The sequence below is a fragment of the Panthera leo genome, chromosome B1, assembly GCF_018350215.1.
Source record: "Panthera leo isolate Ple1 chromosome B1, P.leo_Ple1_pat1.1, whole genome shotgun sequence".
In the NCBI taxonomy this organism is placed as follows: domain Eukaryota; kingdom Metazoa; phylum Chordata; class Mammalia; order Carnivora; family Felidae; genus Panthera; species Panthera leo.
In genome coordinates this window covers 42,359,726-42,420,673 of record NC_056682.1, presented here as the reverse complement: position 1 = coordinate 42,420,673, position 60,948 = coordinate 42,359,726, and the positions used below count along the sequence as shown (strand labels likewise).

The 60,948-nt window shown below is 39.1% G+C and overlaps 2 protein-coding genes and 1 long non-coding RNA gene across 3 annotated transcripts; all 3 read left to right on the top strand.

Annotated features, from left to right (window-relative positions):
* The first annotated feature begins 9,644 nt into the window (after nucleotides 1-9,644).
* TCIM (transcriptional and immune response regulator) lies at nucleotides 9,645-11,494 on the top strand. Its single transcript, XM_042933867.1, has one exon. The coding sequence runs from the start codon at nucleotides 9,719-9,721 to the stop codon at nucleotides 10,040-10,042; it is 324 nt and encodes a 107-aa protein (XP_042789801.1). The 5' UTR covers nucleotides 9,645-9,718; the 3' UTR covers nucleotides 10,043-11,494.
* A 3,191-nt stretch (nucleotides 11,495-14,685) lies between these two features.
* LOC122216901 (60S ribosomal protein L15-like) lies at nucleotides 14,686-15,084 on the top strand. Its single transcript, XM_042933866.1, has one exon. It carries the CDS (start codon nucleotides 14,686-14,688, stop codon nucleotides 15,082-15,084), a length of 399 nt encoding a protein of 132 aa, XP_042789800.1.
* Nucleotides 15,085-21,225: 6,141 nt separating this feature from the next.
* Nucleotides 21,226-22,867, top strand: LOC122216900. Its single transcript, XR_006201177.1, has 2 exons — nucleotides 21,226-21,469; nucleotides 22,559-22,867. It is a non-coding gene; the product is annotated as an uncharacterized LOC122216900 (long non-coding RNA).
* The last annotated feature ends 38,081 nt before the right edge of the window (nucleotides 22,868-60,948 follow it).

Here is a 60,948-nt window from a genome sequence, read left to right as displayed (position 1 = left end):
GTGTTTTAGTTATATATGTACATTTATATATATATGTTCATATATATATATGCTCATTATATATATATGTTCATATATATGTTCATCTATATATATATATATTCATGTATAATAATGGAAACAAAAATGTTACATACTTTTATATGTCTGTGTAACTAGGTGAGTATGAAAATAAAATAAATAAGAACAAGTATTGATTTATTCCCACTACTTACATGGCTCTACAATAAATGCCTGCTAAGTGGTGGCCCTGATTGAATGTTCTCACTGTTTACTCTCTCCTTGAATAAATGTCTGTATTGTACCAAATCAAAATTGGTCTTCCTGGAGCTTACTTTTTGTATTGGCCTTATTTCCACCCATAGGCACTTTTCAGACAAGCCTAATTTTTCTTCTGCATAACAACCCTTGGGTATTCAAACTGGATGTAAGAATTTGCTTCACATTATGAAGAATTCTGAGGCCCCAATTGTCCCTCATTGACATTGAGAGCCTTCACTGACCAGATTTCTCTTTATGCCCTCTACATTCTTGGCAAGTCATACAGAATGAGGCCGGTCTGCAAGGAGAGGAGCCAGATGTGACTGCACCCTGCTCAGGAAAAGAAAAGAGAGGAGGAGCTTTAGGAGTGACCACGTGTATTCTTTGCAACATGACTTACAAAATCTGGGAAGCCCATGCAAGCAGTCCCCCTTCTGCTAATAGTTCCAGTCTGAGAAAGAATGAAACTTGCCAACGTCACTACTCTCAGCCAGAAGCACGCATTGAGGGGGTGGGAGCTAGGAGTGGGAGGAGGTGGTTCACGAAAACTTATTTTGGCTTTAGTCATAGATTATAGAAACACACATGCTACTATAAATATTCAAAAATATCTCATGCTCACTTCCTGGGAAAAACATGTTAGTTTATGTTCACAACTGTTTTCTTTCTAAAGAAGCTATAAATACCAGGAGCTCAATATCTGAATCCGAACAACTAATTAAAATTTTTAAAAAGAAAAGCTTATCTTCAGTTCTTTTTTTAGGAAACATTGCAAATATAGTCTGATGGTTAAGCAAAGACAGCTGTTTCATTTCACATGCAAAAGCATCACTTACAAAGAAGCACTTTTTAAAAATGGTCTTGGCTATAATTCTCTTCAATAAAGTTGTGGATTTTTCCCCATATTTTGACTGAAAGGTTTTGAAAATGCATTTCCTCAGTTTGTTATTTTTTTTTTAAAATTGGTATTTCTCCAGAATTTATAATTAGTTCCTCTCCATGATCCAAAAATAAATTTCAGAATTAAAGTTTCTAAATAAAACTGTCATTCTTTCTCATCAGCAATAATTAAAGATTGAAGATATATGTAATAAGATGTACTGGAACAAAAATGTTTGGTGATTAATTTTAGAAAGGGATTAACCACAACCATCAAAGGAATGGAAATCTAGAATAGGTCTTATAAAAAATATGGAATATAATAAAGACCCTTAAAACTATAACTGAAGAGGATGACCACCGTTTCAGCTGTTAAGTACAGAAAAATGTAGAAGACTTCAACATTATATCACAGGAAACAACAGCCACTGAGCAGCTATTTCATTTTTGTGTCTGCTTAGCCCTCTCAAGACTTCAGTATTTTTCTTATGTAATAGTTATGTAATAACTATTTATTGAAAGTCTACTTGGTGCCAGGCATTGCTGGGTCCTGGATTTATGCATAAGTGGTATAAGAAAAAAAGCTGCAGTCAGTGTTGATTTCTTGACAATTATTACTGAGAAAAGATAAAGAATGAAAATTACATTTTAGACTCTTCTCTGAGTTCTAGATTCATGCATTTCAGCTATCTTTTTGGTGGTTTCTCATGAATGCTGATTTACTGTGTACATGATGGAACTCTGGATCTTTCTCCCAAATCCAAGCCCTCTTTCACCTTTCCCCTTTCGGTCTTCCCACCAAGGAACCCAGGACAACCTGGGAGCAACTCTTGACACTTACCCCATTCTCTATCCAATTCACCACCAAGTCCCTTAAAGTTCATTTCCCAAATGCATTGAGAATAATCTGCTTACTATCTGAAACCATAATAATTGTCTTTAGCTGTCTTTGATGGCCCGAAAGCCAAAATAATTAAAAATAAATAAATAAATAAGCCCCAGCAGTTCCCCTTCCACACTTAAAACCTTTAAAAGACTGCCCATTGACTTAGAATAAAATTTTAAATCTTTAACATGGCTTTCAACACTCTCCTGTACAGCATTTGGAGCCTGTTTACCAAATCTAATATTGCCTTTCTCTAATCTCCTTGTTGGTTTGTTTCCAACCTGCATTGTCTTTAATGTCTGTTTTCTTGCCCTTCAAACTCATTCTTACCTCAGTGTCTTTGCACAGGACTTTTTTCTGCATCTGAAACTCCTTGCCCTGCTCCTCTGCTTGTTAATTGCAGTAGTTACTTCAAGTCTCAGCTTAAATATATCTTCTTAAGAAAATCTTATTATGACTTGAACAATTGAAATGAAGCCTCACCTTGTTTCTTCCTTTATATGACATGATTTTCATTTTCTAAAACTTGTAAAAATGTTCTTCATATCTTGTATGTTTACTTATTTATCTAAAGTCTCTTTTCTTCCCTAGAACTCATGTTCCACAAACACAAGGATCATGTCCACTTGCCTCAATGCATCCCTCAAGCATATGGCACTCTACCTGGCACATAGTAAGTATTCAACACTTTTTGTGTAAATGAACCTATAAATCACTGAACAAATACACGAAAAAGAAAATCAAAGACAATTTGGTAGAATTTTCAAACTATAAGAAATAAGTAAATAATGAACATAATCAGGAAGCTATACAATAGTAAGGAAAAAAAAAAACCATGGGATTTAGGATCAGAAAATGAAGTTCCAGGTCTGGCTATGTCATTTAACTAACTCCAAGATTGCGGAAATTTATCTCACTTCTATTATACTCAGTTTTCTCATCTGTAAAATAGGGACAATGATACCAGAGATATTGTGAAAGTCAAATGAGATAATGCATGTGAAAGCACTTTGTAAATTACAATGCTGTGAGAAATTTTTGTTGCCAAAACAAAAATGTCCAGGGGTAATTTAATTGAAGTATAAAACATAAAGTTCCAGTTGCTGGCCACTCTACGTTTCGTGTTCAGGAAGTTGCTAGGGAGGTAAGTTGGTAGACAAAGGCAGCCTTGATGTAAATTTTGTGTGCTTTCTTTCACTTATTCAGGCAATAATTCAGTATATATTCATTGGATACATTCTATGTACCAGTCACTATGCATTTATATCTTCAGTGCTTTAATAAATATAATAATAGGTCCTAACTTTTTTTTTTTTGAGAGAGAGAGAGAGCGTGAGCAGGGGAGAGAGGCAGAGGGAGAGAGAGCAGCCTCCATGATGCAGGGCACGATCCCAGAACCCTGGGATCATGACCTGAGCCAAATCAAAAATCGGACACTCAACCACACAGCCACCCAGGCTCCCCGCAAGTCATAACTTTTTATCTAAAAAGGTAAACCTTGGTGATACAAACAGGAGGCGCAAGTAACACAGGAAAAGTTCAGGAAAACCTTCCTGGAAGAGATTTGGGGGCTAAAAAGCTTTTGCAAATGAGTTCCCTTTTCACCACTTACCCTAGGCAGGTTGTTCAGCCCAATTCCTTGTTTGTGGTGAAAACGGAAGTCAATAATAATTGCCTTTAGCGTTGTTATGAAGAGTCATTGAGGCATTGTCCAAAGAACACTAGGTATACAGGTCACTCATTGTCCTCATTTTCACAAATCTCTTCATCAGACATAGAGCCAGCCAAGCACATGTATTACTGGCAAACAGAAACTCAGTCTCTTGGTATGATGAAAAAACACTGGAAAACTAGCTTCCAGAAGAAACTACGCATGCTCACAAGTACTTTCTTTAAGCAGTCCTCATTAGATCCTGTCTTTCCTGAAGAAAGCAAAAATTCTGTAAGATGTCTATATGATGTGGTTCCATTCACAGGCAATTTGGGAATCCTTACCAGCAATTTTTTTAGATCCTGTTGTCCACATCATTCACTGACAATATTTATACAAAGAAGGGAAGGGACAGGGTGACAGCAGTAAAAGGCTTTCCAGGCACTTATGGATTTACCTTTGGCAAAGACCATCAGCAAATTATAACCTTAAGGCTTGTATCACGTTTCTGGGAAACAGAAACTGACATTGTTTCCCTGTAGATGGTCTTGCCCTCTGAACAATTTTGAAGCTCCTTAATCTCTCAACTGCATCTGAATGCTTCTAGGCAACACTCAAGGAGAACTGCTCAGTGTCACGTAGAAACGTTATTCAGGCCTTTCAGTGCCAGAGCTTGTGGATGATTTGAGAGCAATGCAGTATGGAGTTCAGAACCACGGGCTTTGGTGTCAAATAGCCCTGGATTCGAGTTGTCTCATCAGAGCTGAAGGATTTGCAGACGAAATTAGTTTCCTATTGCCACTGTAACAAACTGCCACATATTTAGGGGCTTTAAACAACACAAATTTATTATCTTATAGTTCAAGAGGCCAGAAGTCTAAAATGCATATACAGTGATGTGTTCCTTCTGAAGGATGCAGAGAACAGTCTGTTTCTTTGCCTGTTCCAGCTTCTAGAGGCTGTCTACCTTCCTTGGCTCATGGCCCCTTCCTCCAACTTTTTCTAAAGTAGCAACATAGCATCCTTCTCTCTCTCTTTTGTAAAGACTTTTGTAATTACATAAGCCAACCAGATAACGCAAAATAATCTCTCCATCTCAAGATCTTAATGTATTTACACCTGCAAAATTCCTTTCGTCATATAAGTTCCTTTTGCAGTGTAAGGTTTCCTTTTGCCCATATTCATAGTTTCCAGGGATTAGAACAAAGACATTTTAGGGGTGCATTATTCACCTAAAACTGGGAGCAAGTTGTCAATGTCTCAGTTCTCTTATCTATAGCATGAGGATTGCATATAGTTTCATATAGTTCCTACTATAAAGGGTTGTTATGGAATCAAATAGAATTGCACACATGTTATTTAATATTACTATGAAGAAATATTAAGTGATCCAGGAACTTTAGACACAGTAATGAGGAAGAATAATCTGATCCCTGTTCATGGTGGCACTAGACTTTATTTTTTTTTAATTTTATTTTTAAGTAATCTCTATACCCAATGTGGGGCTAGAACTCATAACCTCAAGATCAAGAGTCGCATGCTTTTCCCACTGATCCAGCCAGGCACTCCAGTGGAGCTAGACTTTACATGAATACTTGGACAAACAAATGTATGCTTCAAAACTGTAGCAAGTGCTACTAAGGAATGGTAAATGGTACTTTGGCAAAGAGAACTGATCTATCTAAGTCTAAAAGAACCAGAGGACAGGGAAGGCGCTCTGAACAAGTAGCTTTTAGGAATGAAGAGGAGTTACCTAGCTGAGATAAAATGTAGGAGAGAACATTCCAGAAGAGGAAAAATATGTGCAAAGACCCATGGAGGAATAAGTGTGATGTAATCAAGGAATTGGAAGGCATAAAAGCATGGGGGAGAGTGACAAACTGTAATGTTGTAGAAGTAGTCGGAACCAGAGCAAATCAAGCTCAAAAAAGTTATGTTAAGGGGATGCCTGGGTGGTTCAGTCAGTTAAGCATCCAACTCTTGATTTCAGCTCAGGTCATGATCTCACCATTCTTGAATTCGAGCCCCACACAGGGCTCTGCACTGACCGTATAGAACTTGCTTGGGCTTCTCTCTCTCTCCCTCCCTCTTTGCCCCTTCCCCATTTGCATTCTCTCTCTCTCTCTTTCTCTCTCTCTCAAAATAAATAAATAAACTTTAAAAGAAAGATTATGTTAAGATTTGAGGGCTTATCCTAAGAGTAAAAGCAAGAGTGGTCTGACCAGATTGTTTATTAGAAACTATTTCTCTGGGTGCTTTGTAGAGAATGGAGGACAGAACTAAAATCAGGAATGCCAGGAAAGAAGTTGGGTTTAGTCCAGGTGACAGAAGACAGGCTGTCGTAGACTGACGGGGTTTCTGAGGAAGCACACCCTGAGAGGGGATGAGCAAGCGGGTGATTTATTATGGAGTGTTCTTGGGACCAGTGCCTACAGATAGGAAAAAAAAAAACAGGTTTGGGCAGAAGGAGGTCTCAGCTGACCCTAAAAGATGCTCTGTAGTGTGCGTGACCCTTCAGACATGGGGGTCATGGAAGTGGACTTTACATCCTCATGTTGATCAGTCATTAGATGCAGCTGCACCGGGGGGGGGGTAACTTTCTTCAGTGGGGGCAGTCCCCGAAGAAGGCTGACAGCAGAGCATCTGGGGAAACCTTAAATGGAGATAAAGGTTGTGCACAGCGGCATCCACCACATGGAAGCTTGTCTAACCAATGGAGAGACAGGGTGCCTGGGAGGCTCACTCTGTTAAGCGTCCGACTTCGGCTCAGGTCATGATCTCGTGGTTCATGAGTTTGAGCCCCGAGTCAGGTTCTGTGCTGACAGCTCGGAGCCTGGAACCTGCTTTGGATCCTGTGTCTCCCTCTCTTTCTGCCCCTCCCCCCTCATGCTCTATCTCTCTCTCTCTAAAAATAAATAAACATAAAAAATTTAAAAAAATAAACAATGAAGAGAAAGTGGATAGATTTGAGAAGTATTTTCTAGATACAATTTATATACATCTAAGCCATATGTGTGTGTGTATATATATAGAGAGAGACAGAGACAAAAAGAGATCTAGATAGTTTAGATAGGAGAAAAAAAGAGAGGAAGAAATCAGAGATTATAGCTGGGTTTCTGACTTTGATAATTGAACAGCTATTTGTACCACATTTGCATTTATTTGTATTGATCACTTAGTTAAATAAATGAGTATATACCTCAGAAGACAATGGCATGCTGGAATTAAAATTTGAGAGTAATCAGTTAGTAGGGAATAAAGGCATGAGCTCTATACAAATGGTCTCAAGAAAGAGCATAGCACGAGAAGGGTGGCAAAGCCCTAATGAAGGTGGATTGTGTAATGTTTTGGCACTGTGCTTGGCACCTAGGAAAATTCAGTACAAATCCTTGATGACATAATAATAACTATTTTTAACAGTGAGGAAAATGAGTATATTTTTAATAGCCACAGAGATGTGCCACATATGTTGGTAAGCCCATAGGCAACCCATAGGCAGCAGATCATAAGGTTCTTCCACGGGAAAACTGGAGCAAGCAGTCATGGCCACGTCCAGGGGGTGAACACCAGCTCACCTAGAAACGTCTTTCAAAGAAGCATCCTTCAGGAAGAGAGCATGTTGGGCTCCTGTCTGTCTTCCGTTCCCCACATCAGAGCCTTCAGCAATCCTGTTGACTTGGCCTTCATGACATGCCCAGAATCTGATCAGCTCTCACCACCTGCATGTTGACCTAGCTAGTGGGGACCTTCATCATCTCTTGCCTGGATTATTTTGACAGCCACATCACCAGTCGTTTTGCTCCTCGTGCCCTGCTTGTCTCCCTAAAAAATGTATCCTCTACTAAGAAGTAATTTAAATTATAAGTGAAATCATGTCATTTTTCTGGTTCAAATTCTCCAAGGCTACCCATGTCCTACAGAGTAAAAGCTCAATCCAGAAAAGAGTCTTGCGGGTTGTACTCAGTCTTTCCTTGCCTTTTTCCCCATTGGTGTCTCCTCCTGACCTCCTGTCCTTCCCTTCTTCTCTGGCCAGTCTGCTCCAGCCACACTGGTCCCCAACCATTCTCCATACACTTCAGACACACTCTTATCTTCCAGCCTCTGTACTTGCTGTACCCTTTGCCCACAACACCTGTCCTCTAGATGCCTCCACAGCTAACTCCCTCACCTCCTTCCAGTCTCTGTACAATGTCACATTAAAAGAAACTGCCCCAGAATATCCTGTACAAATTTCAACCCTCCCCTTCCTCTCCGGTACAACTTGGCCACACTTTTATCCACAATAGGTAGTAGTTTCTGACATCATCTAGGTTATAAATGTATATTCTATTATCTATTTCCTGGTAGAATGTAAACTCCATTAAGGTCAGGTAGGGATTTTTGTTTGTTTGGTTCAGTTTGTTTGATTTAGTTTGGCTAACTGTTATATTTCCAATGCCTAAAACTCTTCTAGCTAAAGTAGACTTTTAATAAATATTGATTGAATTAATGAGTGAGTGAATGAATAGATATGTACGAAGAGTCTAACTCAATTTTCTTTTTTTTTAATTTTTTTGAAGTTTTTATTTATTTTTGAGACACAGAGAGACAGAGCATGAGCAGGGGAGGGGAAGAGAGAGAGGGAGACACAGAATCCAAAGCAGGCTCCAGGCTCTGAGCTGTCAGCACAGAGCCTTATGGAGGGCTCGAAGTCACAGACTGTGAGATCATGACCTGAGCTGAAGGTTGACGCTTAACCGAGCCACCCAGGTGCCCCTAGTTTAACTTAATTTTCTAGTGAGGTGTCTTCCCCATACTTTCTCCTCTTGTGCATTTTCTAGACCTGATTTGACTGAGAGGAAACTCATGAAGTTCAGCCCTGCTTCTGTAGCTCAGGCAGAAGGTTCACACAGAGAAGTCTCTAGGGCCCTTTGAAGTTGACATCTACCATTTGGTTGCATGTAGGTGTTCCACACATCAGTGGGGACACTGGCTAGCTAAATATTGTGGAAGGTGAGAAATTTAAATTCTTCCAGAAAAAGGTATTGCTCTATGTCTGGGCAGTGCCAAAGTAAATACTAAAGGAAAAAATCAGCTCATTTCTTTGAGTACTATATTTGTAAAGCACCTGATTGAATTTCCCTCCCCACGTTTTTGTTTTTGTTTTTGTTTTTGTTTTTGTTTTTGTTTTTGATAGGTACTGTTGTTGATACATGCAGAAACCTAAGGAGATATTGTCTGTCACTATCAAATTACAATATTGGGGCATCTAGCTGGCTCAGTTGGTGGAGCCAGAGAGTCTTGATCTTGGGGTTGTGAGTTCGAGTCTCCGTCTTGGGGTTGTGTTGGGTGGTGTGGAGATTGCTTAAAAATAAAATATTAAAAAAATAAAGAGTAATAAATTACAGTTTTATTCAGTGATTACAGATTAGCTCTTGTGCACAGTCTCAGAAAGGTCACAGTGTCAGGGTGTGTCATGTAAGCGTTTTGTAGGTAAACTCCCCTTTAAAATCAGATGTACTCCAGATTGATGTCCTTGATTCTTCAGCTTCCTCTCAGCAGCTGTGGAGTGGCCCTGGATGGGGATGTCCAAAGGGCGCAGGCATGGGCTGCCAAATGTTTGGAATACACTCTAATGACTTCAGGAATTAAAACTTTCCTGTAGTTAACAGAAGCCTTTGTTTCGGTTGTTGTTGGGAAAGATTTTGAGAGTCTAAGCCACGTTGTTTGTGTCTTATCTTTGCCTTTCCGTGGTTTTGGCTATTTTTAAAAGAAGGACCCAAGCCAGTATAATCCTATTTGCCACAGATGAGGTAAAAAGAAATCCCCACATCCCTGCTCTATCACCAAGCACAGCTTTTGACATTTTGCACAAGAACAGGATATTGGCAACTCAACTGTTAAACTTGTCTGTGATTATTCTTCCTTGAGATCACTCTGATGTCACCAGTGTAATTTGAGCCTGGAGCTTTTGTTCACACTTTAAATAGCAGTCCCGGAATGATTTTGCTACAGACTCTCTGGAGAGCCCGGGAGCCGAATTCCCGAAGATCCTCACGTCGATGAAAGCAAGGCAAAGCCACCAAGCCACCATCACCATGTCCACCTCTCTGCGCGTGAGCCCTTCCATCCACGGCTATCACTTCGATACAGCCTCGCGGAAGAAAGCCGTGGCCAACATCTTTGAAAACATAGACCAAGAATCTCTACAGAGACTTTTCAAAAACTCTGGGGACAAGAAAGCGGAGGAGAGAGCTAAGATCATATTTGCCATAGATCAAGATCTGGAGGAGAAAACACGAGCCCTGATGGCCCTGAAGAAGAGGACGAAAGACAAGCTTTTCCAATTTCTGAAACTGCGGAAATATTCTATCAAAGTTCACTGAGGACAAGAGGATGGATAAGGACATTATCCAAGAATAGACATTTAAAGACCGAGAGGGTTCGAGAGACCCTAACACATGCAGCATTTTGTTGCTGCCCTGCGAGCTTCTCTTCCATCAGGACTGCAGAGGCTGGAAAGGAACAGAACAAACCGGTTACAAAGACTCCAACCAATTTCACGCCTGTGCTGTTACAGTGGAGAACAAAATGCTTTCGACAAGGATTTGAAAACTCTCCCTGCAGGAAAGGACCGATGCTGGTGTCAGGAGAAGAGTCTGAAGAGATGTAATGAGGACTGAGGCTGAAGATAACAGAACGCTGGCTGTTATGGGTTCTTAAGGCTGAAGATAAAAGAACTGCAGCCAGGGTCTCTTTCTCAGGCCCTAGGACTTAAATTCAACCTGAACTTTTTTTTTTTCCATAATGAAAGTGGGTAGGAAGAGGGAGGAGGGAGAGGGGGAAACGGGGAGAGAGAATACTCTGCTCCGATGTTTACTAAATTTTTTATTTGAGTGTTCAAAGTGTTGCCAAATTTCAATGTTGTCTATTGGTATAGGTTTTTTAGAGATCAGTAATTGATTATTTATTTGCATTTTTTACAGTGCCTGAAAAAGTGCACCGTAAGGGTGTAAGTTACAAATTATGCAATACTTCTAGCAGCTCAGTTAGACCACCTTCTGGTTTATAAAAAGTTTATATACATTTCAAACTGGTTAAACAAAAGTTAAAATAATGGGGTCTTTCATAAATCCAAAGTACTGCGAAAAAATTTTATAATTTTTTTATCTTCTAATGCTAAAACATAATCTAATTAGATTTCTTACAGTTACTGCAGTAAGCATTAGGAAGGGAGTATGATATACTAAATAGTTTATAAAGATGCTATGGTTTCTATAATTTATTATACAAAACAAATGATATGCAACTGTAATAAATTATTATAAACTTAGCTGCTCTTGGTCTGTGATGATTGGTCTCAAAGGAAAAAGTAGGATGGTTAATATTTATTATTATAAACTATTATGAACCTTTGTAAGGATTTTGCTCTAAAAGCAACATATGCTTTTAGAGTAGCTTTACATTAATTGTCAAACTTTCAAAACAAATTCTTCAAATATCTAAGAAGTTTCTCTGTCCCAACTTTAGAATACGAGATGTAGACAGAAATTCATTGACTGCCTCATCAAGTGCTGTTTATATGTCCATTGAGAGTGATTTTTAAAAAAACCTTTTTCACCATATTTTTGAAATTTTTCCTCTGTGTCTATAGAGACTATGTATATATATATATACACATTTATTTCTTCCAAAACAGTATATTTTGGGGTTGGAGTCCAAATTAGGATCAAGATTCTGTGGGTTATCAATGTTTATTCCATATAGACCAATATGGGAATAACATTACAGCCATTTTTATTTCCTCATAAAATTATAATAAAATCTTTCTAAGAAAGCATACATCAATGCCTGCTGCACTTTCTTAGCACACAGAAACAAAATTTCCCAGAAATTAGGCATTTTAGAATGTCTACAGAGGTTTCTGAAATTTGCTGATTGTAGTAAAAAAACAAGTGAATAATAAGTGAATAATTTAAAATCTTCTGGGAGAGTTACAAGTCAATTTTAAATGATCAATTTTTAAAAAGGAAATGAAATGGTCAAATCTATTTTCAAATGTCAATGGGTAAGTTTACTGAAGATAATATAAAATCACCCCATTAAAAAGGAATTTTTTACATAAGAACATCCATGAAAGCCACAAATTAATATGCAGAAATGTGTGTGTGTGTGTGTGTGTGTGTGTGTGTGTGTGCATTTTTCTGGAAGGGGTATTTATAATTTCTATCAGATTTGCAAAGACATCCATGACATCCAAATAAATGAAGAATAAAAGAGGAAGGCTGTCAGGTGAAAGGCTCAGCTCGTCATGGTATTTGGTGTTACCAGAGCAGAGACTGTAAAGGAGTCTTCTGCTCCATGACCTTATTTCCACATGCTTGCAAACTAAGCTTGCTTAATGATCTCACCTAAAGTCTTCTTTTCACATGCTAAGAATAAGCTTCCTACCTCTGATCTGGCTTGTCAATGACACATTTTCACTGTCTGTCTAGAATTAATCCTCCAAAGACGTTAAAGAACGACTTGGGAAGGAAACTTCGTAACTAACTCCAGAATCATACTCCCTGTTTCCTATAAAAATGTTTGGCTTATATTCTTTTTAAAGACTTTACACATACCTTGGGTGCTGAACATAGTTGAAAATTTGAATTTATTGCACTGATGCATTACTATATACTCTGCCTCTGTGGTTTTCAATAGAGACTAATGTTTGTCTTACCCACTCTGCAAATTAGCATGTATTAACTTAGTTTTCTTGCAATATATTATCGTTATTTTCTTATTGCAAGACTATAACGTGGGAAACACATTTAAAAGCGATTGGGATACAATCCACAATAGTGTGGACAAGAATAACTCTTGTAGTAGATTATTGCACAAACATGCTGTTTTTCTCCTTCATAGATAACAAAAGTCAGAATCAATGTGATTACAAAAGGGTGATTTTTAGCTTCATAATGCTTTCATCATTTAATGTGAGGTGTACATAAACATCATTAGAACAGGTAGAACTAGTTCAATTCAGAAAACCTTCAATGGCACAGGGATGGCCAAATATGTCTAAAGACACCTCATTGTAATAGAAGATATAAAAGCAAAAGCAGCAAAGGTGAAATAGCTCCTTAGTAACACTAGTATTATTAGGATCATAATAACAACAACTACATTTCATTAAGTGTTTACTATTTGGCACGCAATTTTCAAAGTGCTTTTTATGCATTGAATCACTTAGTACCGTGACATAAGAGCATGTGTGTGCATGCATGTGCTTATGTGTATGGTGTAATGACACAGAAGCACAGAGAGACGAAGTCACATGCTCAAGGACACACAGCTAAGGAGGCCAGGAATCAAATCCAAGGAGACTTGCTCCAAATCCTCATTTCCAGCCACTAGGTAGACTGCTTCTCTAGGAGAAACTTAGCTCCTCCTTTTTTCCTATGAAATGACAATCACTTATATGCTAGTAAGTCAGAAAGACAGGAAGGCATGGCCTCTGAGAAATCACTTTTATCTGCTCTGAGACTCTTGTCTGTTTATTTGGCACTTGCTCTATACAGGGAACTTCATGGTTTAGTCATTTAAAATTTTTTCACATTTACTTATTTTTGAGAGAGAGAAAGAGACAGAGCATGAGCAGGGGAGGGGCAGAGAGAGAGGGAGACACAGAATCCAAAGCAGGCTCCGGGCTCCAAGCTGTCAGCACAGAGCCCGACTCGGGGCTTGAACCCATGAACTGTGAGATCGTGACCTGAGCTGAAGTCAGACACTTAACCGACTGAGCCACGCAAGCACCCCCATAGTTTATTCATTTTAATTGTATCAAAGAGTCTTAGATGTAGCCTTTCAAGTCTTCAGTTAAAATAACACCTGGGTTAACACTTGGAACAAAAGATCATATGTAACATCTCTTCCCATTGTCAGTCAACATTTTGGGTCTCCATTTGCTCATTGGGGGAAATCAGAAACTGTAGATTCATGATTTTATTCCCTCAGGGAAGAGCTCCTGTGTTCATCACTATGGCCCATAGCAAAGAGGGTTGATATCTATAGGAGCCTCCAGTAGATGGGATTTATTGATAAAGGGGCCCAGGGTATAACAGTGCCTACTATTTCCCCCATTGTTAGAGGGTAGTCAGAGGATGCAATTGATGTTCCCTTGGAAAGCCTAGTCTAATAAACAAATAATTAATCCACAGCCAAGGTATTACATGGCCTTTCATAGTACCTCATCTACCCTTCTAAAGTCCACATAAGGGTTTCCCAAAACAGCATGTTACTTGGTTACTCCCTTTCTTGCACATAAGGAGTTGTAGAGTGGAATTAGGTTTATATCTTATACATTCATGCAACAAAAATATAGTAGGCACCATATGTGTGGGTCCCTATGATTGGAATAGATCCCTGTTCTCCTTATCGGAGGAACCAGAAAATATTTTAAAATAAATATAAAGCAGTGAGATATATAACAGGAGTTTAAACAGGATGCTATGAGAACACAGGTGTGTGTGTGGAGAGGGGGGTTTCTGCCTGTGTGTGTTTGGGGGATAGCAGAAGTGGAGGAAATCTAACCCAATCTGGGGAGATCCTGGAAGAGTCCACGGAGAAGTTTCAATGTAGGATTTAGTAAGGAGAGTAGATAGGGAAAATTTGATCTCAGTATCTGGGTATAGTGTTTGCAAAGGAAAGAAGGCATGAAAGTGTGAACTGTCTGAGAATCTCTAAGCAGTTCAGTATGGCAGGGGCCTAAGCATTTGGGGGCAATAATTAAAAAGGCAACTAGGTTTTAAATGACAAGCTTGAGTCTTAATTTTATTCTGAAGGTAATAGAGAATCATTAAGGACCTTAAATAGAAGAGTGGCATTTACTGCCTAACTACTCTGCATCAGACCCTAGGAAAAGGTATGATTAATATTTTGAAAAATAATATACTTCTTTCTGTCTGGCTGCAGCCAGCATCTCACAGGTAAGCAAAGATGGGAGCTTACAAGTACATCCAGGATCTATGGAGGAAGAAGCAGTCTGATGTCTGAGTCCATTTATTGGACTCGTGTGCCATGTGGTGGCCACAAACGCCCAGTCCCTAAGGGTGGGACCTATGGCAAGCCTGTCCTTCATGATGTTATCCAGCTAAAGTTTGCCCAAAGCCTTCAGCCTGTCACAGAGGAGAGAGCTGGATGCCATTGTGGGACTCTGAGAGTCCTGAATTCTTGCTGGGTTAGTGAAGATTCCACATACAAATTCTTTGAGATTATCCTCATTGATCCATTCCATAAAGCTATCAGAAGAAAGCCTGACACCCAGTGGATCACCAAACCAGTCCACAAGCTCAGGAAGATGGAAAGGCTGACATCTGCAGACCATGAGAGCCATGGCCTTGGACAGTTCTATCACACCATTGGTGGTTTTCACTATGCGGAATAGAGAAGACACAATACTCTTCAGATCTGCCATTACCACTAATAAAATAATTCTTGTAAAATTCTTACCTAATAAACAATGTACGACAAAAAAAAAAGAGAAGAAAGAAAGAAAGAAAGAGAGAGAAAGAAAGAAAGAAAGAAAGAAAAAGAATGCACTCTCTGTCTAGCAGCTGAATACACAGTTAGATTTTACACTGATTTCTTCCAGAACTCTGTTGCCTCGCTGTTGGTCTACTGAAGTGCAAAGTCATATTGGACCTTTGTGGCTCGGTAATCAATCGGCAATTATGTGGAAGCTGAGGTCGAAATAGAAGGGATAATGAAGAAAAGGGTTGGGAGGCCAGATTGGGGGAAACTGAAACTAGTATATTCCTTAATTAAATTTTTTTTATCTAAAAATAAATTTTAGTGTTTATTTTTTAAAGAGAGAGGGACAGAGTGCAAGCGGGGAAGGAGCAGAGACAAAGGGAGATACAGAATCTGAAGTAGGCTCCAGGCTCCGAGCTGTCAGCACAGAGCCTGATGCAGGGCTGGAACTCACTAACTGTGAGATCATGACCTGAGCCAAAGTCGGCTGCTTAACTGACTGAGCCACTTAGGCGCCCCTCCCTAATTAAATTTTTAAACTATGTTTGACCTTATAACAGTCTTATGGTTTAACAGATATTATAAAGAAATGGCTACTAAGTTCTCTCTTCACTTACATAACTTTTCTACAAAGTTTCCAGATATTTTAAGTGTTTATTACTGATATACACAAATGTGTTCTATTTTAATGTATGTACCCATTGACAGTGGTTTGGTTGGTTATGTATTAGCAAAACCATCTTAAAGAATTTTGGAAATAGACATCCTGTTCCAATATGGTTTATCAGTGGTTCAAAAAAGTCAGAAATACTTTTGTTGAGGAGTCAAAGAGTTTTGTTGTAGCCACCTTTCTCCTCCCTCCCCCTTATGAACATTGGCTCTCTGTGTGCATATGTGTGCACGTACATACACATGCATAAACACACATTCACACATACATGCACACATTGACATGTATGCATACACACATACATATACACATATGCACGCATATACACACATAAATACACATATATACACACATGCACACAAATACACATATATACACACATGCACACACAAATACACATATATACACACATGCACACACAAATACTCATATATACACACATACACACGTGCACATATGTACACACACACGCACATACAAATACCATTTACAGTCAGTTTGTGTTCTTGAGCCTTTATTTCCTCGTCTGCGGGCAGCAGCATGGTGTTGAGTCAACACCACCAGACTGAGGCAGAGGTTCTGGGGTTTTTCACAACTGTGCCTTAAGCAAATTTATTTTCCATCTCTGGATTTCATCTGTAAGGGGAAAAAACTTAGATCTGACTGGACCATGTTTGTGACCTCTTCCAGATTTCAGATTTGACATAAATGGGAAATAATAACTCTAATGCCTTACATGGTAGGACTTCCTTCTGGATCAAACGGTATTCTATGTGTGGCAGGAATTTCTCTTAAATCAAACAAAAGGGTAATTAAAAAGTTTTGATCATTAATCATGGTTCCGAAGGCAGAATGTGAGGAAAATAACTTTCGGTGGATCCATCTATGTTTTTGAAGAGCCTACCTCTTCTTTGGTTGTGGGTGCCCATGCTGGGCCAGCTGGTGATAGTTGACTATCTCTTCCACATCCATGCAATGAAGGAGTCACTGAGACAGCCTCCACTGTTGGTGAGAATCACAATCACCTATAGCATTTAAAATTTTTTTAATGTTTATTCATTTTTGATAGAGAGAGAGACAAGAGTGTGAGGTGGGGAGGGACAGAGAGAGAGAGAGAGAGAGAGAGAGACAGAATCTGAAGCAGGTTCCAGGCTCTGAGCTGTCAGCACAGAGCCGGACGCAGGGCTTGAACTCATGAACTGAGAGATCATGGTCTGTGCTGAAGTTGGATACTTCACTGACTGAGTCACCCAGGTGCCTCTCATCTATAGCATTTTAAAGATACAGATTCCTGTTCCCAATCACTCTGGGCATTGGGCCCAGTAATGGGTGTTCTTACAAAGTTCCACAGTTAATTGCAGAGAATGTCAGATGTAGGAGCCATTTCTTTCTTTTTTATTAATTTTATTTTTTTATTTTTTAAAACTTACATCCAAATTAGTTAGCATATAGTGCAACAATGATTTCAGGAGCAGATTCCTTAGTGTCCCTTACCCATTTAGCCCATCCTCCCTCCTACACCCCCTCCAGTAACCCTCTGTTCTCCATGAGTCTCTTCTGTTTTGTCCCCCTCCCTGTTTTTATATTATTTTTGTTTCCCTTCCCTTATGCTCATCTGTTTTGTCTCTTAAAGTCCTCATATGAGTGAAGTCATATGATTTTTGTCTTTCTCTGACTGACTAATTTCACTGAGCATAATACCCTCCAGTTCCATCCATGTAGTTGCAAATGGCAATATTTCATTCTTTTTGATTGCCGAGTAATACTCCATTGTATATATCTACCACATCTTCTTTATCCATTCATCCATCAATGGACATTTGGGCTCTTTCCATACTTTGGCTATTGTTGATAGTGCTTCTATAAACATGGGGGTGCATGTGTCTCTTCGAAACAACACACCTGTATCCCCTGGATAAATGCCTAGTAGTGCAATTACTGGGTCGTTGGGTAGTTCTATTTTTAGTTTTTTGAGGAGACCATTTCTTATGTTACAGTTGGATCTTCTGTTGACGACATTTCTTAAAGAAGACTTAAAGAGGGTTTGATTTTTGGCATTAAAGTTTTTCTTACTATATTGACTCTGTCCTTCACTGAAAAATCATGTCCAAGTAAGAACATATGTTGAGGAAAGTATAATTTCTCTTGAATTTTGATAATTGCCTTGTGTGTAGACTAATGCTTCCATATCTTCTTTGTGATTTCTTTCCTTGAGTTTCAGTCTGATATTTGTCTACTTTGATACATATGTGTTTTGCCAGGAGAAAATCTGCTTCCTGTCACTACCTTCTCTTCTTATTCTTCTGCAATTTGTCCATGTTATTTATGCCCAGGCTTTATCATTGAAAAATATTGGAGAATCCCACAGATCCCGGAAAGCCATGGGAGCCACAGCAAATATAAGTGCTGTGTAGAAGTACCTTTCCTGACTGATAAATGTAGAACAGCTCTGCCTGCAGTTGTTTGCAAACCTACTATTATCAGAACCTCCTGGGGAACACTTAAAAATCCAGGTCCCTAGATTTAATGATTCAGAATTTCTGGGGCTGGTCACTTGCTATTCCTGTTCTTAAAACACTCCCCAGGTGATTTTGCTGCAAAATCAGATTGAGAACCACTGACCTAGGATTAAAGTCACCAACTGTGTGCAGTGTGACCATGTGGCTCATTTTATATCACCCATGTCTCCCCATGAACATTGCAGACCTCGATACATTTTTGACTAAACTAACTGTTGACTCAAGATATGATTAGCACCTTATCCTGTAATACATTATTTCTATTCTTCCTCATCTAATCAAATACCATAATTTTCCCTTTGCTCATAAATTCTAAGAAATCCCCTGATCCCCATTAACTAAACTTCCATAAGGCACATAAACTTAGCAATAATAATACATTTTCCAAATGAATAGAAGGCCTTTCTCCCCCTGCCCCCCTCCATAAATATATTTACTACTTGCCTGCTATCCTGAAGAAATCATTTCTTAGGCAAATTATTCTTTTTAATGTTAGTCTTTAAAAAAGGAAGGTTTAGCACTAATCACCAACAATCACTGATAACTTAGCATACAAGCACTTAATAAAACACTTTCTTCCTAACAGCAAATATCCTCCACTGAGATAACGTGGTTTTAATTTTAAGGGGAGAGTGGGTGGGAGAACAGGAAGATTGAAACCAGGGATAAGAGGACGTCTGAAATTGGTAAAGGAGAAAGCTTCCTAAGGTGGTAGTGTGCTAAAGAGAGACAGCTTCTCCCAACTTTTCGTAGCAGTGGTCTTGGCTGTCAAATGGCTAGATCATTCAACGTGTGGTGTAGTAGACAACAGAAAGAGACACAGAGCCATGTGGAGGGTGTAGGAAGAGCTGGCTTCTAATCCTGCCTCTGCCATTTATTAGTTAGGTACATAAATTTTGAGTAAATTGGTTACTCTCTCTATCAGCCTTACTTAATCATCTATAAAACAAGGATAATACCTCTTTCCTGTATTAGTTTGCTAAGGTGGCCATTGCGAAGTACCACAGATGGGGTGCCTTAAACAACAGAAATGTATTTCTCACAGTTCTAGAAGCTGCAAGTTCAAGCTCAAGGTGTCAGCATGGTTGATTTCTTCTGTGGCTTGTCTCCTTGCCTTGTGGATAGCCATCTTTTCTCTGTGTTTTCACAGGGTCTTCCCTCTCTGTGTCTTATTCTTCTCCTTTTATGAGAACAGCAGTCACGTTGGATTAGGGCCCCACCTAATGGCCTTATTTTCACTTACCTGCCTCTTGGAAGGCCGGATCTCCAAATACTGCCACACTCTGAGGTACTAGGTGTTTGGATGTTAATATATGAATATAGAGGGGACACAATTCAACTCATAACACCTCCGTACTTATTTCTTGTGATTGCTACAAGCACAAAATAAAAGAATGTATGTAAAAATGGTCAGAAATTAAGTACTTATAGGGTAAGATCCTTGGGGACAGGGATGGTGCTTTGCTTATTATTGAACATTACAAAGCATCTACCACAGAGTGTAACATGGGTTAGACACTTACTAAATGTTTGTTGAATGAATGCACACACTTCACATAAACATAAAATGTTTGATGTGATGTATCAACTTATTAATATATGAAATGAACATGCAATCATCTGCATCCTTTTTGTCTCCTTAACATCTCAAAGGAGAGTAGCCAACAGAGGCCCATTAGTGTTAAGTGACTGAACCCTGGCACAAGCCATAGTTCATGTTAAGAGTCATGTCAGGAAGGCATTCTGCCATGGTGCATTTCTGCCACTAAGCACTTTGTTTACTTTTCATTATACATGAATGGCTTCAGAATGTTCAGTGGAAGTGAGCAAGTTCTGCGAACATCTGTGAACTGAGTTTGCTGATCATGTTGTTCTTGACATAATTTTTGTATCTCTGGTTATGGTCTAAAACTAAAAAGTTCTTGTTTTCCTCCATTCTCTTTCTAGCTTCAGAGTCCTAGTATATAACCAGTCATTGCCACAACTTTGGCATTTCATTTGGGTAAGTGTGAAGTAGGAGGGGATGAGAGCAGAAAGGTTGAAAAACTCCAAGTGATAAATACAGACTGAAAACAGACTGTGCTGAGCACAAATGTAATTCTATATATCTTACCTTATATAGCAAGGAATTCAGAATGAATAGAACAGATTTAGAGTTCCATAATCTGTGCATGAGAAGTGTGGGAACCTTTGCAGAATAAAGCCTGCAACATGTTTTTAGGAATCAAATGCCATTGCTTATTAGCTAATTTCGATGGGAAATATATATATATATATATATATATATATATATATATATATTTCTATACATTTCTATATATATTTAAAATGTATATTTATATATATATCATACCAACAATTAAGATAATATTAACATGTCAATGAACAATCATTTAATTGACTAAAATAAGTCAGCCAAGTAAATGTGGGATAGTATGTAGCAAACTAACAATCTGAGTATCTGGTTTTTAACTTTAAATTGATCAGTCACATTGAGTAGGCACAAACAAGTATTATTTTTTTATTCTGCATACATTTAGATGTCACAGATACTGGCACCTTCACCTTTCTTATGGGATCAAGAGGGCACATGTGATTCTTCCATGATTACCCAGCCTAGCAAATGGAATCCTCATTATTCTTGAAAGATGTCAAGACCAGGATCTTGTATCTTGCTGATTAGATTTCACACCTATTTCGGTGAACTTTAATTCTTTTACAGCTTTTTCTTATTATTTTAAAACCAATGTAAGAAGCTGAATCTTTTTTCTCTTTGGATGTAACAGTTCAATGTTGCTGTCATAAGGGGTTTGTGAAAATTCTAGACAAATGTCACAAAGCTGGTAGCTAGCTTGGGCGGGACAGGGACATGCTGGGTGTGTCACTGTGGAAAACTGCCCCTCGGCCAAGAAAGACCAGAGACTCAATACCATGGGCATCGAGATTGAGAGACTCAGAAAGACTCATCCTATTTAAGTTTGCAGTCCACAATATAAACAAGGACTACCGACTTATTCATTCATAAGAGAAATTTAACTGCCACGCTGGAGGACAAGTGATTAGTGAAAACAAAGGGAGAGTGTCCTGAGGACGATTTCATCTTTGTTAAGGTTTGGAGAACTAGCCTCACAGCAGAGACTTCTTACTACTTACTGACCACCGCAACATTTAGCTTTGGCTATGGAACAAACCATCCCCATACTTAGTAACTTAGACTGACAAGAGTTCTATTTAGCTCCTGCTTCTGTGGGGCAGCCCCGGGGGTTCTTCTGGCCTGTCCTCAGCCATTCTCTGGTAGGTTCTCTCATACATCTGTGGTCAGTTGCCAGGCCATCCATTGGCTAGATGTTGTACTATGACTTCACTCCCATGTCTGGTGACAGGCAGGATGCTGGCTAGGGCACCTTGATTTTTCTCCACTGGTTTTTGCATCTACCATATCAGCACATAAGAGATCTCACCATGAAAGGGCTAGATAGTCATTTGCCAAATTCTACCTTTCGGTCTCCCTTATTTGTACACACCATGCTCACCACTCACCTTCTTTGTAACATTACCCTTTCCAGAAGAGGGGTGCAGTATAAGAAACTAGACATTACCTAATCATAAGAGTCACACACCAGGCCTGCTTCCCTGAGATTAAATCCAGATCAGTCTGCAAAACGCACTCACTTATTTAGATTTTTTTTTTTAATTACTCTCATGGCTAGTGAATTGGTTCACAAAACTTAGTCATTCATTTGGGAATATTTTTCCACTGACTCCCATGGCTAGCTAATCTCTTCCATAAAGTGTAAATTTTACCAATGTCACACTCAAGAGAATATTCATTGTTTTTTTCGAATCCCTCAATAGTGCAGGAAGGCAGCAACTTCACCTCCTTGTTGCCAAAGCAGTTGACAGGTATGGGCAGAATTCTGAAAAATCCTAACTGCCCCAACCACACTCTTTCATTCCCTACGAAAATGTGTATGTACACATCACGGAACATCCAAGCTAGTCTTTCTCGTTAAAAACCACAGTTTGGAACGGGTGTAAAATTAAGTGCTAAAAATGCCTGTTCTGTTCTCTGGGATGGTCGACATGGAGAGACATTAGCCTGAGGGAGACAGACTGACTGGGGAGAAGAATTAATGGAAGCACATGGCTCCTGTGGGCAGGAAATGCTTTGATAGGCCTTTTCCTCTTTTTGTTACCAGGAGAGCCTTGACAATAGACTCCACCTTAGAGCAGCTGCTTTCTCCCCTTGTGATGATCACAGCACATTTTCCTTGTCAGACTTGTAGTCTGCACCAGGGAGTGCTCAGGAAGGGACATGGACAATGTTGGGGATCTGCCCTTGAGCCTCTGAGCTGTGTGATGGGTGGAGACGTCACCCCAAGACACACAACGAATTCCTCTGGCAGGCGCTTCAGGAAGGCCATCTGCTTCTGTTGTTCCTCTGACCTTTTGTTGGAACCCACCTGAAATTGGAAAGAAATTACCAGAATAAAACTAAGCCTAAGGCAGTTTTAGACCCTGCTTCTTGTTAAAGCAAGTCAAGTTAGCAAGCCTTGGTTTAGCACCTAACAAGTGCCTGCTATTACATTGGATATTGGCAGTTGAGGGAAAAATGAGAGTTTTGTTCAGTCCCTTCACAGTGTCAGGGCCAAGCGGGATGCTGAATACTTTTAATCTTTTCAATATTTTTGCAAGGCAAGTTTTATTATCCCCATTTTATAGATGAGGAAACTGAGGGTCTGGGAGGGTCACCAACTTTTCCAATGTTGTTCTAGCCTCATAAGAATTCAGGGAAGTACCAGATAAGAATTTTACCTCTCAATCCCATATTTGATTTGATGTCAGCCCTGATGTACCCTTTACTCTGATGCTAAACACTTTTGATTCCCCAATTTCCAGAGGCTCTATGAAACATTGGAAATCAGGAGAGTTGGTTTTCTCCCTATTCTGACCTGGGTCATGGTCACTTAACTTGCTGGTTTCAGCCCTCTTAATAATGTAAGAGACTGAGACTAAAGACTGAGACTAAATGAGATTATAGGCCTTCTAATACCTGAATCTATAACTGTTTATAAAATGAAGTATCGACTACACTCCGATTAGGATTGCTACCATTAACAAACAAACAAACAAACAAACAGAAAATAATAAGTTGTGGATGAAGATGTAGAGAAATTGGAATCCTTGTGCATTTCTGGTGGGGATGGTAGATGGTGCAGCCACTGTGGAAAACAGTATGGCGTTTCCTTAGAAAATTAAGTGCAGAGTTACCATATGATCCAGCAATTCCACTTCCGGGCATATGCCCTAAATAATTAAAAGCAAGGATTCTGACATGTATTTGTATGCCCATGCTCAAAATAGTGTTATCCAAAACACAATAGCCAAAACATAGAAACAACCCAAATGCTCATTGATGGATAAATGGATAAACAAAATGTGGTATACACATATTGTGAAATATCATTCAACTTTAAAAAGGAAGGGAATTTGGATGCATGCTACAACACTAGTGAATACTGAAGACATTATTCAGTGAAATAAGCCATTATTTTGTGAAATAAGCCAGTCACAAAAAGACAAGTACTGTTTGATGCCACTTATTGAGATATCTAGAGTGCTCAAATTCAGAGATTGAGCCTTGGATGAGCAAGGAGTAGAGAGGTTTTTTGTTTTGTTTTGTTTTGTTTTTTAATAGGTACAGTTTCAGTTTGGAAAGAAGAAGAAGTTTTGAGGGTGGATAGTGATGATGGTTGCCCAACAATGTGACTATACTCCATGCTCCTGAATTATATTCTTAAAATGGCTACAATAGTACATTTTTTCCTATTTTATAGTAAAATGTATATTTTACTATAATTTCAAAAATAGTTGTGGTGCCTGCGTGGCTCAGTTAAGCATCTGACTCGTAAATAATTTTAATGTTTTTTTTTTTAATTTTTAAGAGAGAGAGAGAGAGAGAGAGAGAGAGAGAACAAGTGGGGGAAGGGAGGGACAGAGAGAGACAGGGAGACACAGAATCCAAAGCAGGCTCCAGACTTTGAGATGTCAGCCCAGAGCCCGACACAGGGCTCAAACTCATGCAACTGCAAGACAATGACCTGAGCCAAAGTCAGATGCTTAACTGACTGAGCCACCCAGGTGCCCCACAACTGACTCTTAACTTCAGCTCAGGTCATGATCTTGCAGTTTGAGAGTTTGAACCCCTCATCAGGGTCTGTGCTGTCAGATTTCAGACTCTTTGGATCATCTGTCCCCCCTTCTCTCTGCTCTCCCCTGCTTATGCTCTGTCTTAAAAATAAATAAACATTAAAAAAAGTTTTAAAATGTGGGATGGGGGTGCCTGGTTGGCTCAGTCAGTAAAGCCCCCGACTTTGGCTCAGGTCAAGATCTCAGAGTCTGTGAGTTTGAGGCCCGCCTCGGGCTCTGTGCTGACAGCTCAGACCCTGGAGCCACCTCAGATTCCGTGCCTCTTTCTGCCTGTCCACCACTCATGCTCTGTCTCTCTCCGTCAAAAATAAATAAACACAATTTTTTTTAAATGTGGGATGGATTTTTATAACAAAACTTAAGAGTATTCCCCTTTCTTGAAATGTTGGCATTATTCAATTTCCTAATTATTTTTAGGGGCTTTCAAAGTACTACTGGTGTAAACTATGACCAAAGGGCTTGCTTGCAATATAAATCTCAGTGTATAGGATAAGTAGAAGTTATTCTGACAAATGATAAAGAAGAGAGAATTTCAAAGAATGGGACTAGTTTATGACAAGATTTTGTGTTTGGAAAAGCATAACTAGTCCAAGAAAATGAAAACAAGTTGGTGTTGCTGGAGCCCAGAGAGTAGGGGAAAGAATGGCTTGTGCTGGAAATGGAGACAGAAACAGGGCTAAATCCTCTGGGGCCAGGTTACAGACTTTGCATTCTGTTATCGTGTAAATGGAGCCACTGAAGAATTTCAAGCTGGAGAAAGGCAATATTCTGGTTTGTGTCTTTAAAAGGTCAGTCTGGCAGTATTTTGTAGAAAGGGCTGGTGGGTAGCAGTAGCATGAGAGTACACAGCTTTTTAGGATGCTACTGCAGTTGCCCAGATTGGTGTGCATGGGAGTGAAGATGGAAAGAAGTAGTTGGATTTCAGAGATATTTTGAGAGGAGACACCAACAGAACTTGGAGGCACACTGGCTTAATCCTCAGTGTTATTTCTCTAATAAGTCATTTTCTCCCAATGCCCCGGTCACACTGCCTGGACCTCCTAATGCCCCGGTCACCCTGCCTGGACCTCCCAATGTCCTGGTCACCCTGCCTGGACCTCCCAATGTCCTGGTCACCCTGCCTGGACCTCTATCACAGTCCACTAGAGCACTGTTGTTGTTGATGGAGGTCATTACCTTTTACCTTCAGCTTTTACCTCTCAGTGTGCCCTTTACATGATAGCTAGATTTAGCTTTCTAATTTGCCACTCCATACACATCACTTGCCTGCTCAAAACTTTCAAAGTCTACCCACTGCCTACAGAATCAAGTCCAACTCCATCAGCCTGGCATGCAAACCATTTTATGACTCCATCTCTCTTAATGTCTCTACCTCATCTCCTTCACATGGACTCAATAAAAAACTGTTTATTTATTTGACACTCATTACAGTCCAGATGAATTACCACCAACAATGTGTTATAAAGCATTCCTCTCTGACATTTTCACTCACTCTGTCTTTATGGAACACCCTCACCCTGGTTCTCCCTCTGTGAATTCCACTTCTTGTTCTGGATCAGAACTCATTTCTTAGGAAGCACTCAGTGAGCCTTAACTCCTCCTACACCGGCTAGCCATTCTCCCCACCATCCTCTGCCATTCATTGCTAGTAATATTTTTAAGGTGTCAGTGGAAGTAGAAATCTTACTTTCTGTTGAGAAGGTGATCCATATGCAGAGAATGTTGCTGATGACCTAATCAACAACCAAACACTTTGGCCAGAGCAGTAAGATGGGCAAAGGGACAGAGAGGCTGAGAGACAGGAGAAAAGAAAAATCGCAAGTACCAGGAAGGGAAGGCAGGAAATGCCGGGAATTCTGTAAAATCAGTATTGAATAACTAAGTAGGTAAGCAAACAAACAAATAAATATATGTTTGACAGCTTTGTCTAACTACAATTTTGAACTGTACATAATTTGGGAATAAGCTATGGCCTCCTCTTAATGATGGCATAGCTAGAACTTACTAGGTCAGTTCAATCATTTCTGAAAACATGGCTCAAGGGACACAAGATGAATAGGTTCTGCTTGAAAATATCTGCCATGCAGTTGGGGGAAGGGCAGGAGGAGGACGGATACATAAACAAGTAATGATAACTTAGGGCAGTAAACACTACCAACGAAAAATACACAAGATAGCAATAATAACCTAGAAGAGGAAGAGTGTTCTTGTGCCCAGGGAAGCATTGATAACTGGAATTTGCTCATGCCCTAGTCTGACTGGAGATTTCTACGCTGACTCCACTATAATCTTTTCTCACACTCTGTGCACCTGGCAGTCACTCACACCTGCTGTGTGCTGTGGCCTCTCTGGCCCCAGGCACTACCTTCAGACCCCACATGCCTCATCCTCTGTGTTCTAACCCAGAGCTTCCCAAACTTTCATGTGCCTACAAATCACCCGGGAATCTTGTTAAGACTCAGAAGACTTAGGAGGTCAGTGGAGGCCGGGGATTCTGCATTACTGAAAAGCTCCCAGGAGATGCCAATGCAGCAGGACCACAGTGGTGGCCCTGAAACACCCTTTCCTCCACACACTCAAATCCTCTCCGTCCCTTATGGTCTGAGTCAAATGTTTGCCCAGCGAGCGGAAGTAGCTTCTAAACTTCAGGGTTGTGCATCAGCGTTTTCCCCAGTTGTGAGCTCCTTGAGGGAAAGACATGGTCTAACTCACTCAGACTTGATCTAACTCATCCAAACTCCAGGCTGGTGTCTGTTACAGAATTGGGCCTTAATAAATACTCGCTCGGTTGAATTTGAATTGAACTCAAAATATGCTTGCATATGGAATAAATGTGTGTGTATGTTTGTGTGTATGCCCTACTCCGTGTAGGTAGAGCAGGTCAGAATACATAGAGAAGCCAGGTCATTTTACTAATGTGTCACCAAGAATTACAATAAAACATGGATCATAGTTATCAGGATGGGAGAAGGTCCCCTAGAATATAAGCTTGATGAAGACAAGACACTTTCTCTTGTAGGTCACTGGATCCTCAGAGCTGAGGGCTGTGTCTTGCATGTAGTAAATAAAAATTTTTGTTAAATGGTAAATAAAGAGAATAGGTACTGAATTTCAATTCCTTAAAATAAAAAACACAATATTAACCCCCCAAAAATGAAACCTATGTTATGATCTTCATTTTTTCTTTTTTGTGATAAAGTAAAAACAAACAAATGAACAATATTCCGGGTATTTCCACTCAAGAAAAGAAGGGCCAAAAATAATCTGAAGGTCTTCCCCTGTGAAGAATATATGTTAACTTTTTTGCACTAAGTGTATCTTCGTAGCAATAAAGCAAAATTTAAGATATTTTTCCATGTGAATTGTCTTTTTCCTTAAATTACAGATTGTTTTAAATCAACAAAAGGCTTTGTTTTTTGTTTTTTTTTTACTATTAAATATCAAAGGAGACCCATTTAATTGCAAACATAAAAGCTTTTTCCTTGCCTCTCCTTTCAATTTTGCTGATGAGGAAGATTTTGCAGCCTTACTTGGTACCAAAATAGCTCTGTTTTGCTGACCATTATCATCTTCACAGGGCGGAGCAATGATAATGAACTCAGAACACAGGAAGTTTACCCTTTCACAGCATTAAAATAGAATTTCTTATTACAAAGATACCTCTCCCACAGAGAAAAAGCAACTAAATTTTTATTTTCTGGAACTTGTTGATATTACCAGGCTGTACTAGTATATTAAGGTATTCGTGCAATTCATACTTGGGAAATATTGCTTCCTTCTATATTTTTACTTGAACGGTCATTTAAAAAATAATTTGACACGTTCCATTGCCTTATAAGCATTTTAATCACTGTGGCTTAGCTGAAGACAGAGTCACAAGCAAAAAACTTTTTAGGAATCCACATTTTTCCCTGAAGAATTATGTAGTAACAATTAATTTTAAATGGTGATTTCAGAGTAGGAATAACACTGCACTGCTGAGAACCCAGTGTAAGATTGGCTTGGTAGAAATGGAATTTCATTCAATTGGGGAAATAATGCTGGCAGGTATCTACTGTCAGCCCCACTTTACAGCTGAGGAACTCAGCACCAGAGCAGATAAATAACTTGTCCAAGGTCTCACGTGAACGTGGGAGGTGAAAGTCTGACTTGTCTTCCTGACCCTGGACCCCACATGTACCAGATACTTTTAGAAAGCTTCCATCTATTTTATTTATTTATTTATTTATTTATTTATTTATTTATTTATTTTTAGTTTATTTATTTATATATTTTGAGAGAGAAAGGGAGAGTGAGAGACAGAGAGTGTGTGTGTGCCTGCAGGGCTTATGCATGAGCAGGGGAGGTGCCGAGAGAGGTGAAGAGAGAGAATTCCAAGCAGGATCTGCTGTCAGTGCAGAGCCTAGTGCTGGGCTCCGTCTCATGAGCCGTGAGACCATGACCTGAGCAGACATCAAGAGCCAGAGACTTAACTGACTGAGCCACTCAGGTGCCCCTCTATTATCTATTTTATCTCTGTGTAAAAAGTGTAACATGCAAGGATGTCTGTATCTCAGCTAGCATAACTTCGCTTTGTTCATTCCCTCAATAAACATTTACTGGGTTTCTACTATGTAATTGGCAATGTGTTAAGTGCTAAAAATAGAAATAAACTACAGCAATGTCAGGAGACACAGAAAACTCAAGATGAATGCAATTTGAAATTGCCAATGTTTGACTGCTTTTGAGTTACAAAAATGTCACTTTCATGATTTATGCTAAAGCCTGTTATCCAATAAAGAGAATGGCACACTTCATTCCAATTATTCTAACTTAATATTTTAGAAAGGAAAACATTTCCACATTGTTTCTCAACATTTCGATTATACTGGATATGGAAGTGAACTGTTTCTTTGGGTTAAATGCAAGTCTGGCTCCCCCTGAGATGGATCTGGCCTGAAGGAGCCACACTGCGTTTCTACCCAGGCTCCGTCGCTCCCTTGCTCTGTGACACCAGGCAAGTCACTTAACCTTTTGGTTTAATTTTTCTCATTTTATAATGGAGAGAATTTCACCTATTTTAGAGGCTCATTCTCGAATGAATGAGCTACCCAAGGACTTGTTTAATCATTTCTAGTCCTCTTGCTCTCAATCCCTTTATCCTTATTTCCATCTGAAGACATTGGAACAGAAACTATCAACATTTCAGTTTCCAAAGACTTCAACTTTCATCTTGTATTATGTTTAAAATTCCTTCTGAATGAACTTGTTCTGTAATTTTACCACTGCTCTAGAAAAAATAAAGGCAGATTATCACCATGCCAAATGTTTTTCAGGGAACTCCTCTTTGACCTCCAGTGTTAGCCAGTCTCAAACTGACTCACCAATTTCAAACCCCAGGGCTTCCCTGAGAAATGCACTTGGATTATGGAGGTTAATTGGCAGTGCAGAACTGATGTCACAGAGGCAAATCAACCTGCTAAGGACTGACATCTGTCACAAGTAAGTCTGGTCCGCACTCAAGGCGTTTCCAGAGCGAACAGGAAATGATTCAAAACCAGGGTTCGCCAGAACAAGTGTGGTGGTTTCCTCTGTGCATAAAATAATGGAGATCTTGCATCACAAACCTTCTCTGAATAGCCTTCCCTGTGATTCATCAGGGTCCAAACATCGTGAGGTAAGGGAGATCTTTTGCGTGCTGTGTTTTTGTTCTTTTACCTGAGGACAAGCAGTACCTAGGAGAGTTAATACTCCACTAATACTCAAAGTTCCTACACCTCCCCCCACTGTTGTTTAAGTGAGAGGAGTCAAATTCAATGTAAGTGCTCTGTATATAGTATATCGTTTCTACATACTCCTATATGGGTAGCCAGATACTGTGCTAGGCGTGGATAAGAAGTTGGGTTTGCATGAGTAAGTAGAAGTCACAGATATAAATAAATATATCATTTCAGAATATGGTGATAGGTCTGAAGTATAGATTGCTATGAAAGACAGTATCAAGGAGGACCTCATTTATGTTGGGCCTTACTAAGAGAAGGACTTCTAAGTGAGATCTAAAAGATATCTCAAGCAGGTGAAGGATGGGAGGAAGAGACAGAGGGCCTGAGTGTGTGAAAGGTCTGGGCATGCAAAGGTTCTGATACAAGAGCTGGTTTGGCAGCTTGGCAGAGAAGACAAGCCTGGTGTCTGGAGTGGAGCTCGTGCAGTTTGGACTTCACTCTTCAAGCGACGCAAAGTCAGTGAAGTATTTCACAGAGAAGGATGCAAATTGGGCACATATTTTTAAAAGTGCACCGTGGTTGCCATGTGCAAAGTGGATAGGCTAAGGGGCAAATGGAGAAGGTAAGGGAATCATAGTGGCAATGAGCATTAAGGGAGACCCTAATCAGTGATGTGGAAAAGATAAAAATGATGGAAAAGGTGGCTAGAGGTACAGAACAGGAAAAGAATCCATCAAAGAGAGAGGCTGTGTGCAAAATCCGTGGGATATAGCAAAACAGGTCAGCAGAGAGTGAAGACAGAGAGGGAGCCCTGGTAATGACTTACAGCAGTGGTAGGCTAGAGGTGGTGGGGAGGTGATTTGCACACTGTAAACCTCAGCCTTTCTTTTAAGACCTAGAACAGCCCCCTCATTCTCTTCCTTACATCCACTTCCACCCTGATCCAATAGAAGTGAAGTTGGCTCATGCAGTAATACTGACCCTCACGCTAAAAATTGCTGTCCATTTCCCAGTGGCCCTGGCCCAAGTCAGTCTCCGTGCACACTCTGACGTTCTTCGACATGCAGATGTGTATCATCTTTTAGGGGTTAGCCAAGTGTGACTTGTAGGGACCCCCCCCCCATTGTTCCCCACAGATGAATGGGCCTGCTGCCTTGGTGGCTGGTGGAGAGAGCTTCTCCGGCTGAGGCACACTTTGCCCTTTGAGTGTGATTAGTAAGAAAGAGATGATTGTATTCTTAAAGGTCTCCCAATGACCAAATTTGGCCTCTGAGAACCGGACAGAAACATTTCATATGAGTCATGCCGGTTTGCCTCATTTTCTGTCATTAGTTGTTATGGAAACCACACAGCACAAACCCAAGAGTTCAGAATTCCTGCAGTTAGCCTCAAACTTACCCATAGGTTTATACAGCAAACAAGTTTGTTTACTTTGTTAATCTTTAGCTACTTCCTGCCCTGTTCAAATTGGAAGCTAAAGAATTTAGCACTGCCTGGAGCCCATGTTGCTCTTTTCACGTGAATCAAAATAACAGACATGCCCTTATGTTCTGCCCTGAGGATGCTATAGATATGCTGAAGAATTCTAAATTACTTCCTGGGTTATCTGTTCCTTAGATCAAAGCTGCTTCCTTGCTAACATAGAAACTATACACATGTGATAGGAATTTAAGAATTCTTCACACTATCTCTTCTGGGTTCATCCCAATCTCTTGGCAAAATCTCTGGTCAAATCTTAATAGCCACTGGGTTTACTTTGGGAAGTATGCACTTTAGAGAGATGCTTGACAGATCTTTGCTACTTGGACTGTGATGATATCTACACATCTTTGAAAACTCAGACACAAGAAAGTTGTATGTTCATGGTGCCTCTTGATTATTCAAAGATCAATGGCATGCTTTGTGGTTTCTTCGGCAAGGAGTTTTAATCAGACAGACCTAGATTCATAAAATGATAGTACCATCTATACGAGTTGTTATAAAGACCAAGAAAATTAAATGGGAAATTACTTAGAACAGTTCCTTATACAGAGTAGATACCTAATCATTGTTAATAACCTTTCCTTTTCCATTAGACTAGCTGCCTTTAGCCATTTTGCTGCTTAATAGCACTTCCAGCTGCATTTGGGCAAGATGAGTGAATTAACAGGTAGAGAATGTAGAATAATTTTTTTAAAAAAGATTTATAATTAGGACAGCCTGAATACCCTTCAGGTGTTCCATCTCACTTGAGCTATATGATGTAACTTAGGGAAGTGACTTAACTTCTATGAGCTGTGACCATAAACTGGAAAAGTTGGAGTAAATACTCCTGAAGCTAGGCATTTTGACCAATATAAAGAAAGCAACGTGTAAGACTACTAGCCCTGATGAATTTCTATTTATCTGTAAAAGATTGCACAAAAGAAAGAGAACAATACAAGGTGGAGAAGAGAGAAACATGGAGTAGAGTGACAGATACATTTGGTGGAGTGGATAGAATTCAAATTATTATTCAGTGTTCCCCTGCCATCTATCACCTATGCATGCTAATGAGTCACATTAACGATATTAAATTCAACTTGACTGACTTGTGCTCTCTCACATTATAGGAACTTGGTCCCTTGCAAAATCTCATCCAAGTATTTCTGTGAATCAACAGAGACAGTTTCACGTGTGCTTCCTGGTCTCTCAGGTCTATAGGTTCGTATTTGTTGATGTTGGTCAGCTGTGAGGTCACTTAGGAGTGGTCACTCATCACTCCTAGTGACATTGTTGCTCTTCCCACAACTATGCAGAATATAACAAAGGTATGGAGCCAACAATGCCTGCTGGCACTGAGTGATACTTTCACCTAGAGACACTGGCATTTTGAAGGATCAGGAGAACTCCCCTCCTCTTCCCCTCCCTGAGGATATGAACATACCTCCACCTTTCCCATTTACAATACCTTTGGGTATTGAAGTAAACCCTTTGGGTTCTTGAATGCTGTGGCTTCTCAAGAAAAGAGCTGTTTATTGCTTCTGCTGATATCCCTCTCTTCATAGAGCTCAGTATTAGTCCATGGGCCTAGAAGGGGGCAAGTATTGTCTCAAACCCATGTGCTATGTCTCTTCCCCTCTTCCAGCCCCAATTATTCATGAAAATTCAGCTCTGAAGGCCTTGTCCATCATTTAGCAAATATGTTCAGACAGGTCAGAATACACACTTGACTTCAAGCTACCATCTTCCACTAAGGAAAGATGGAACTTATCTAAGTGGGAAGGAAATTCTAGCTGATGGACAGTAAGAAAATACCATGATAGGTTTAAGAATTTATGACCCAAGTCCTGAGAGAGAATAAGAAATAGGGCCAGGTTAGGAAAGGCATCAAGTGCTAGGCTGGGGAGTTTATACTGAATGTGACAGGTTATAGAGAGAGTTATTGCAGAGATAAAGACAGAGATAGTTGAAACTTACATCAATTTCTGTTTTTTTTTTAAGTTTAATAACTTAGAATTAAATCCAAATGTACTGAGTGCTGATGCTCATCTTTGTGTAAATAATGTAGCTTTCTAAGCATCAAGTTATTCTTCTGTGATATTGGGGTAATTCTACCTTTGTTTAGTGTGGCTATGAGGAGTAAATCAGATGATATATGTAAACTCGGTAGAAAGCTTAGTGTATAGTAGGAGCTCAATACATGTGTCCTTTTTCTTTCTCCTTAATAGAAAATCAAGGTGAAATTATTTTCACCTTTAAAAAAGCTAAAAGAAATTTTAAAAAACTAAATTTAAGAACACCTGTATATTTTAATTATTCACCCATTAATGATGAGAACAGTTTTACTCTCAGAACTTAAGTAGTACTATGAGTTAAAGAGTTTTTTTTCTTTCTGATAAATCATACCTAATTATAGATTACATATATTACTGAGATGCAACAAATAAAAATATTAACAAAGATATCCTCTCTTTTAATGGGTATGATGTTATTAGAAAATAAATTTATCACATTCACTTCCTCTGAGCTCTTCCTACATTATTTAACTCAATGTGTTTTATGACATTTTCCTCTAATTTATACATAGAAATCATAGATTAAAACAACAATAGCACAGGTGGCTGGGTGGCTTCGTTGTTAAGCATCTGACTTTGGTTCAGGTCATGATTTCATAGTTCATGAGTTCGAGTCCCACATTGGGCTGGACTCCTCTGGGTGAGCTGGAGCCCTGCTTCAGGTGAGGACCACTTCTCTCTCTACCTCTCTGTCTCTCTGTCTCTCTCTCTCTCTGCCTCTCTTGGGATTTTCTTTCCCTCTTTTGGCCCTTCACTCACTTGCACCCTCTCTCTCTCTCAAAACAAAAACAAAAACCCCAAAACAGCACTATTGACCTATATTCACATACCAGAAAATTCACTAATTTGTAAATTCAGTGATTTTTACTATATTCCCAGAATTGTACAGCCAACACAGCAGTGAATTTGAAGACATTCTTATCACTTCTCACAAAACCCTATACCCTTTCCCAGCCATCCCCTTTTCTGGCTCATCCCCCTTCCCTAGCTCTGGGCAACCACTTTCTGTATCTGTAGATTTCCCTATCCCAGACTGTCATAGGGATGAAAATGTATTATATACGATCTTTTGTGTCTGGCTGGTTTCAGTTAGCATAGTATTTTAGAGGTTCATCCATGTTATAGCATGTACCAATACAGGCACACTTAATTTTATTGTGCTCTGCCTGACTGCATTTCTCAAATACTGCTTTTTTTTTTTTTCCGTGAATGAAGGGTCTGTGGCAACCTCGCATCCAGTGAGTCCACTGGTACTATTTTTCTAACAGCATTTTTCAGGTCATGTATGTGTCACATATTGGTAATTCTTACCATATCTTAAGTTTTTTCATTATTTGTTAAATAATTATTTTTTCATTACTTTTCATATTCGTTATGGTGGTCTGTGACCAGTGATTATGACTCGTTGAAAGTCAGACAATGGTTGGCATTTTTTAGCAATAACATACTTTTAAATTAAGGTACATACATTATTTTATTAGAAATAATGCTTTGCACACTTCATAGTCTACAGTGTAATGTAAACATAACCTTTATATGCACTGGAAACCAAAAAATTCATCAGACTTGCTTTATTGCAAAACTTGCTTTATTGTGGTGGTCTGCAACCGAACCTACAATATCTCTGAGGATACATCTGTACTTTATTCCCTTCCATTGCCAATAAATTCCATTGTATGAACACACCACATTTTATTTACCCATTCATCACTTAAGGGACATTTGGGTTGTTTCCAATTTTTGGTTATTATGACTAATGCTGCTATAGGATTTTAAAATTTTAAACCTAGAAAGTATTATATGACTTACCCAGCCCATTCCCTCTCTATTTACACATAAGCAAAAGAAACATCAGAAAAGGTGGATGGTTAGGCCATGTCTCACTGATGCTTTTCCATATCAGAACTTTAACTAGCACTCAGAACTTCTAATTATTTTTTGACTGCCATTCCTACACCATCAATAGTTTGCAAAGTTTCAGAAAGAAGACCTTGTGGTAACTGTTATAGTGGATGCAATAACAGATAAGAGCCATTCTTGGTACCCTCAGCACTATACAATTTAGTGAGATGGTGATTGTATCTGATTTTATTCATCTCTGAAACACTTATCTTAGTGCAGAGCACATAATGAGTGTATAATAGGAAATTGTGTAATTGGTGCATCGAAAAGCTGAACTCATGGGGTATAAACATATAAGCAACTGTACTTGACTTTTATTTTCCCTTTAAGCTTGCTCATCATGGTATTTTTTTCCATACTCCTAGATAAAAACTTGGATAGGGTCCAAGAAATTAAAAGGCCTAAAGTTTCTTTATATCACAAAACAGACTCAACACTTAGAATGCCAAAGCCATGCAATAGTGAAAGGTTCCATCTTCATTGGAAGTGGTTTTCTCTCCCACTTGCAATAGGCCAGCGGCATGCCGGGGCTGGAGGGAGAGATCTAAGGGAGCTGGAGACCTCTCACAGTGCTATAGTGGCATGGCCCTATGCCTCTGGGGCTGGCAAAGGAGCTCACACGCTTCTGTCTTGTGTGATTGCCTTCATAGGTTCTTTAGAGACTCTTCTGTCCTGCATCCCTGGCTCACTACACTTCTCTTGACATGGATGATTTACACTTTTGTGGCTTGTCAATTTCTCCTTCCTTAGTCTCTAGGAAGATAGCAACACTTCAGCCTCTCTCTGTTGAAGCCAAATAGCCTTTGCTGGTAGCCTTATTGGAAAATTCCAGATATGTTTTTTTTGTTTTTTTGTTTTTTTGTTTTTTTTTATGGATAGTCCATATCCAGTTCACTAGAAATACTTCTGTGCCCTTTGCCCCAAAGAAGTTCAAACCCAATATAGCTTCTCTTCAGCTCATCTACCAGCAGCAGGTAGCGGGTTCTTATTTCACCCTTTATATTTCTCAGAACTTAAAATTCTGTCTCTCTCTCTCTCTCCATTCTGTTATGTCCTGCAGGTCACATATATTTTGCGTTCTGACTAGTTTCCTTGAAATTTCTGTCTTGACTTGAGGTGATAGGGGAATGTTTCTCCCACCTGCAGTGTTTCTGTGTCTGAGGTAGCCAGGAGAATTCGAATCACAGCTTTCTCCAAGGTAATACTCCTGAACATTCCTTCCTCAAGCTTTTTACTGTAATTGTAGGCCAGTGTTTCAAAAGTGGATCTGCTTTAAAAACAACAAAAAAATCCATAAAATCTTTGGGATTTTGCACCTAGATCTATTATCTTACCTTGAAATATGATAGCTATCATTTCTCGGTATCTGAAATGTAATTTCCAATTTAACATCAGGTTATGCTTCTATTTTTTTTATTTTTACTTTTAAATTAAAAAAAAAAAAGATTTCTTTTAGAGAGAGGGTGTGTGTGCTGGGGAAAGGGACAGAGGTAGAGAGAGAATCTTAAGCAGGGTTCACACTCAGTGTAGAGCCTGACACAGGGCTCGATCCCACAACCCTGGGATTGTGACCTGAGCCAAAATCAAGAGTGGGATGTTCAACCCACTGAGCAACCCAGGTGCCCAGAAGGCAGGGTAATATAATAAAGTAACACTGCTCTGGGGAGATAGTAGCTATCACATATGGAACTCTACTTTGTACAAGACACCATGTTAAATAATTTGTAAACATTATCTCATCAACTTGTAGCAACTCATTGATAATAGCAATTATGATCTTCATGTAATAAATCAAGGAATTAGATATTCAAAATTTATATTTAGAGTGGTATTCTGAATGTATCATGTAGCTGGATGCTTTCAACAGGAAGAAACAGAACCCCCTCAATCCCTACCTCCCCCCCCCCCCACCAAATACCTTAAACAACAGCAACAAATAGACTATGCTACATAGTAGTTAATTCAGAGGTAGGGCAACTCTGGTATTACTTAACTTAATGGTTCAAAGATGGGTCAAGAATCTGGGTTCTTTTCATATTTCTGTTCTGTAGTCTTGGTATTTAATTCTGTCTTGGGCTCATTCGTTTTTTGATCATATGATGGTTGCTACATTTCAGAAATCACATCCAGATGAAACCATGCTTAGCAGAAGAAAAGCTGTTTCTCCCCTTTAGAAAAAAAAAAAAAAACTTTTCCTAAATATGCACCCAAGAAACTAAACAAAATGGCATTTTGTAGGAAGGAAGAAAGAGGAAGATATACTGCAGATGCGGAGTGGGCAAACTTAGCCACAAGAGTGTAAGTGACTTGCCTTAGATCAGGAGGTGGGATTTGAACACAGGTTTGTTTTGCTCCAAAATGTATGCTCTTGTACCATGGTATACAGTAATGCTGTGCAACCAAAGGGACAGTAACTTGGGTTATAGCTCTTGTAGTTATGTAACTTTAAGAGATTGCTAAGTTCTCAGATGCTCATTTCTTTTACAAATAAAATCAGAGTTGTGTTCTAGTGATGGCCTTGCTTTTTAATAGCAGTGGGACTGACAGTACTTTCTGCCATCTTTTAAATTTTTTAAATGTTTTTATTTATTTTTGAGACAGAGAGAGATAGAGCATGAACAGGGGAGGATCAGAGAGAGAGGGAGACACAGAATCCGAAACAGGCTCCAGGCTCTGAGCTGTCAGCACAGAGCCCGACACAGGACCCGAACTCACTGACTGTGAGATCATGATCTGAGCCGAAGTCGGATGCCCAACCGGCTGAGCCACCCAGGCGCCCCACTTTCTGCCATCTTTTAAAAGAAAAAATTAACAAGAGTACATGATTTTAGTTCTTTAACAAGACTGGTCAGTATCCTGCAAGTAACAATACCCATGTTTCAATTGTTAGTATTTTATTTGTACTCTGTAATGAGTTACTACATAATGTAGCCAGATGGCTGCTCAAAAGTTTTAAATATTCATCTCTAGAGACAGCAGATTTGTGGTAGATTAGGTGGATTCCCAAAGTGGATATATGGATCAATCAATCAATATAAATACATAGAGAGTGAAGACAAAGTGGGTCCATGCAGTCTAACCCTGTGCTATCATAGCCCAGGCCAGTTGCCAAACTTGAGCTTCAACTGTGAGAAAATAATCCAAGGAGGGCCACATGTGGAGCCAGTGAACCGCTGAGCTCAGATCATCAGGGAATGCTACCTGTTAGCTAGATTGCTGCTAATGCCCTGTTCATACTTACTGGTTTGGCTTGAAATTTTAGTATATAGAGATGTTTGCCCAGTGATGGGTGAAGACATAATTGAGACAGCTTATTTCCAAGCTTTCTTCCAAACTTCTTGTATATTAATTTCAAGAGTTCATAGAATAACTCTCAAGTCCCTAAATCATGAAAAGAAGCCTCGAACATTCCAACTAAAGCTCTGAATTGTAATTAGAAGTATATAACACCTCCTTATCACCCATATCTCATTCATTCAACTATCCTGGTCAAAATGAAGCCTCCCTGTTAACACACATATTCATATTTCTGTTCTGTAACCTTGGTATTTAATCCTAGCCTGGGCTCATTCCTTTCGTGATCATATGATGGTTGCTACATTTCAGAAATCACATCCAGATGAGACCATGATGTTCATCACACAGCGTAATTATTTGCCCATTTGTAGGACTCCGTGTTTAATGCCTGGCACTGCACCTGTCTGTGCACATCAGGAAGGCAGCAACTGTGTGTTTCTTTTGTTCACCATGATATTGTCTGGCATGGCATGTAGTACACATTCAATAAATATTTGGTGAATTAATGAAGGACAAGGCATTGCATTTCAAAAATTTGGACATGCGATGTTTACTTTCTGAAGAAACCACACAACCTTTTGCAAAAGGAAATTGCTGGTATTTTTTAAAACTTCTCTGCTAAAAAAGACTTGCTCATCTAATGGATTTAAAACATTTGATAGTGAAGAAATATTATACTACTAAAATAGTATATTTTCTGTACATATAATGGTATATTTTTATATAAATAGTACACTGTTTTTAATTCCTGGATATAAATTTAATATTTTAAGATAAGGTAGAGTCACAATGGGCTAAATTTGCTAGGCAAATCAAATAAAACTTATTTAACATTTATTTATTATATAATATAGTTTTGTGGACTACATTCATAGTCTACTATGAATACTAGAGATTTTTAACCCCCTTATTTTACAAGTTAACAAGTATTGATTCCGATAGGTGACTTGATTGGATCTGTATGAAGTGTCAGATTGAATAGGGAATACTAATCCCAGGTCTCCTAATTCCTAGTCCAGTGTTTATTTCATTTTGCTGCAATTTAAAAACAAAATGTTATATGGGCACAAACCTATATCATTTTGTTACATAATTTCAGAAAAGGACAGAAAACAAGGAACTTTAATGATCTATTGAAAGTAGTTAGAATTTTTAAAGTAATTTATTTTTAGTAAAATTAATTCCTCTATTTTAAAGAAACACTAACTTTTTCACTTCAGAATTTAAAAAATGTTGCTGTAAACTGTGATATATCCATAAAATTGAATACTATTTCACGTTAAAAAATTAGATTTCAGGGTGCCTGGGTGGCTCTGTGGTTGAGCATCTGACTCTTGATTTCTGCTCGGGTCATGATCCCAGGGTCGTGGGATTGATCCCCGCTGATTGGGCTCTCCATTGAACGTTAAGCTTGTTTGAGATTCTTTATCCTTCTGCCCCTCTCCCCTGTTCATGCTCTCTCTCTCTCTCCAATAAAAAAAAAATAAACTATTTAAAAAATTTAGCTTTCAATCCACAAAAGACACAGAGGAAACTTAAATGTATATTGCTGAATAAAAGAAGACAATTTGAAAAGGCTATATGCTATATGGTTCCAACTATATGACATTATGGAAGAGGCAAAACCATGGTTTTGATCAGTGGCTTCCAGGGATTAGGGCAAAGATAGGATGAATAGGCAGAACACAGGGGACTTTTAGGACAGTGAAATTATTCCACATGATATCATATTCCATGTGGATACCTATCATTATACAGTTGTCAAACCCTTAGAATGTACAACACCAAGAGTGAACCTTCATATAGACTATGAACTTTGGATGATAATAATGTATCTGTGTAAGTCCATCAATTACACCGAATGTCCCACTCTGGTGGAAGGTGTGGATAATGGGAAAGGATGTGCAAATGTTAAGGAACGGGACACGTACTAGTTTCTACTCAATTTTGCTGTGAACCTAAAACTACTCTAAAAAAAATAAAGTCTGTTAATTATATATAAATAAATACATAAGTAAATGTTGTTCGTTCTTTTTTCTTTTCATTTGTGGTCATCCCTATGGTACAAAACTTTCAAGTGCATTGCCTTAAGGTAGCATGAAGCAGCACGGTATGGTAAAGCCTCAAGCTGCAATCATGCCCAATACATAGCTCTGCAGGCTGCCACTGCCCCACTCCATGGGTACCTTTCATGTAGACTATGATGTGATTCCTCTCCCCTGGAGTTTTACAATATGGCACCTCTTGTTCAAACGCATCCTCCTTTAGATAACTGGCTGTATGCCTTTGGTCAATACAGTTAAGCTTTTAAAATCCTTGCTGTTTCATTTCTTATAAAAATTGGGATAACATATACTTCATAGAGCATGCCAAGAGATGCCCTGAAAGGGATCATCTCTATGTGGGGCAGAGATCTATTAAGATAAGTGAAATCCAGTCAAATGTTGTCAGAAATGTAAATCCTTCAGGTTTCCTCCTTAGGCTGGAATTGGAACCATGTTGGAAGAAGATATTCAAATCCTCTGTTTAAAAAAGAAGGGGGCTAAGTTTGATGAATGCCAGACCAGGGACAAAGAGTTCTAAGTCATGCCCTAACTTCTCTATGTTACTTTTGATATTCTAGGTTGCTTTTTCTTGTAAATGAAAGCAGCTAAAACCTTCACTCTGAAATGTCTCAGTGCCTGCCTAAGGAGGTGTTGAGCACATCATGGTCCATCTTGGGGAGAACAGACCTGCAAAGATTAGGTGACAGTAGCTTAGAAAGAGGGGAAAGGAAGCAGGCTAAGTACAAAGAGGTGGTTTCTGCAGCTGGAAAAACAGTTCATTGGTTGGCATTCTGGTTGTAGGAGAGGAAGGGCTCTGGAAGACAATTTCCTTCCCTCAGAAGATAATTTTTTAAGGTTTCTTAGAAAATTATTTTTGTCCTCCTAACTGGATAGTTCTTAAATATAAGATAAAGCTCCTTGTTTTGGTAATATTCCAAACATAGTTTTATATTAAATGTCTTCCCTTGACTTGCCGGAATAATGGAACAGAGCTGTGTATCTGTAATACAGTGGTGAACATTTTTTAAAAACTACTCCAAGTGGAGGGTAGATTTATTGACTATTTAGAGCCTAATTCTTTTTATATAATCATCTTTCAATGGAAAAAGAAGTAAATCAGAAAAACGAGAAACATAGTGTCTTTTCTGGTTAGCCCAAATGCTCAGAATTCTCCTTAATTACCAGCTAAGGAAATGTCAAAAGGCAGTCTCTCTTCTGATCCCAGTCTGAGGACTTGCTCTATTAATAATGCACATATTTCTTTTTCTAGGAGAGGTGATTATTTGCTTAAAAGGACACCCTACTAGAATGAATTCTTCTTGGACTGAATTCTTCTTGGAATACTTCTTGGAAGTACAGAGTAAATCCATACAATTTTATCAAGAACTTAAAGGAAAGTTTGTGAAAAATAATTCACCCACAGATAACCAAGAATTAACTTCATTGGAAACACTATATTGAGAAACCTCCAAATTATTGCAAAAATGATTGAATGACATTGGCAAATGGGCATGGGTGTCATTCTACTGGATGAAGTCTCAACTTCCTTTTTTAAGTTTATTTATTTATTTTGAGAGAGACAGAGACAGTGCAAGTGGAAGAGGAGCAGAGAAAGAGGGAGAGAGAAAATCCTAAGTAGGGCTGTCAGCACAGAGCCCAATGCAGGGCTTGAACCCACGAAGCTGTGTTATCATGACCTGAGCCAAGAACAAGATTCAGACACTCAATTGACTAAGCCACTCAGATGCCCCTTAACTTCTTTTATAAAGGAAAAAGGAAAAGGAAAATTTGGAGAATTTTAGAATCCATCAAATCTGTATTGATTCTCAGGACAATGGAAGCAGACACAAATTTTAGTAGGATCCAAAGCATGACCCTTAACATGAATGCTATACTTCTTCAACACACACTCTTGGCCAATAAATACATTCTTAAAGATATCCATTCAATGAAGTATTCACTAAACTCTATTATGCACCAAAACACTGTGTGAAAACTGGGGATAGATACAGCTGTTGGTTAAGACAAACTGTACCCTCTCTTGTAGAACATTTATCTCTGGGGCGGGGGTAGACGAAAAACTAAATAAATAGAGCAAAAATAATGAAGCAACTATAAATTATGACCTATGAAGTTAATAAACAAGGCAGTAATGTTGAGACTGAGTGTTTTTCTGAAGTTTTGGCCTTTCTGAGACCTAAATGATCAGAATCTGAGATCCAGAGAAATTCCTTAGGTGAATAAAAGAATAGTTTTCAAGATAAATCCTAAGTTTACTTTATGCAATTGTAAAAAGTCTTTCAAGAATTACTACTGTACAGGGACACCTGGGTGACTCAGTCAGTTGAGCATCAGACTCTTGATTTAGGCTCAGGTAACGATCCTAGGGTCATGGGATTGAGACCTGTGATGGGCCCTGCACTGACAGTGTGGAGCCTGCTTGGGATTCTCTCTCTCCCTCTCTCTCTGTCCCTCCTCTGCTTGTGCTCTCTCTCTCTCTCTCTCAAAATAACTAAATCAACTTAATTTAAAAAAAAAGGAAAAAAATAAAAAATCTTAAAAATAAAGGATTATTATTTTACACTACTAGGACGGTAACGCTTAAACTTTAGCCCATATCTGAATCACCTCCTACAAGGCTTGTTAAAATACAGATTCCTGAGCTGTACTTTTAGGGGTTCTGATTTTATAGGTCTTAGATAGGGTCTATAAATGTGCACTTTATTCCCAGTGTACAAATTCCCAGATGCTGCTGTTGCTGCTGGATTTTGGAACACACTTTGAGTAGCACTGCTGTAGGCTTGACGCTTTTTGTGAACACATTGCAGAGAAGTATAGGTTAACAAAATTAAGGTATTTTACACTTGTAGCCTAACACATAGCCTAAAAATCATTTGCATATACTTTATCTCATTAGATCAGTATAATTACCATATGAGGCAGAAAAGGCAGGTGGTTTTATCTCTGTATTATTCTTTTGGTCATTCATTCACAAAACACGTATGCTCTGAGATTCTACTTGGTGATGAGCAGTGCACAAGGTGTGCTGGGGGTATGGTGGTGGGCAAAATGGACACGGGGCTGAGTTCAGAAGAGCAAGCAGACATTAAGCCAATGATCTCATAATGTATATTTCCAAAATACCCATGTTATATAGATGACAAGTAGCAGGAAGAAAATGCACTAAGAGAAAGAAAACTCCTTTCAAAAGGAAACTTTTATATTCTGAAGTCCAGAATTGCCTCTGTGAAACCTCCCAGGTTATGCAGTTAGGAGGTGAGATTTGCTATTTCCTTTCTACGGAGGCTGCCTCTCAAGATGAACAGGGTCAGGAAGTCACAAAGTCAGGAAAAGGATAAGGCATTCAGATCAGGAAGTGCCGCTGTCTGGGACAGAATCTAGGGAAGATCCACACCCCCTGGATGAGACTCACTTGTCCAAGAGATCTACAGAGGACAAGCTATCAGATCGAGTAGCTGGAGATGAATTATCAGTGGGTTTACAGTCTCCTACCTCATCAGGAAGCACTCATCCAAATTGCTATCAAAAGAGGGAAGAAGCCAGACATTTTTTTTTGAGACTCTACCACATAATAGGCATATTTTGTGCTATATTGGTGCTTATTCTTCCCTATACATTTCTCAGGTTCTCAGAGGTTAAATAATTTAGCCAAGATCATATATTTCGGCAGGAAAAGGGTGAAATCCATCTCTATCTGATGATAAAGTCAGTCTGATTGGTAGCTCAGAGTTAAGTAGGTTCAGAGCCCTAAAGAAAAAAAAAAAAAACAATGACTCCCAGGGGACCCAACTTTGAGGCAAAATCTTATACCTGACTCACGGACTATGTAGAGACTAGTCTGAGCACTCAATTCAGGGATCTTCAGTTATCATGTAAATGGAATCAGAGGGATGTGCTTGAAACAGATGCTGGTACCAATTCCTAAAGAATGTGATCAGGTCTTGGGTTTGGCCTTGATATGGATACACACACACACACACACACACACATGCATGCACACACACACGTATATATATTTTTGCTTTTTTTTTTTAAATTAGTTTCTCAGGTCATTCTAAAGCCCAGTTAGGTTCTGTTCTGCCAATGTGGCTGTTTTCAAGCATGACAGTAGAGCAGGAAAGTAGGTCAATATGGCTAGAACAAGTCCAGAAATAGAAAATAAGGACATACTTTAATATTTTCATGAGTAAATAAAATTATTATTTCATGCCATCCAACTCATTTGTTCAAACATTCCATGCTTATCAAACTGAAAGATAACATTTCTAAGAATCTTGATACTGGGAAAGACTGCGCTAGCTTACATATCTCAATTCTCTTGTCATCCTGATAGATCTGCCTCTATAAATTGATTTTTTAATGTATTTTGTTCCTGGGACTTTATCTCGTACAGCCTCATTGCCCTTGAATGTACAGGCACACCTCAGAGTTATTGCAGGTTCAGTTCCAGACCACCACAAGAAGGCAAATATCGCAATAAAGCAAGTCAAATGAATTTTTTACTTCCCTGTGCATATAAAAGTTAAGTTCATACTATACTGTAGTCTGTTAAGTGTGCAACAGCATTATGTCTAAAACAGATGTACATAGAAAAAATGGAAGCCATCATCTGAGCTTTCAGTGTGTCATAATAGCTGATCAAAGATTACCACAACTATAATAATAATGAAAAATTTTGAAATGTGGCAAGAGTTACCAAACTGACACAGAGGCACAAAGTGAGAAAATGCTGTTGGGAAAATTGTGCCAATGGACTTACTGGATGTGGGGTTGCCACAAACCTTTCATTTGTAAACAAACAAACAAACAAACAAACAGAGCAGCATCTGCAAAGCACAATAAAGCAAAGGGCAATAAAATGAGGTATGCCTGTCTATGGCCAGGGATTGGATACAGGACTGTCATCTCCATGATACGAAGAATGGTGGATATATAGGCTTGGTTAAAAACTTGTTTACTCCTAAAGCCATGAAACAAAAACAGGATGCTAAGGAAAAAGCAAACATAGGTAAGAATTCTTGAAAAGAAAATACCCGATTGTAAAAATGAGAGAAGGCCATGGTAGAATTAAAACATAAAGTTGAAGAAATTTCTCAGAAAATAGAATAAAAAAAGCAGTAAGAGGGATGACAGGAAAAACAAAAAGACAATTAACCCAGGATGTTCATTATCTGACTAATAGGGGTTACATAAAGAGAATGGAGAAAATGAATGGGAGGAAATTTATGCAAAGGATAATTCAGGAACATTTTCTAGAACTGAAGAACATGACTATCTAAATTTACATGGTTTTCTAAGTATCAAGCACAATGCATGAAAACAACAAATGAAATTTTTTCACATTATAATGAAAAGTTACTGATGATAGATATTGTATAAGATTTCAGAACAATAAAAATCGTTTAAAAACAAGTACATTAATCAAAAAGAGTAACGAACTATTCAAAAGCTAGAAAACACCACCTTAAACATTCAAAAGGGAATGATGTTCAACCTAGAATTCAAAGCTGTCAATAGAGTGTGGTGATAGAAAAAAGGCAGTTCCATCTAGCAAAGTGTCAAAGTATGTACAGATGACCCAGGCAAGGTGTCAAAGTATGTACAGGTGGCTCTTGAACACCCAGGTTTAAACCTGGGTCCACTTACACGTGGATTTTTTACAGTATGGGACTGTAAACATATTCCTCTTATGATTTTCTTAACCTTTTTTTTTGCTCTAGCTTACTTTATATAAGAATATAGTATATAATACAGATAACATACAAAATGGTGTTAATCAACTGTATATATTATCAGTAAGGTTGTCAGTCAATAGTAGGCTATTTGTAGTTAAGTTTTGTGGGAGGCAAAAGAAATAACAAAGACTTTTGACTGAAAGGGTGTTGGGCTGGTTAATTCCCACTTTGTTCAAAGGTCAACTGTATGTGCTCTATTACTTTGATTGCAGTGAAAAGTTATTATTTTTTATTCCAGCATAATTAACCTACAGCATTATATTAGTTTTAGGTGTACAATATAATGATACAACAATTCTGTACATCATTCAGGGCTCATCATGATCATTGTACTCTTAATCCCCCTTATTTTTTCATCCATCCCCCTACCTACCTCCCCTCTGGCAAACACCAGGTTGTTCTCTGTATTTAAGACACTTCTGGTTTTTTTGTTTGTCCCTTTTTTCCTTTGTATTATTTCTTAAATTCCACATATGACTGAAAATGGTATTTGTATTTTTCTGACTGACATATTTCACTCAGCATTATATCCTCTAGATTCATCCATGTTGTTGCAAATGGCAAGATCTTATTCTACATATATATATATATATATATATATATATATATGGATATATATATATTTATATATTCTACATATATACATATTATGAGAGAGATATACACATATATGTATATATATATAATTAGATAAATACTAGATAGATACAAATGGATATATATATGAATCACCTCTTTATCCATTCATTTATGGATATACACTTGGGTTGACTCTATATCTGGACTATTATAAATAATGTTTCAATAAACAGGAGTGCATATATCTTTTGAAATTAGTGTATTCATTTTCTTCAGGTAAATATCCAGTAGTGGAATAACGGGGCCATATGGTATTTCTATTTTTAATTTTTTGAGGAACTGTTTTCCACAATGGCTGCATCAATTTGCATTCCTACCAACAGTGCACAAAGTTCCCTTTTTCTATGCATCCTCACCAACACTTCGTTTTTTAAATTTATTTTAGAGAGAGAGAGACAGTGTGTGAGCAGGAGAGAAGGGCAGAGAAAGAGAGAGAGAGAATCTTAAGCAAGCTCCATGCTCAGTGTGGAGCCCAGCACAGGGCTTGATCCCACAATGCTGGGATCATGACCTGAGCTGAAATCAAGAGTCGGACTCGCAACCAACTGAGCCATCCAGGTGCCCTCCTCACCAACACTTCTTATTGCTTGTGTTTTTGATTTTGAAAACAAATTACTTTTTAAAAAAGAGGTTTCAACTGGAATTTTAGAATCTTGTTTCTAAGGCTTAATGACATTTATAATCAGCTGTTACTAAAATTATCTGCACTTCAGTTTACCCACATAAACAACTATTTCTAAGGTACTTAGTTTACCAGTCATGTTTATCCATGATGATGCTAAAACCTCATGTTATGAATTTGGAAGAGGGGACAGTCATAGGGATAGGAGGGGATAAGTTCATCCTGTTTAATGAAATCTAAAATCTGGACACATCATGAACATGAAAGTTGATGGTAATGGTGGCTATTATCCCTGTCCCCACCTTTCCCAACCTTCCTATCCACCATCAGTGCCATATGTTCCCCCTGCCCCACTCTGACAAGTGCCATGTCTGCAGCGTTGCAGGCAGTATAAATCCTTGGTGAGCGCAAAGTGGCAATTCTTTAGTTCTTGGGCTGAACACACAAACCAAAATTAGATTCTGATTTAAAGTGCACTAGAGAACTATTTTGGGTGAAGAAATCCAGTGGAGAAGATTATTCGTATTTGAAACCTAAACAATAGAGTTAATATTTGCTGATAATTTGGGGGGGAAAGACAAGATTTATAGTCACTAGAATGTTTAAAAAAAAACTTTCAGAAAGAAAAGGAATTTCTCCACCTTCTTATAGCTGAATTATTTGTGCCTCTTATATGGAGTGCTTCAAAAAAATTTCTAAGCATGAAAAATAAGCAACAAAGCAAAAAACACATTTCAGTGGAGCAGGCTTGGTTGAACAAATTGTAAGAGAGGAACCCTAAGGAATAGTAATGATTCATAGACAGACAATTCATAACTATTTAAATGTCTAGGACTGGAATGGAGCTGGAACTGAATAGGAATATTGGTCTTAAGACGCCAATTTTCTTTTAACTAGGGGGGGAAATGGCAATATAACAGATAATAAAAACTTTCTAAGACAACTCCAAGAGCATCCAAAATTTTAAAATCAAAGAAAATTGAGCAATAGCTTATAGAGAGTAGTCACTTAAAGCTACAGTTTACATTATAACCATTTAAGGAACCGAGACACAGAGGGATGAATTCACTTGCCCAAGGTCACACTTAAATTGCTCAAGGTCACATAGTTAATGAATGGCAAAACCGGAATTAAAGCCCAGATCTTCTGATGCTCATTGATCTTGAATATTGAACAAAAACATCATGCTGGGGATATTTGTGCAGAGTTAAAGATACAGAGAAGCTAATTGGGGGCTGGAAGCCCCCTTGGGTTGCACTAGCCCCTGTGGGTGCTGGGGACTACTGAAGTGTAGAGTGTTTTGGGACAAGATCAGCTGCAATACAATCAGGAAGCTTTTTTATGCAAGCAAATCTGGAAAATCGATTAAATACGTATTAAAAGAAAAGCACTGCAATAATTTGTTGAGATTTATTATCTTGTTGTAATAAATACATAATTTATACCACTTTTTTTTTTTTTTAGAAGAGGTCATCTAAAATTGTATACAGTTCAGGCCCTGCAGAACCAGGATCTGATCCTACATCTGGGCCCTCATTGAATGTTATTGTTTTTGTGATCACATAATTATTGTGTAAATCTATTTGAAAAAATTAAAATTAAAATGGTTGTATTACAAAAAACTGTTGTGCTCTTTTGCAAAGGGACAAATAGTACATATTTTAGGCTTTGTTGGTCACGCAACCTCTGGCACAACTACTCAACTGTGTCACTGTAGCACGAAAGCAATCATAGCTGATACGTAAATGAATCCGCATGGCTGCGTTCTAATTCTAAAAACCTTTGTTTACAAAAACAGGGAGAGGACCAGCATTAGCCCGTAGGCTATAGCGTGCCAAACCTTGATCTAAGGTTACTTTATTTATTTTTTTTAATGTTTATTTATTTTTGAGAGAGAGACACGGAGTGCTATCAGGGGAGGAGCAAAAGAGAGAGGGAGACACAGAATCCAAAACAGGCTCCAGGCTCCAAGCTGTCAGCACAGAGCCTGACACAGGGCTTGGACCCACCTACCGTGAGATCATGAGCTGAGCTGAAGTTGGACACTTAACCGACTAAGCCACCCAGGCGCCCCAATCTAGTTACTTACTTTACATTGGCTTTCCCAATCTCAGAACTATGGACATTTTGGCCAGATAATTCTTTGTGGTGGAAATCTGCCCTGAGCATGTGGTTAACAGCATTCCTGCTGTCTATATGCTGAATGACAGTAGTGCCCCCATCCTTTCACCAGGGTCGGACAATCAAAATGTCTCCAGACATTGCCAAATGTTCCCTGGGAGACCAATTCACCCTTGGTTGAGAAACACTACTTTAAATGAGTAAAGTTCAAAACATGTGAGTTTAGGGGTAACATGGTGGGGTGGAGGTGTTCATATCTGAATCACCTATGGGGCCTTCTCTTGGTACATCTTCTGATCTGTCTTCTCTCCTTGAAGAACACCTGGGAGTTACAGTGGACAGCAATGAGGAAGTCCTGCTGGCAATTCAGAAACACGACTGTGGCCCCTTCATCTATATATGATAACTTCAGTTTTATTTTACAAACATAAGATGCATAGCAACTACTGAGTGCTTATATTGTGTAAACTGAGGTCCCTCTGTCTAGGACTGAGACATCTGACTGCTCACATTGGATTTTACATAATCAGTCACCTCTAAAAATCTAAGGAGTATCCAGTAAGTTTCCTATTGGTAAATATTGTATATGGTCTCACGTTTTAATTCAAGATGTTAGAGTAATAAAATTTGTGGTGGAGCACAGGTGGAATGCTGCAGATTCTATAATTATTGATCCTCTGCAAAATTCAATTCAATGTTCTCTATAATGCTGCATCTTTAAAGAAGCAGGAAGAAGCAAAAAGAGCTGTCACAATTGTCCACTATATTGGAAGACTAAGACAAGGACAGGGAGACAATCCTCACTGGGATCACTTTTAGTCTCTGTTAATATGGGAGGAGTAGAAGGACAGACAAATGCCGTGGTGGTCTGGCCAACTTCATTTTGTTTCTACTTATGAGGGCAAAAGGTATTTATGGTTGCATTTCATTTCTGACAGGTGGCAGGAGAGTGTTGGGAGGTAACCCTTGTGGGCGGTTTTTCCACGGTGTTCACCGCGCCTGGCACCAGGAGGCGACTCTACCTCTACTTTGCCAAATTAGGTTTAGCTTTTAACAACCCTGCTGTTTAGAGGTGTTTTCACCACAGAAAAACTAAAAGCTTTGTTCCTCCTGCTCTTAAACATGTCCTTTCATAATAAATCTTTACACATTTGATTGCGGAACTCAGGGCTCTCAATTCCCTAAGTAAATAAATTAGAGATAATTCAATATTTGATTATAAGATTTACAGTTCCGCTCCTCACAGTTTCCCAGGTGAGTGCTCTCTAATTGAGCCCCAGTGAACGGCCCCATTAATTCTGATCCCGGTGTAAAATGGGTCCTAACAGCATGGGGTGCTAAAGCACACACAAGAGAACAAGAGCCAGATAAAGAACAATCTCTCCCTTAAATCTTCATGCTCCTGCTTCACAGCTGTGCTCTACTGATGTATTGTCATCTCCAGAGGAACCATGCCTTCCACAATTTTAAAGTCAGTATGGCATCTGTGTCGAAGCCGGGCCTACCTTCATCAGATAAATAAGCTATTTTTGAGCTGACTGCAATTATACTGAAGAGAGGATGAGAGATCTATCCACTCATCATGCCTCCAGAAGAATCCTCCTTCTCTCTGCAACATTCCTGAGATAATACCAACATATATTATCTAGGGCTTAACCGCCTAGGCAAACAGAAGGACAAAGAAGCCTGTGCCGGCTATTGCGTGGTACTGTTGAGACATCTGGGAAACTCCTAAGGCACTTATTTGTTTTTCTGGAGAATTTTATTCCTTGACATGTATGGTTACAACATTTGCTAATACTCCATGCCAGAATCCTTATGACTAATTGCCCTTCAAGGGGCATGACCTCAGATAAGTAAAAAGCGAATCCATGGAATGAGTGCTGTGTGAAGAAAATTTCCTTGTTTTGTGCCTGAAGACCTGGTAAGAGAGATTAATCTATTTTTAGCTGTGAAAATGATGCCTGGTTCCACAACCTGCCTCTTTATAGCCATTAACAAGAAAGAAAGAAAAAAACTCCGCATAATTGGAACCAGTTGCTAACATGGGCAAAGGTGTTTTTTATTGGGCATATTTTTTAAGAAAAAATGCTAAAAAGAATCCTTATGGAGAAATCTGGCCTTTAAAGAAATTTATTCTCTCTCGGTAATAGGATTATTGGTTGGGCTGCTTGTAAACCAACAGCAGAGAAACACATGGTTGGCACTACAGCTGTTGTTCAGTGATTCTCATTTGAAAGATACCCACCCAAAAACTCTATTTCTAAAGGATCAAGTGCCTCTGAACATATTTTACAGTTCTTTCCTAACACATGTACATAGCAAATCAAGAACAAAGTTTGACCCTGTCCACCTAAGTTCATCTATACGAGAAAACACACAACCAATATGCAACTGTGTATACATTTACACATACACACGTGTGTGTGTCTGCACTCTGAACAAACACATTGTATGCTTGGCAACTGAATTTTTCATCCAGTAAAATACATTACATTAATTATTGCTTGGTTTTTCAGTAACTATATTGATTGCATTTGGGGCATAGTTTCATTGCTACATAATGCCATTCTTTAGAAACTTAGGAAAGAGGCTTTTTGTAATTGAAGAAGAGAGAGAGAAAATAAAAAAAAGAGGGGAGGAAGAAAGAAAGGAAGAGATGGGATGAGGGAAGAGAAGAGAAGAGAAAATAAAAGAAAAGACAAGAAAAGAAGAAAACACATAGAAGTGCAAGTTCTAATCCCAATCTCACTATGGACTCTACATAGTTTCTGCACATGTAAAATGAGGTTAATGCTATTTTGCATATCTATCAGAGCAGAGGATAAGATGAAGTGAGAGGAAGGGCTTTTAAAATTACAAAACACTCTCAAACTCCAAGAATAGATCACTGTGAAGAGTAGTGTACTTATGCAAAACCAGCTCAGAAAAGGTAGGTAGAGTAAAGCTTGCTCCTTTATAAACATTGTTCTCAACCGATCCCCATCAATTCATGCCTAGAGCCTCGATTCTTATACCATTCAAATGAATCTTTCAGAACTTCTACAGTGATCTCTCTAAAATATTCATCTTACCATCCTTATCCCCACATAAAATGCATCACCCTTGACATCATCAAGGAGGCATTTTTAACATGGCTCACAAGGCTTCTTGCCATTTGACCAGTAGCTGATTTAGCCGCTTCCCTTTACCACCTCCCTTGAATTTTGGTCTCCAACAATATCAAACAGCTTTCAGTTCCCTGAACATACTGTGCCATTGCTATCTCTGTGCAGTTGTAAAAATTTCCTTCTTCTTGCGATGCCCTTCCTCCCTAAATCTGCCTGGGAAACTAGCAATTGTCTGATACTTAACACCACTGACTCCTCCCCTGTGAAGCTTTCTTGTTCTAGACAAGCAGGACCATTACTCCTCCATCATACACAACGCTCTGGTATATGTTTACTTTTTTCCATTCTTATTTGTTCACCTGTTTATTTTATGGCTAGACTCCCATAGTCTCGAAACCGTAAAACACATCTACTCTGACCTTGATACCAAGTGCCTGGCACAGGGCCTGACATATAGATGATACTCAATGTTCACTGAAAGAATGCAGAAAGAAAGGAAGGAGGCTCATGCCTAAGCTTTAGAATATCCGTCTGCTTCATTATGGCTGCATATTGTTCATTATTTCCCATATGCACCTTATCCCTTTTTATGACATAACCAGTGCTTTGCACTGATGATATCCTCCGATTATTCTTTTGCCTCTCCTTTCCCCAAACCACCGGGCCACTGATTTATAACTTCTGGAGCCCCCATCCTTTCCTGTTCTTTCACAATCTCCAATTCTCTTCACATGGTTAGCCAGGCCATTTTACTTAGCAAAGATTCATACAGCTTGATAAAGGAATGCAAGATTTCCAGAAACCAAGAGGGAAAGAAGACAAAATGAAGAAAGGTTGAAGGAGAAGGAAGAAGGTCCCATACAAACAAATGAGGTAGAGAATGAAAACCAAGACCTAGAATGATGTCTGCATCCATGGGTTGAGGACAGGATAAAAGTAGTTTAGCTCAACATGATAGCAATAATGCTGTCTACCCCCTAATTAAGATAGTTATAATGTAAGCCCTTTAAACAGTAACTTCAATCTAGTGAAGTTTATTTACTCTTCTAAAACTACAGACACTTAAAAAATACTGCTTCAGAGAACAAAAAAACAAAACCAGCCATCACTCGCTCCAGCCCCCACCCCCAACAAATAAAACCACTTCCTTGGGTCAGTTAAACCAACACACTAATCAAAAAGATCAAGTAATGTCCTCATGTATTTATAGACTTAACCTAGTCACCAAAACTGAGTCACCTCAAGCCCATATGAGTAATACCCTTGTGTAGAAAATGTACAAAAAATATTTTGACTTCAAAGTTCAAGTACCTCCTCCTGGTTTCTAAACCATTGCATTTTCCATATATTCAATTTATACTGATTCTTTTCAGTAAGAGACCTAAGTGTTAGATATCTTATGACTTGTATCCATTCAATAACCATATCCCAAATATTTATCAAACACTTAATAAAACTGTCATATTTCATAGACCCACTAAACTATTTAGCCTGCAAAGGACCTTAGAAAACATCAGATCCAAATTCTGATTTCACAGACTGAAAAATAAAAGGAGAAAGTAGTTAATTATTTAAAGGCATGCAATGAGAAAAATGGGATTAAATTCAACTCCCTGAATCCCTAGGCCAGGATATTTTCCCTCACTTTATAGAGCACAGAACAAAACCCATGAAATGCTAAACACCATGCAGAGTTTACACATATACATGTAAAGAAAGATAAATATTTACTGCAAAATAGAATTAATTCAGTTGTTGCTCCTCGTATAAAACTAGGAGTAAAACTTCAGTAGAATATTTTTATTAGCTACCATCTCACCCTACTTCTTTATAACTTAGTATATTTCATCTTATAATTTTTTATTTTTCATGGTTTTGAGTTTTAAAAAGTCAAAGAATTAATACAAGTGTTAGTTGCTGCCTCAATAGGGGTTAGGGAACTCAATTCTCAAACCCAAGGGCACAGTTCTTTCCTATGACTGGGTTGGAAAGGGCTCCCTCTTGTGTTATTTCGGTGTCATAGATTCTTCTGCCTTACAAACTGCCCTCCTTCCTAAAGAATTACTTATGTTCCTCTCCAGAGAGAGGGCATTGGAGTCTCAAACATAAAATAGATCTCCTCTCACTCACTTCTTTGCGTGTTGTACCTACCGAAGATAAATCAAAGCATAAGTATGAATAGCAAGGCTTCATATTTATTCCTGACTTGGTTAGCTGCATTCAAAATAGCAATCCATTACCTCCCAGTCCAGAGTACACAGTACAACTGTAATTTAGGAAAACGAGAGAGAGAGAGAGAGAGAGAGAGAGAATACAATCTACTATGATTGCATTTTAGTTTCCCAGTAATCAATATTTACTGTGCTTCCTTTTAATTTGACATACCCTTATATCCTTCTTTGCCTTCCATTAGATGACTTCATAGTTTACCCTTCCACAGCAGACAGACTCAAGAGTGATACAAACTTATTCCTTCTCCAACAAGATATTTAATTGGTTTTTCAGGAGCAGTACCAGGCTGAACTCGCTCTGTTCCTTGGGTACCATTATCAATTAATTAATTAAGTTACTAATACAATAATCCAGTCAATAAATCCTTTTGGAGCCTCTCATTTCCACCAAACAATGTATTAGTGGTGTGGGGAATACAAAAGGGAGAAACTATCCCCGTTCTCAAGGAACTAACCCAATTATCAGAAGATAAAAGATATCATCACAAGTGAAATAAGACAACTTTCATAAAGTGACACACAGAATGTCATAGGTTCAGAGGAGCAAACCTGTTTCTTAGAACATGGAGATCAGGAAAACCTTGCTTGATACAGGATGTGGCATGTCACCTGGACCTGGAATTAGGAATACACTTCCAATAGTTAGATATGAAGAAGAATCCTATGAACAAGGAAAAAGTGGTACTGAATATGGAATCAGTTCTGGACTTGCTGGAATAAAAGCATGCACAGAGATGCCACTGACAGGCATGGGGTAGGCTAGAGTATTGGCAAAGAAGGCCACAACAATGCAACACAAGGACTTACTACCCATAGCATCCTGAGTGTATGGGAATAGTGACCTTGGTTTTATTTGCAGCATCTTACTTTTCCCATCAGCTGCATTTGTACAGGGCTAGGAAAATGAACTAACAGTGAAAAGGACTGTGATTCACAAATACATGGACTGTAGCATTCCACAGTGATATTTTGAATAGAGATCCTAACAGCTTACCTATTGATCTATCTGCTCTTAATTTTGCTTGGCTGTTGCTTTTTTCAAGCGACATTTCCAAATTACTTACAAATATCAGTTATCTGCATTAAGGAAACAGAACTGTGGAACAGATAATCCAATTGTTTCTTTTAGTCTTTGGAATGCATTATGATGACAATTTGAAGAAGGAAATTTATTATTCCCAATTCATTTTTGTCAGACCCATATCCAAACTAATGGGCTCTCCCTTATAAATACATCAGACTCTCTAATACTGAAGTTTTTCTTGAACAGGCTGCAGAGGGAATGATCCTCTATTGCTAATGGACATCACTTGCTTACTGTCACATTCATCTAATTACATTATTTTACATTAACGAAATGGAACATTTCTATATAAGCACCAGGACAAGAAAAGTCACCCTCTAATCCTTGGCCAGGTTCCATCTGAATCCTACTGGGATGTAATTCTCATTTAACATCCGAGTTCACTATATCCTTGAGATGGTGTCCTTTGACAAATCTCTTCAACATATTTATTTTCTAGCCCTACTAGTTTCCTGATTATCAATATTGAATTGTTTTTTTAATCTGACATACGCTTATATCTTCCTTCACCTTCTATGACATGTCCCTCCATAGCAGGGGACCTTCAAGAGTCATCCTTATAAATAAAATAACTGAAGGGTGGCTTGGGGTTAATGTCACTGAAAAGCAAAGGGGGACAGTTGTAATGAAAGGAGCCAAACTTATTTGTTTACCTTAAAGCAATGGGCCAAGTGCTTCCACATAATACAACAGAGTCATCTACCAATGATCGTCACCTTCCAGCACCAAAAGCAACCTGTTTCCTTTCTGAAAACTGCTGATGAAAATTGCTGCATGACAAGGACTCCAACGGTCTGCATCACCGGTGCCCTCTAATGGCTGGCTCTGCGCAGTGCCTGATGGTAGAGCATGTGTGTGTGGCTGGGAAAGTATCAGTGAAGACTCTAAAAGACACAGCCTTTGAGAACAATTTGGGTTCAGTTTAAACAGTGAGGAGAAGGAGAAGAGGAGGTGATATAAGTTCCCTGATAGTTACCTCAGAATCATGATCCCCATTACCATGACCACAAAAACCAGTCACCCGATCTGAAAGGTGGTAAATATTCTGGGGTAGCTCAGAATAATTGGTCAGACAGAGCAAACACACAGATGTACGTGTGTATCCATGGATTAATTTCAGATGTTCTCACACAAAAAAGATTAAACCTTGTAAGTATGAGAATAAATGATTTTATATTTGGAAAGATTTGGGATATCACTGCATTCTTTACTAATTCTTTTTTTAATATAATTTATTGTCAAGTTGGCTAACAAATAGTGTCAATACCACCTAAAGCAATCTGCACATTCAATGCAATCCCAATCAAAATTGCACCCGCATTCTTCTCAAAGCTAGAACTAAAATCTGTATGGAACCACAAAAGACCCCGAATAGCCAAAGTAATGTTGAAAAAGAAAACTAAAGCAGGAGGCATCACAATCCCAGACTTCAGCCTCCATTCTTTACTAATTCTTAGAATAAACAGAAGAAACAAAATGGTTTTTTTAAAGCATTTTTTTTTTTAACAGATCATATGAAAGCAAGATTCAGGACTGATCACTTTGGATTTAACTTTAGCACAAGACTCATATATCTGTTTGTGGAAACATTCAGTGGGTTCATCCATGTTCCCAAGGGCCTCTCCCCTCTTTTGATGTTCAAATCATTCCCTTCTGATGGATACATCCTTTTTTTCTCAGCCTTCAAGGGGAATAATTCTCCCAGATCCATATTCATTGGTGCCCGAGTTTGTGATTGCAGCAGTTTGAAAGCCACTCTCCTTAACTACATGTAATCCTGCCTTTTTGAAAAATGTGTAGTGTTACTCTGCAATTTTACTGGGCAGGGATAGTTGACCAGGTTCTAATTTTATAAGTGATCAGTTTATTAATGACTATTTTAATGTATAACAGCTTTCCTTTCCCAAGGAATGAATTCACAGAATTCATTCACAGATAATTAATTCAGGGAAATAGAGGACCCTCCACTTGATCTAAATAGCAGATTTGACAATGGCTTGAATTGGAGGACCTGGAGGCCTCTAACTTTTCCTTTATAGCATTGCCTTTCTCTATGTCAGGAGAGATCTCCCCAGCCTCATCAGACACTCTGGGAATTCGGGGATAACTTCCTGGTCATTAGATTGAAATTACAAATGACACGTTGGAGCCTCACAGCTCAGGAAGCACTGTGTAAGATTGGACTGAGTTCAGCATTGGTCTCATTATCGCTTGCCTTGGGTTGTTTATTGGCATAATGACAATCATGTATTTACGCCAAAAGCGTGAATAACAGAGTAGCTTCTTATAGCTATCATAATTATCATCTTCACTAGAAAAAAAGGGGGGGGGGCAATTGAGGAAGCAGAGGGGCCATCTCTGTTAAGATAATACATGCCTTAAGCACTGACAACATTATCTGAAATCAAGATTTAATGAATGCTGGTTGTTTCCATTTTCCTTTGGGGAGGAGGGGGTTTACATTTTCATCATAACTTATGCTGGCACAAATTGTGAGCCGAACAAACTTTTCATCTTATGAACTACCTTTTCATTCCCTTGTAAGAAAGAACTAAAACTCTTATAGCACCTGGTCTATATGGTTTGGTCTCAGAGCTATGGAACAGTCAATAAAACACAAAAAGAGCTCGGGGAGGTTCCGGAAGATGGCGGCGTAGGAGGACGCGGGGCTCACAGCGCGTCCTGCCGATCACTTAGATTCCACCTACACCTGCCTAAAGAACACAGAAAACCGCCAGAGGATTAGCAGAAGGGAGTCTCCGGAGTCAAGCGCAGACCAGAGGCCCACGGAAGAGGGTAGGAAGGGCGGCGAGGCGGTGCGCGCTCCACGGACTGGCGGGAGGGAACCGGGGCGGAGGGGCGGCTCGCCGGCCAAGCAGAGCCCCCGAGTCTGGCTGGCAAAAGCGGAGGGGCCGGACGGACTGTGTTCCGACAGCAAGCGCGACTTAGCGTCTGGGAGGTCAGAAGTTAACAGCTCTGCTCGGAAAGCGGGAAGGCTGGAGGACAAAGGGAGGGAGAGCTGCTGAGCCCCCGGACGGCAGAGCTCAGCTTGGTGGGGAACAAAGGCGCCAGCGCCATCTCCCCCGCCCATCCCCCAGCCAAAATCCCAAAGGGAACCAGTTCCTGCCAGGGAACTTGCTCGCTCCGCGCAAACACCCAACTCTGTGCTTCTGCGGAGCCAAACCTCCGGCAGCGGATCTGACTCCCTCCCGCTGCCACAGGGCTCCTCCTGAAGTGGATCACCTAAGGAGAAGCGAGCTAAGCCTGCCCCTCCAGCCCCCGTGCACCTTGCCTACCCACCCCAGCTAATACGCCAGTTCCCCAGCAACACAAGCCTGGCAGTGTGCGAGTAGCCCAGACGGGACACGCCACCCCACAGTGAATCCCGCCCCTAGGAGAGGGGAAGAGAAGGCACACACCAGTCTGACTGTGGCCCCAGCAGTGGGCTGGGGGCAGACATCGGGTCGGACTGCGGCCCCGCCCACTAACTCCAGTTATACACCACAGCACAGGGGAAGTGCACTGCAGGTCCTCACCACGCCAGGGACTCTCCAAAATGACCAAACGGAAGAATTCCCCTCAGAAGAATCTCCAGGAAATAACAACAGCTAATGAACTGATCAAAAAGGATTTAAATAATATAACAGAAAGTGAATTTAGAATAATAGTCATAAAATTAATCGCTGGACTTGAAAACAGTATACAGGACAGCAGAGAATCTCTTGCCACAAAGATCGAGGGACTAAGGAACAGTCACGAGGAGTTGAAAAACGCTTTAAACGAATTGCAAAACAAAATGGAATCCACGATGGCTCGGCTTGAAGAGGCAGAGGAGAGAATAGGTGAACTAGAAGATAAAGTTATGGAGAAAGAGGAAGCTGAAAGAAAGAGAGATAAAAAAATCCAGGAGTATGAGGGGAAAATTAGAGAACTAAGTGATACACTAAAAAAAAATAATATACGCATAATTGGTATCCCAGAGGAGGAAGAGAGAGGGAAGGGTGCTGAAGGGGTACTTGAACAAATTATAGCTGAGAACTTCCCTGAACTGGGGAAGGAAAAAGGCATTGAAATCCAAGAGGCACAGAGAACTCCCTTCAGACGTAACTTGAATCGATCTTCTGCACGACATATCATAGTGAAACTGGCAAAATACAAGGATAAAGAGAAAATTCTGAAAGCAGCAAGGGATAAACGTGCCCTCACATATAAAGGGAGACCTATAAGACTCGTGACTGATCTCTCCTTTGAAACTTGGCAGGCCAGAAAGGCTTGGCACGATATCTACAGTGTGCTAAACAGGAAAAATATGCAGCCGAGAATCCTTTATCCAG

What these genes read in the sequence shown, in the direction of transcription:
- TCIM (XM_042933867.1), top strand. Translation starts at nt 9,719, where the DNA reads ATGAAAGCAAGGCAAAGCCACCAAGCCACCATCACCATGTCCACCTCT.
- LOC122216901 (XM_042933866.1), top strand. Translation starts at nt 14,686, where the DNA reads ATGTCTGAGTCCATTTATTGGACTCGTGTGCCATGTGGTGGCCACAAA.